The 72,089-nt window shown below is 35.0% G+C and overlaps 1 protein-coding gene across 1 annotated transcript; it reads left to right on the top strand.

Annotated features, from left to right (window-relative positions):
• The first annotated feature begins 39,115 nt into the window (after positions 1–39,115).
• Positions 39,116–42,947, top strand: LOC110657724 (splicing factor-like protein 1). The gene is made up of 2 exons (XM_021815061.2): positions 39,116–41,628; positions 42,594–42,947. The coding sequence occupies exon 1, from the start codon at positions 39,197–39,199 to the stop codon at positions 41,585–41,587; it is 2,391 nt and encodes a 796-aa protein (XP_021670753.2). The 5' UTR covers positions 39,116–39,196; the 3' UTR covers positions 41,588–41,628; positions 42,594–42,947.
• The last annotated feature ends 29,142 nt before the right edge of the window (positions 42,948–72,089 follow it).

Raw genomic sequence — 72,089 nt, 5'->3', positions numbered from 1 at the left:
GTAAGATGTAACATGCTCCCGTAGTATATCTAATATATTACCGTACTTCGCCTACCGGTAACCCATTAAATATACTACAAGGGATTTTGAAACAATTTTCGTTCATTTTTAAATTGGTGGGTAAAATTTTCTCAGATATTAAAAACCTTTATTTAAAGTCCAAACATAAATCAAATTTTTAGATATTTAAAATCTCTCGCAATTTTTACAAAAATTTCAGAAGATTGCCGTTTGTATTTTGAGAAAATGGTTCTTCAAAACCTGAAAATAAAGATACTCACAATATTTTCTCAATCACAACTCCATTATTCAATCTCATTTCACAAATCAACACAAGCAACTCAATACACAGTTTAAATTAAATAAAACGTTGAAACCTCTCATTAAGGTAACAAAATTAATATTTACATTCATGTGATCATAAAAAATTTAGTAGTGCAAAACTTTATAAATACATAAAATCTCAAGATAACCTTATAATAATTTGTATTTCATTACAATCCAAAAATATATTACAAAAGAGTTGGTACAACTGCTCAAAGTAAATTTCATACATACAATTACAGAATTACATCAAAATCTAAAGTACAAGGGTATACCTAAGATATACCTGAAGATAGTCTCACTATGCCTTTTAGTAATCTTGCTTAGCTGCTTTATATTTTCTTTCACCTGCGACAGTATACAAAGCTATCGCTGAGTGGTGAACTCAGTGGTGCACAAACTAATAATTTAAAACTTAATACAAGTTATGCTTGACAATTCATAACAAATAAAAATTTAAAATTTCTAAATTCTTCAAAATTCATAACATTCAGAAATCAATATTTTCATTCATACAAATTATTCATTTGAATAACATTTTGATTAAATAGTAACTATTTATCTACATTTCTATTAAATGCTGAAACAATACAAAAATATTTTGAATAACTGACAAATTATTTATTTCAACCACAATTTATCAAACTATGCATAATTTAAAGGGCATTGTCAAAAATTCACACAGTTGAACCCATTACCCAAAATTCAAATAGATGCTCTGTTGTACACCACGACATTTCACACTCTTCCAATAACCGAGGCTAAAAGGGAGGAACAAAGACTAGCTAGTATATATGAGTACTCATTCAAACTCTTCCCCAACTAGCAAGCCAGAGAGGAAGGAACTCGCCCCATCTAGTGGAGGAGATATCTCACTAGACAAGCTAATAAGAATTCACAATAATTTTTGTCATGTCAACTGTGGTTTCAAATCATATTCAAAATAATTTCTATTTACAAAGTATTTACAAATCATCAACATATTTAATCATCATAAATTCATGCTCAAGGTTGGCAACACATCAAACTTAAAATTTACGATTCTCAAAACAATGCAATAAATCCTTAAATGCATAAGAAAATTTACATTTAATTTATACAATTTCATTCAACAAATTAAAATCCTCAACACAACAAAATTATAAATCATAAAATAACTTGTTCAAATCAATTTAGAAGTCAAAAGTAACAAAATAGTTAGTTATGCACAAACCTTATACGAGTCACTTCTCGGCCTTGACTAAATGTCTTGGGTTCTTTCCCGGTATTCTTTTCCACTGAAACACACAGTTTCACAGTGTTTCAGTATCACCATTTACCATAACTCCAAAAATAAATTCAAATCTACTTATAATTAGCTTTAATATGCTAAACTTGACGTTCTTTAAAATTTGTATTTCGGGGTTACTATTCATGATACTATTCAAGTCAATTTGTTGACTTTCTAAGGCTTAATAGGTATGGGAATTCCAAATTCACCCACATACCACATTTTGGTTACTAAATTTGTTGGTTTTGGTTGTTTACTCAAAATCTAAGTCTTTTAGGCAAATTTGCAAATTTTCAGTTTTGGTGCCTTATGTTGCACTGTTCTATTTGTCATTTTTCTGTTAGAATTTGGCAAAACTTTCTTCATAGAAAATGTTCCCTATTGTCTTAACTTTATTCTTCTTTTTGAATCACTCAATTTGGAGTTTTCTAGCTCAAGTTATAGCCATTTGAATCATGGCTGCCGAATTAGACCTGCCTAGCCCAAGTTATGGCTAAATGAACAAACACTGTTCATTTGGTCATTTTTGTATCAGATTGCCTAATTCCGGGTTTGGCCAATTTGTTTACTATGCTATGGTCACTTTCTGGGCATGATTCCTAAATGAAAAATGTTCCATTTTGTGTCTATTTTCATTCTCAATTGGCCTTATACCAATTAGACTTGTAAATTTTTAGTTTTGGTCCCTAGAAGGGACCTTGGTCAGAAGAGACCTTGGTCATGCTGCCTGCAGAATGACCATATCCAATCCGAATTCAAACTCAATTCCAACACTTCCTACACACCACAATTGGTCATACATGACCATTCCTCAACTCAAATAAGGTCATTCACATCCATTGACCATTTTTTACAATTTTTCTCTCAAACCCTAAGTGCCAAGAATCCTAACTTACACAATTCATTCAATTAATGAATTTAAAGTACATAATCAACATCTATACACTTAATTCATATCAAATAATCATTCAAAACCATCAAACTCATTCATTTCAAACCCTAATCCTAGCTGGCTAAAATTTCTATTTGGTCCCCCATAATAGTTTTCTTTTGGATTCAAGTTAAAATCTAAGTTAAATTAACTCAAAACATATGTTTTAAACTAAAAATTTCAATTTAAATTCTTACCTCAACTTTGATGTTCAATCTTCAACTTTTCTCCTCTTTTCTTCTTTCTTTCTTGCTAGATCGCTTTCTCAAGTTGAACTAATAAATTTTTGTGGACTAATTTGGGGTCAAAGTAGGTTTTAGTGGTGGGAATCAAGCTTGGATTCAAGTTTCCATGGTTTTTCTTCAATGGTGATAAGAGAGAGAGGTGGGGCGGCAAAGAAGAAGATGAAGACTAAAATTAGTTTTTTTCTTTTCTTTTTTAGGTATTTTTAAGTCTTTTAGTCTTAGTTGACTTGGTCAATATTTGTAGGAAAATTAAAAATGGATTTTGACATCATGATGATGTCATCCAATGAGGTAAGCATGATGTAAATAAACTTTTCCCTTTTTTTTTTCTTTTGCATTTATTTTTCTTTAGTTCTTTAATTTAATTCTTGATCCCAAAATTTTCTTTTCTCCGATTTTATTTGATAGTTAGGTCAGGAGTCAGCTCTAGGGGTAAATTGACCAAATTGCCCCTCGCTGGTTCGATCCAGTTTGCAAATAATTCAATATTTCTTTCGGCTCCCTGACCTAATTATTTGACTGGCCTAACAATACTTTTTCGAGATTTTCTCATTTTCACTGTGTTCATAATAGTCCTAAGGACCGTGGCGTCACATTTCTGGTTCAAAATTTGAGTTACGATTGACCTTACAGTCATTTCCCGAGAAGGTCACCCATCGTTGTACTCTCGGCTCATTTAACCTTTTATGTTCTGTTTTTCTTATTTTTACTTTTCTATCTAGTAATCACTATTTATTTTCAATCAAGGCTTTTCTAGGTGTTGTAGCAAGGTGTTTTGCGGTTGCCTGGACGAACACTCACCAAAGTGGGAAAGAGTGAGGAGTTACCACTTTAATTTTGCGGGAAATTAAAGAAAACTATTTGTACAAAAAAAAGGGTAAATTAAAAGAAACCACTTCGAAATAGAGATTCTAAGTTTGGGGTCCATATATGGGTGGGGAAGGTGTTAGGCACCCCGCCTCGTCCCTCTATAAGGGCAAACAGATTTAACGTCCTGCTCTTTGCAAATTAAAATCGATAGTTATGGGGGTTGGGATGATGATGTTAATCCCTTAGATAAAAGGGAAAATTTGATTTTTCACTAGTTTGGGTTACCCAGATATATAAGTACATGAGACGACCCTTAGTGAGTTGATGTTGCATAGCGGTTTTAGTTTAGCGGATCACTTTGCATATTGTGTTATTTTAGTTTGAATTCGAGGGAACCTGGGTAAAAGCCTCTCCCGATCTCAAGGAATAATTTGCTTAAAGTTTGGGTGGGGAATCTCGGATAAGAACTCTCCTCCGATCTTCGCATACTTATTAAAATTTGATTTGAGAATCGGATAAGAACTCTCCTCCGATCTCTTTAAGCGTTTATTAAAATTTTGATTGAGAATCGGATAAGAACTCTCCTCCGATCTCTTAAATATTTATGAAAATTTTTGATTGAGAACCAGATAAGAACTCTCCTCCAATCTCTTTTAATATTTATGAAAATTTTGATTGAGAATCGGATAAGAACTCTCCTCCGATCTCTTTTAATATTTATGAAAAATTTTGATTGAGAACCGGATAAGAACTCTCCTCCGATCTCTTTTAATATTTATGAAAAATTTTGATTGAGAATCGGATAAGAACTCTCCTCCGATCTCTTTTAATATTTATGAAAAATTTTGATTGAGAATCGGATAAGAACTCTCCTCCGATCTCTTTTTCGTTTAAATGAGGATCGGGTAAGAACTCTCCCCCGACCTTTTGAGATTTAATTGCGATCGTATGCCATAAAGACCTTAGACTAAGGGTTCTAACATCCGAAGATGCTGAGAGCCCGAACAAGGCTTCTCTTAATCCGTTGGTACCTTATAACTAGGTAGGGGATACAGACTAAATTTGTTACCGATCTCCTATGTGATTGTCTTACCAATACCTTTTTGACAGGCAATTTCCGATCTCTTCCGCTTATTAGTCTGGGATCCGATCTTACCTCGATCCCCCACTATACCAAGTTATCTCCTGAGCTAGTCTAGTGGTTCGATTTCATAATTTTCTTCTGATTTATTATCCAAACTTTTATTAATTTGAAGAAACTCTTGTGTTAAGATACAGCTACCAACATTTTATCAAACTACCTATACGTTACTCGGGACTAGAACACCTACATTTGAAGGTGATAAAGGCTAAAAAATAAGTAAATAACATGAACTGATGAACAAAAGGTAAACTCAAGAGAATAACCACCTTTGTGGGGTCTTTAACATAACACAAACTTGACGAAAATTACGAGCATGAAAACAAAGAAAATAAATAAATAAATAAATAATGAGCATTTGGTAAAGCAATGGTCTAAACACTCACCTGTAGGGAGTTGAATCTATTGAACTAACTATGGAGTCACAAATACAGTAGAGCTGCATGCTAATAGTCTAGGGATTAATGCTTACCTTGAAACGAAGAGTACCAAGTTAAAATGCAGTCGAGCCGAAATGATAATAACCGGATTTGAATGTGATTGAGCTTGGAATATAAGAGTGGATATAAAGGTGATGAAAACAGAACTGAAACTAAGAGAGGGTATCGCGGAGTAATAAACAAACTGAAAATAAAGAGTTTCAGTGTTCAACACTCCTTCAAAGAAAATACTTTAGAAAACTAGTTTCTGAAGTTTTTTCTATTTTGAAAGATTAAAAATAGCAGAGTAGTAAAACTGAATCAATTTTTAGAGCCTTTCCACTATAATCACTACCCTTTTTTGTTCCTCTTCCAACAGTATTGTATGCAGGTATTTATAGGGAACGGGTGCTCCTAATGAAGGGTCAAGATTTCCTCTGAGGGAGATGGAAGGTTTAGATTTTAAAGGACATGATCTGATGCCTGAGAATTGAAGAGAATCAAAATGGACGGTCGAGATCTTATTCAGAATATTTGTCCTTTCTCTTTTCTAATCCAATGGTTCAAAATCTTCTTGTCAAGGGAGATCCGAGGGCTGGGAAAAAAAAACGCCGGTCTTGTCATCTTCTCTTTGATCCAAGGGCTCCGGACTTGTCCTTGCAAGTAAGATCAACGATGGAGATCGAGATGTACAAAACTGTCATGACACATTCTGGTAACCTGTCAGTAATGTGGGCGATTTTGTAAATGAGGCGTGCGGTGGAGATTTAATCTCGTCTGCAACGCTTTAACTACCTTGGCTCTGATTATGACAACAGTTATTGGAAGTTGTCTTATTCTCTATTTGCTTTCCTATCTCCCATCCCTTCCGATCTTCCTAATACGATTTTTTTCCAATCTCTCATGCCGGGCCCCTCTCCCGACCTCTCCCATTCCAGAATCTTCTCTTCTATCTGGACTGGTTCAGTTAAAGCATTTATTCCTTCGGTTACTGAGGCATCCACTTCATTTTCCGCTAGCAATAAATGCTCAGACCTTCTCTATATATATACCCTCAACGGGACATCCTTTTCGCATTTCATTTTCTCCTCTTTCCGCTTCTCACTTTTCCTATTCTAGACGCTCCGGCAATAATCTCGGCCATGGCAGCTGCTTTTGATCTTTTTCTGACTGTTCACTTTGTTTATCGACTAAAAATTTACGACCCCGGTGATCAGAAAATCACGATGGCTACCTCTGATGACAGTGAGAGAACCGAACTAATTTACCGATCTAGATCAAGAATATCGATTGTGTCCATCTCGAGTCAGTCGATCGATATAATAGGCGAACTGATTTTGGGCAAGAAGACTGCTAATTTCCATCTTATCATTGGTGACTGCCCTTTGAAGTTTACTTGGCTCCTCACCACATCGGGTGTCCCGACAGCGGCTCGGTTCCAAGCGATAACATTGACGATGACCTCTCCTATCCTCCTGAGAGTCATAGTCACCCCATCTGAGCTGTACATCTATCTGATGTCGATGGCTGGTTTCCTAATCAAACATATCTTTTGATTCAGCCACGAGACTAGGCTTTGACATAGGTCTTTACTAGGTAGGATGTACCGCCGATCTCTAGAGATCGCCCAAATGATGTAATCTGACCTTTAATGTAATATGATCTCTAGAGATCGCCCAAATGATATAATCTGACCTTTAATGTAATTAGATCTCTTGAAATCTCCCAAATGATGTAATCTGACCTTTTGGAAATGAAATTTTATTTTGATAATTATCATTTTACTATTATTGCGTTGGTTATTTTCCGATCTCTAATGTGTTTATCCTATCTGATTCCTGACTGAATAGCCCTTAGCCGATCTGTGATTCTAAACATCTACCTTAATCTGTTGATCTTTAACTAGCCGATCTCCCCTTATTTACTTATGGAGTTTCTGGAATATTCTTGCGACGTGTCAGGAAAACTGGCGAATCCCGCTAACCGATGCACCGCTTGGGATACTGTGAGCATTAAATGCTCAGACGGGTATAAATAGGGGATGGGTAAACCAGTTGCTCCCTTATGTCATTTTCAGCATCTCGCGAGCGATTCCAAAATTCTCTAGTTTTTTCAAGTTCTTCCGACACCGATCACACTCCGGTAAGGGTTTTGATCTTTCTTTTAGTTAAATTTTCTCTTTTCTTTGAAAATGAGTGGCGTCGAGGGTCAGAGAGCGACGAGCCCCCCTTCCATTCATGTCTCGTGGTCGTTAGATGAGGTTGAAGTGGTCGGACCAAATGGGCGATCTGAACCTCCTACGACCTCCGTTTCAGCCCGTGGTCAAGTGGCACCCTCAAGACGAACGCATTCCTCAGGGAGAGAGAGCCTTCCCGTGGATGAGCTACCGTCAATCCTTCAAGAAACCGATCTGCAGACGATTAGCCAAGAATACAACCTTCGGACCAACTCCTACGAGCTTATCAGATGCCATAGCGATCTCCGAGCCGATCATTTCTTCGAAGAAAATGACGTGCTTATGGTGTACGAAGAACAATTAAAAGCCGGGCTTCGGTTTCCCCTTCACGACTTCTTCAGAGACGTCTTAAAATTTCACCATGTCTCAGTGGCCCAAGTACATCCGAACTCATGGCGGATCCTAGTATCCTTCAGAGGCCTCTGCCGAGCTAAGGGACTTATCCCTACAGCGAAGGTGTTCGCTGAGCTACATAGGCTCAGTCGTCGAAAGGACGATGAGTACTAGTTCTTTCAGGCGAAATCGCACTATGGGCTCTTTACCGATCTGCCCTCCTCACTGAAGAACGGGAAAAATTGCTTCTTCATGTTAAGGAGCAAGATTCCAAATGGTTTCGAAGGTTTTCCTCGAAGCTGGCAATATCTGGTCCTTCCTCTTCCGAAGCACATCACTTTGAGTCGGGATGAGGGCGCCATGGTAATGGAGCTGAAGGATCAGGCGGCCACTCAAAAGTTCTCCTGCTTAAATGCGGTGATGGTCGAACTGCATCATTGGATGATGCAGCTGGTTACCGGCGAAGAGTGCAGGCTTCAGCTCTCTGACCTCGGCCCCGATATTTTCTACATCTCTGATCTCTAGGCCTTAGCGAACTCACTGATTTTTCTTTATGCAGGTATGGCGAGCGGCGAGGCTTCCAAAGAGAGCCGAAAGCAGAAAAGAGAGGTCTCTAGGAAAGTGCGGGAGATGAAGCGTGCTGAGGCCTCACAGACGCCAAGGCACGATCCAGGGGAGATGCAAGGAGGCTCGTCCCGACCCTCGGGACCGCCAATCCCTAAAATAGAAGTGGTTCGGTCTTCGCCTCGACAAGAAGAGCCACCACCTCCTCCACCGATTGCTTCGAGTGCGGAAAGGGGTCCTTCCCAACCTACTTCGTGTACCCTTTCCCGTGGCGCTCAAGTCCTGATTCCCTCCCTGGAGAAGAACCGATCTGTACGGGAGAATCCGGGTTTGGCAAAGGTTCTGGAAGCTTCCATCTACCTCCAGGAGGATCGGAACAGGCTGACCCAAGGCAACATCGACAATCTCCTGACCCAGACGATGAGCTTGAGTGTGGAGAGCTTAGTGAACCAGCATATTATCAAGGAAAAGGCTCATCATTTGAAGCAGGAGATCCAAAAGATGGGTCAGGAAGCGGCTTTAGCCCGAGCTCAACTTTCATCCGCCCGGGAATATATAGCTGAAATTGAGGGACGGATGAAATTCTATGAGGATAAATTGGTCGAGCAGGCTCATGCTCTTGAAGAAGCTCGGATGCTCCGAGCTGCTGATGTCGCTCGCCTCACTGAAGAACTTAGAGCGAAAGAAGAAGAGGCAGTGACGAGGGAGGCCGGTGCTTATGTGAACGCCCACGAGGACCTTTTGGCCGAGCTCAAGAAGCGTTATCCCGAGGAGGACTTTTCCTGGATGGCGGACCTAGCTCCCCAAGACGAAGAGGAGAGCGAGGAGGAAGCTGAGGGAGATAGAGAGGGTGAGCGAAATGTAGAACAAGCTGGGGGTGATCCTCCAGCCGAATGACTTGTATTTTATTTGAAATGAAATGAAATTCTCTCTTTTGTTCAATGACTGGATGTGATCGGAAAGTATCTAAATTGTACAAGCGCCTGACTGTCTGAACCAATTAGAACATCAAACTTAAAAGTGATTATTAATCTAAGTATAAGAGGTCAGAAAAACATTGTAAGCATGAGATCGGCTGAGAACAAACACTGAACGGGACTCAAGATTATTAAAATTGGAAACCTGATTTAAACACTTAAGATCGGAAGCAACTTTAAGCCGGATTAAAACCTTAATTTTATTAAACAATTATCCACAACGGAGATCGGATCAGATTGAAAACTTAACTTTATTTAACTATTATCCACCACATTTATAAAATGGAGGTCGGAAATAAGACTGGATAGCACGAAGACTTAATGTTGGTTGGATTTCGTTTTGATGGGAGATCGGAAATGTGATCGGCTGGCGAGATGACTCGATAATTGGTTTGAGAGATCAGTAATGAATTAAGTGACCTGGAGACTTGGTGTTGGTTTGGTCTCTTTGAAGAGAGATCGGTAATGAAGTGAGCGACCTGGAGACTTGGTGCTGGGGATCGATTTCAAAGTCTGTTGATTTCAGGGATCAGCCAAAATATGGTGTCGACAGGTGTCTTAAACACAGCTCTAATCCTCTTAATTGTCCGGAACGATACCGGTCACCGAAACAGTAACATATACCAGGCTATGCAAATAGGGGTGTTACAATTCTTCTCTCCTTAAAATAATTTCATCCTCGAAATTTTACCTGGTATCTGTCTCTAAATAGTTGTGGGTGCTGTCTCCTCATGTCCTATTCACGCTCCCAAGCAGCTTCCTGGCCTGAATGATGGTTCCTTAGTACTTTAACTGATACTATTTACTCATCGATTGCTCACCTCGTGTGCCAAGTTTCATATGAGCTTCTGTCATAAGTTAGATTCAAATTCATTTCAATTTTAGAGGTAAGCAAATCTGTGTGCTAGTGGATCCACTCTTTCTAGGACCTCGTATGATCCTATGGATGAGAACTAAATTTTACTCTTTTCTTATCAAATCTTTTGATCATTTGATGCAACTTTCAGTTTAGTTTAGAATATTTTAGTCTTTTCTTACTGTTGTTATAGCAATTATTTTCCTTTGTAGTCTTTTTTTTTTTTTAAATGACCTTGTTGGTCATATATGAACTGTTTATCTCTTTTTTGGCCATAGGTCCATAACCATTATCTTACCATCCCCATTTATGACCAAGGCCTATGTGCCATTTTGCACTATCTTGTTTGCTTTTGTTTAACTTATTTCCTTCTTGATAAAATAGTTCGGGATATCGTTACGCGTCTTAAGTAGGTTGTTTGCCCTGGTGGCAATTCCTTATCTAGTGTTTTTCTCATTTCTTACTGTTCTATTTGTTTTTTTTTTCCACAGTTTAACTTTAATTATTTTATTCATCAATCTTATCTTCTTCCTTAACTTGACTGTCGAGTCATGATTTAGCACCTCTTATCATCCCTAATAAATCCACTATACTTCAATATTACTTTGATTTGGTCCTCTGACCATTCTAGTCAACACTTTAACTAATATTCATAACGTTTCTTTATTACTTTTGCACCAACTATTCTAATTTTTACTTCCACAACTCTTTTATCTATTGATATTCTATAGCTTATTTTTCGCTGGTTTGCGATCACTACCCTCTTTTTTTTTTTGAACCATAAACAATTGGTTAACCTTAAGAAGGGAGTCTACCGGACTCTCCTTTTTCCCATGCTATTCAAAAGTTTCGTACTAATCATAATCTAATCCTTACGATCTGCACAATAAAATTTTGCTCTTCCTAAAAAATACCTGAGCAACTAGTTCCTATCGAATTACTGTTATCAGTAGAACATCATTTCTTAACTGTTTTATAAGTTATAATTGTCATCCATAGCATCCTGTCTCTTCCAGGGGAATAAAATCATATTTTATGTCTTACTGCTACACAAATAGAATACTGTTCCTTACTAAACTTTGAGCAAAAGATCCATTTCAAACCATAACAACTATAAACCCCATATTGGAGACTGGATGACTTAGCCCTATAAGTGTTATTTTTAAATTTTGACCATGCTAAAATCTCTAGTCCCATAACAATTCCTGATGTACTGTAATTCATGCTAGGGTAACGGAGTCATTAACTCTCACTACCTGGCACCATGATCTTTTAATATTCTAATTATAGAGTTTTAAATCCTGAATTAGGATTTTCAATCTCAGTTCTAGTAATAAAACTCTATTATGGTATATTTGTACCAGAGCGAAAGTCATTTATAACTATTCTTACCCTTATGTACTATTGGGTAGTACGTAACTCTACACAATAAATCTCAAGTCAGTACTGTAATCTGCAGCTTACAGCACAAACATCAAAAATATTGCATAGTTACTACGATACATCCCAATAGATCGAACTTCCCTATGTCTTATTTCTTTCAAATCCACTAATATCTTAAACTTATTTTGATTATGGTACTTACTGACATCTATCAATAGTAATACCTTTACTTTCATCTAGGGTAGATATATTGCTATAACTTACTTTTTGGTCCTCTTGCCTTACCTAATTAGGCTTACCAATTAACTTTATAATTTATCGTAGTCTAGGAGATGTCTCTCACTAGAAACTTTTCCAAAATTAATTCCAATCATGCTTATTATCACAATTCTTATCCTAAAAGACTAATTACTAACACATTAAAATTTATCTCCATGCAAGAGAATAGTAGTAGAACATATAATTTTACATTAGCATATAAATAAGTAGAGCCGGAATCAAATAGTACATAATTATTTCTTTCACAAGTTAAGAACATACCGAAAACTACATCTGAAGTCTCTGCTTCTTTCCCTTGATGCATGGCGTTCCCTCTTTCTAGTGTATTCCTCTGCTCGGGTTGGTCCATTGTGCGAGGATTACCTGAAGTGCTATCTCTACTTCTACTTCTGCCCCTACTAGCTATTAATGAGCCTCTAAAATTAGAATATTGAACTGATTCCTCTGGTGTAGTATGTGGCATAAATCAACATGCGCTAGTACAATCTCGGAAGAAATGTCCAATTCCACCATAATTGAAGCAGGCTCCAATGACCCTATGGCAAATACCCCCATGAAATTTTCTACAAACGTCACAGATACGGATAGGGTAGAAACTTCTGGTTCTTTAACGAATGGTTCTTGATTGCTTCCGCCCTAAAGATCTACCTCTGTCATACTTAGGAGCTCAGGGTCCCTCAAAATCTTTTCTCTTTCCCAAATTACTACCCTAACTTTGACCAATAAGTTTCCTACTTTTCTCTTTTTCATGCTGCTCTTGAAGGGGTTGGGTTTGTACTTGGGCCTGGGCTGACAGATTATTGACCATTTGCTGAAAGAACATAGCCATCTGCTGGGCAGTTTGTGCAGTAATTTGTATAGGAGGGACTGGTGCAGTTGGACCTCCAATGCTCTGCGAAACTGGGGCCTCTCCTTGTATGTTAGATGTATCAGACTGCTCTATTATTTTATCCCCCTTGTCCATATCTACTCACAGGATTTCTTTTTTCTATTTCTTGTATAACCAACACAAGGAGATTTCTCCCCGTTAGTTCATTTTTATGATGTAAATGTACTATATGTGTCAAACATTCGAGCAGTTGCATTTATCGAAAAATATTTCAAATTCATAGTTCAAAATTTACTTTAAAACCTTTGCTCTGATACCACTAAAACATGTCACACCCTACTCCTCGTAAGATGTAACATGCTCCTGTAGTACACCTAATGAATTACCGTACTTCGCGTACCGGTAACCCATTAAATATATTACAAGGGATTTTGAAACAATTTTCATTCATTTTTAAATTGGTGGGTAAAATTTTCTCAGATATTAAAAACCTTTATTTAAAGTCCAAACATAAATCAAATTTTTAGATATTTAAAATCTCCGTAATTTTTACAAAAATTTCAGCAGAGTGCCGTTTATATTTTGAGAAAATAGTTCTTCAAAACCTGAAAATAAAGATACTCCCAATATTTTCTCAATCACAACTCCATTATTCAATCTCATTTCACAAATCAACACAAGCAACTTAATACACAGTTTAAGTTAAATCAAACATTAAAACCTCTCATTAAGGTAACAAAATTAATATTTACATTCATGGGATCGTAAAAAATTTAGTAGTGCAAAACTTTATAAATACATAAAATCTCAAGATGACCTTATAATAATTTGTATTTCATTACAATCTAAAAATATATTGCAAAAGAGTTAGTACAACTGCTCAAAGTAAATTTTATACATACAATTACAGAATTACATCAAAATCTAAAGTACAAGGATATACCTATGATATACCCGAAGATAGTCTCACTATGCCTTTTAGTAATCTTGCTCAGCTGCTTTATATTTTCTTTCACCTGCAACAGCATACAAAGCTATCGCTGAGTGGTGAACTCAGTGGTGCACAAACTAATAATTTAAAACTTAATACAAGTTATGCTTGACAATTCATAACAAATAAAAATTTAAAATTTCTAAATTCTTCAAAATTCATAACATTCAGAAATCAATATTTTTATTCATACAAATTATTCATTTGAATAACATTTTGATCAATAGTAACTATTTATCTACATTTCTTTTAAATCCCAAAACAATACAAAAATATTTTGAATCACTGACAAATTATTTATTTCAACCACAATTTATCAAACTATGCATAATTTAAAGGGCATTGCCAATAATTCACACAGTTGAACCCATTACCCAAAATTCAAATAGATGCCGTGTTGTACACCACGACATTTCACACTCTCCCAATAACCGAGGCTAAAAGGGAGGAACAAAGACTAGCTAGTATATATGAGTACTCATTCAAACTCTTCCCCAACTGGCAAGCCAGAGAGGAAGGAACTTGCCCCATCTAGTGGAGGAGATATCTCACTAGATAAGCTAATGAGAATTCATAATAAATTTTGCCATGTCAACTATGGTTTCAAATCATATTCAAAACAATTTCTATTTACAAAGTATTTATAAATCATCAACATATTTAATCATCATAAATTCATGCTCAAGGTTGGCAACACATCAAACTTAAAATTTACGATTCTCAAAACCATGCAATAAATCCTTAAATGCATAAGAAAATTTATATTTAATTTATACAATTTCATTTAATAAATTAAAATCCTCAACACAACAAAATTATAAATCATAAAATAACTTGTTCAAATCAATTTAGAAGTGAAAAGTAACAAAATAGTTAGTTGTGCACAAACCTTATACGAGTTGCCTCTCAGCCTTGACTAAATGTCTTGGATTCTTTCCCGGGATTCTTTCCCGGTATTCTTTTCCACTGAAACACACAGTTTCACAGTTTTTCAGTATCACCATTTATCATAACTCCAAAAATAAATTCAAATCTACTTATACCTAGCTTTAATATGCTAAATTTAACGTTCTTTAAAATTTGTGTTTCAGGGTTACTATTCATGATACTATTCAAGTTAATTTGTTGACTTTCTAAGGCTTAATAGGTATGGAAATTCCAACTTCACCCACATACCACATTTTGGTTACTAAATTTATTAGTTTTGGTTGTTTACTCAAAATCTAAGTCTTTTAGGCAAATTTGCAAATTTTCAGTTTTGGTGCCTTATGTTGCACTGTTCCATTGGTCATTTTTCTGTTAGAATTTGGCAAAACTTTCTTCATAGAAAATGTTCCCTATTGTCTTAACTTTATTCTCATTTTTGAATCACTTCATTTGGAGTTTTCTAGCTCAAGTTATAGCCATTTGAATTATAGCTGCCGGATTAGACTTAACCCAGATTTCTGGGCACCAAACTGGTTCTGGCAGTTTTAAGTCACCAATTTTGGGTGGCCAAATGACTTGGTTAAGGGCATAATTTGGGTTTGTGTTCTTCATAAAAGTTTTAGGTCTATATCTCAGCTTTACACAAGTAAAATTTTAGGTCATTTAGACCTGCCTAACCCAAGTTATGGCCAAATGAACTGTTCATTTGGTCATTTTTGTACAAGTCAGATTGCCTAATTCCGGGTTTGGCCAATTTGTTTACTATGCTATGGTCACTTTCTGGGCATAATTTCTAAATGAAAAATGTTCCATTTTGTGTCTATTCATTCCCAATTGGCTTTATACCAATTGGACTTGTAAATTTTTAGTTTTGGTCCCTAGAAGGGACCTTGGTCATGCTGCCTGCAGAATGACCATATCCAATCCGAATTCAAACTCAATTCCAACACTTCCTACACACCACAATTGGTCATACATGACCATTCCTCAACTCAAATAAGGTTATTTACATCCATTGACCATTTTCTACAATTTTTCTCTCAAACCCTAAGTGCCAAGAACCCTAACTTACACAATTCATTCAATTAATGAATTTAAAGTACATAATCAACATCTATACACTTAATTCATCTCAAATAATCATTCAAAACTATCAAACTCATTCATTTCAAACCCTAATCCTAGTTGGCTGAAATTTCTATTTGGTCCCCCATAATAGTTTTCTTTTGGATTTAAGTTAAAATCTAAGTTAAATTAACTCAAAACATATGTTTTAAACTAAAAATTTTAATTTAAATTCTTACCTCAACTTTGATGTTCAATCTTCAAATTTTCTCCTCTTTTCTTCTTTCTTTCTTGCTAGATCGCTTTCTCAAGTTGAACTAACAAATTTTGGCGGACTAGTTTGGGGTTAAAGTAGGTTTTAGTGGTGGGAATCAAGCTTGGATTCAAGTTTCCATGGTTTTCTTCAATGGTGATAAGTGAGAGAGGTGGGGCGGTAAAGAAGAAGATGAAGACTAAAATTAGTTTTTTTCTTTTCTTTTTTAGGTATTTTTAAGTCTTTTAGTCTTAGTTGACTTGGTCAATATTTGTAGGAAAATTAAAAATGGATTTTGACATCATGATGATGCCATCCAATGAGGTAAGCATGATGTAAATAAACTTTTTCCTTTTTTTTTTCTTTTGCATTTATTTTTCTTTAGTTCTTTAATTTAATTCTTGATTCCAAAATTTTCTTTTCTTCGATTTTATTTGACAGTTAGGTCAGGAGTCAGCTCTAGGGGTAAATTGACCAAATTACCCCTCGCTGGTTCCATCCGGTTTGCAAATAATTTAATATTTCTTCCGGCTCTCTGACCTAATTATTTGACTGGTCTAACAATTCTTTTTCAAGATTTTCTCATTTTCACTGTGTTCGTAATAGTCCTAAGGACCGTGGCGTCACATTTTCTAGTTCGAAATTTGAGTTACGATTGACCTCGCAGTCATTTCCTAAGAAGGTCACCCATCGTTGTGACTCTCGGCTCATTTAACTTTTTATGTTCTATTTTTCTTATTTTTACTTTTCTATCTGGTAATCACTATTTATTTTCAATCAAGGCTTTTCTAGGTGTCTTAAACACAGTTCTAATTCTCTTAATTGTCCGAACCAATACCGGTCACCGGAACAGTAACATATACCAGGTTATGCAAATAGGGGTGTTACAATTCTCTCCCCCTTAAAATAATTCCGTCCTCGAAATTTTATCTAGTATCAGTCTCTGAACAATTGTGGGTGCTATCTCCTCATGTCCTATTCACGCTCCCAAGTAGTTTCCTGGCCTGAATGATAGTTCCTTAGCACTTTAACCAATGCTATTTACTCATCGATTGCTCACCTCGTGTGCCAAGTTTCTTATGAGCTTCTGTCATAAGTTAGATTTAAATTTATTTCAATTTTAAAGGTAAGCAAATCTGTATGCTAGTGGATCCACTCTTTCTAGGACCTCGTATGATCCTATGGGTGAGAACTAAATTTTACTCTTTTCTTATCAAATCTTTTGATCATTTGATGCAACCTTCAGTTTAGTTTAGAATATTTTAGTCTTTTCTTGCTGTTGTTTTAGCAATTATTTTCCTTTGTAGTCTTTTTTTTTTTAAATGACCTTGTTAGTCATATATGAACTGTTTATCTCTTTTTGGGCCATAGGTCCATAACCATTATCTTACCATCCCCATTTATGACCAAGGCCTATGTGCCATTTTGCACTATCTTGTTTGCTTTTGTTTAAATTATTTCCTTCTTGATAAAATAGTTCGGGATATCGTTACGCGTCTTAAGTAGGTTGTTTGCCTTGGTGGCAATTCCTTATCTAGTGTTTTTCTCATTTCTTACTGTTCTATTTGTTTTTTTTTTTTCCATAGCTTAACTTTAATTATTTTATTCATCAATCTTATCTTCTTCCTTAACTTGACTGTCGAGTCATGATTTAGCACCTCTTATCATCCCTAATAAATCCACTATACTTCAATATTACTTTGATTTAGTCCTCTGACTATTCTAGTCAACACTTTAACTAATATTCATAACGTTTCTTTATTACTTTTGCACCAACTATTCTAATTTTTACTTCCACAACTCTTTTATCTATCGATATTCTATAGCTTATTTTTCGCTGGTTTGCGATCACCACCCTCTTTTTTTTTTTTGAACCATAAACAATTGGTTAACCTTAAGAAGGGAGTCTACCGGACTCTCCTTTTTCCCATGCTATTCAAAAGTTTCATACTAATCATAATCTAATCCTTACGATCCGCACAATAAAATTGTGCTCTTCCTAAAGAATACCTGAGCAACTAGTTCCTATCGAATTACTGTTATCAGTAGAACATAATTTCTTAACTGTTTTATAAGTTATAATTATCATCCATAGCATCTCGTCTCTTCCAGGGGAATAAAATCATATTTTGTGTCTTACTGCTACACAAATAGAATATTGTTCCTTACTAAACTTTGAGCAAAAGATCCATTGCAATACCAGAACAACTATAAACCCCATATTGGAGACTGAATGACTTAGCCCTATAGGTATTATTTTTAAATTTTGACCATGCTAAAATCTCTAGTCCCATAACAATTCCTGATGTACTGTAATTCATGCTAGGGTAACGGAATCGTTAACTCTCACTACCTAGCACCATGATCTTTTAATATTCTAATTATAGAGTTTTAAATCCTGAATTAGGATTTTCAAACTCAGTTCTAGTAATAAAACTCTATTCTGGTATATTTGTACCAAAGCGAAAGTCATTTATAACTATTCTTATCCTTATATACTATTGGGTAGTATGTAACTCTACATAATAAATCTCAAGTCAAGATCAGAATCTGACTACAAAGACAAACATCAAGAATATTGCATAGTTACTACGATACATCCCAATAGATCAAACTTCCCTATGTCTTATTTCTTTCAAATCCAATAATATCTTAAACTTATTTTGATTATGGTTCTTACTGACATCTATCAACAGTAATACCTTTACTTCCATCTAGGGCAGTTATATTACTATAACTTACTTTTTGGTCCTCTTGCCTTACCTAATTAGGCTTACTAATTAACTTTATAATTTATTGTAGTCTAGGATATGTCTCTCACTAGAAACTTTTCCAAAACTAATTCCAATCACGCTTATTATCACAATTCTTATCCTAAAAAACTAATTACTAACACATTAAAATTTATCTCCATGCAAGAGAATAGCAGTAGAAGAGCTTATTTCAAAAACATGTCTCCCTTTTTTATCTTTCTTGGCTTCACCTTCTTGTTAAAGGCTCTAGCTATCTTCCTCCGATAAGCCTGCATATAATACAAGGCTCACATCCTCTTTTTATCAATCAAAGCTAGTTCTTCATATCTCTTTTGGGCCCACTCATTTTTTGGGGTCTTAGCTTCTAGCATCACTCTCAAGGATTTAACCTTTAGCTCAATGGGTAGCACTGTTTTAGTCCCATACACTAAAAAGAATGGGGTTGCCTCCATGGATATTCTTGTAGTAATGCGATAACCTTAAAGAATATAAGGGAGTTTTTTTTTTTTGCCAATCCTTATATGTTTCGAATATTTTTATCAAAACACCCACTCCTCTGAGGGATTCAGTCTCAACCCATTTAGTGAAGTAGTCTCCACCATTATAAATCTATGGCTATTAGAAGCTGTGGGAGAAATCTTCCAAATGATGTCTATGCCCTAAACCAAAAACAGCCACGGTAAGTCATACTGTAGAGCTCACTTAGTGGCAGATGATTCAAGTTTACATGGATATAACATTCATGGCATTTCTTAGCAAACTTGGCATAATCAGTCTCCATAGTAGACAAGCAATAATCCAATTTTAGAATTTTCCCAATTAGAACTTTCCATTCATATGGGGACCACACATTTTTACATGTACTTCTTTCATTATTTGCTCAGCCTATTTTTCTATCACACACAAGAGTTTATAGAGTTGTCCCCCAGCTAAAGTAAATTGAGTGGGCAATTTATGAATTATTGCTCTATCTCTTTTATTGGCTAATTGCAAGCATTCTCTCATTTCTAGATACCTCCTTATATCTACATGTCATTTTTCTTCACCCTCTAGGTCCACATGTGCTACTACTAATCCTTCATAGCATGAAATTTTATTTCTCATTAGGATAACTAACTAAGTCAACTTTTGATCACCCTTTTCTTATAGGGACACCAGTGTGGCTTGGGGATCGGCCATTTGATTCTAAGCTTGAGGCATGTGCTTCATGGTCACCTTATCAAAAATTAACTAATAGTTTCTTTATATATTTCAAGTATGGCCCCATTTTCCCTTCCTTCAATTCCCATTCAACTTTAATATAAGAGACTAGTAGCATCGAATCTACAATTATCTCTTCTTTCTTTGCTCTAATAACTATCAATGCTTTTAGGCCATAGATGCAGGCCTCATATTCAGATCTATAGGGATCCTGTATTGTGCTATGTCTTGGTCAACTCCCGATATATCTTTATAAGACTAGATAAATGCTTCTTGGTACTTTGTTAATAAGGCTATAAATTTATCTCTTTCTTCTTAGGTTAAATCTTTAGCTAACTTAATGTCTTTAGAATTATCTAGTGTACCCAAATTAATCGAGATCGATTTTGATGCATTAACAAAAATAAATTCTAAATGATTATGAATGCCATGCATATGCCCGTTAGAATAAACATTAAAAAAGTAAGTAAAAGGACTAGTTATATTATTAATTTTTTCCTTGAAATCTTTATTAAGTACATCAAAAATGAAAACATCAATATCACTACTGTGAGTATTACAAAAGACAGACTCAAACTTAAGGGTGTAGCTTTAGGTGTTTGGCTTTCCATGCAATCTTTAAATCAATGGTGCTGATTTTTTGCTCTAACTCTTTCACATGTAGTAACCCCTAATCATATGTCTAGGTAATTGCCCTTTCTTTCAAGAACTTAGGAGGCTTTAGCTCTTCTTCCTCTTCAGTTGGTTCATATCTCAAACCATAACTCTTGATTTACCCCTTCATCTCAAGAAAAGTCACTAGGCCATCTATACTTTCTCCTAGGCCTATGCTAAGAAAAAACTTTATCCCTTTCTTTATAGTAGCCACTTTTGGATCCATCTAGTTTTTATAGATCCCAACAACTTGAAAATCAGACACTAGTGGAACTGAACCATCTAGTTGCAATGCAACTACCTCCTCATCAGAATCGGTCCAAACATCCAAAGGACCCTCATCATAGCTAGAATTATTATAAATGTCAATAATCATTATAGACTGAGGTTCATTGGGCTTTTGGATGAATTGGATAAAGTCAATAATCTGTCAGGGTTATTTGGGGTGGTGGAGATCATGTAGAGACCTAGTAGAGGTGAAAAATTTTAATTAGGCACAGGGCTGGTGCTAGTGTTGGGTCGATTATCTTTTTGGCATCAATTAGGTGTTAGATATCATACTTAAGTTGAAAGCATCAGTCAGTGTCATGACCATGGGTTTGGTGGAACTGGCAATATTGGTCGATATCATAGCTAAGTGGGAGTGGATTTGGTGGTGATCTGGGTGTCAAGAGCTACAGGAGATTTTGAGCTTTAAGAAGCTAAAAAACTATAGATAAGGATTGGTTGAATTGGGAAAATCTCCTTAGAGTACAAGACACAATTTGAACCTCAATAGCTTTAATGCCACTTAATTGGCCTACCTCGGGTCTTCTTTCCAAAGTTAATTACAATTTTCTCTTTCAGCTCAAACATCTTGGCATTCAAGATTTCATCAAGCATGGCCATAGTTTCTTCCATCTTAAGTAGTGCAAGTGAAACCCTTACTAGTCTCTTCCCTTTCCTAACCCAAGTGACCTGATCGAAAGTCTCTTTGATGTGTTTCGAGGCTATGTTTGCTCAAAAAAATAGGATTTAGGGGTTAACCTAAACATACTATATACATGAATGCAATGTATGAATGGACCATTTTTTTTTTACCTTTAACTTTACAAAACCAAAATCGAATTATACCAATAGAACCAAAATAAAACCAAAACCAAACCATATAAATTGAACTAAAGTTAGACTAAAGATTGAATCAAAATAAAAAAAGAACATCTCTAGAACTGAATCTTTGCCCCCTTGTACCTCCAACTCTCATATGTAGGGTAGGAAAAAAAAAAAATTCTATCATAGGCTGAGGTACACTGGATCTAGGACAATCCTCCCCTCACAAACAAAGGATTTATATGCTTAAAGTTTAACTATAAGTAAGCATCCTCTTACTTAACATGGGTTTTGAAATGAACTTTGGCCCATACACACATCAGGTTTATGCATAGGCCTAGGTTTATCTCAACTACTACTAGAACTTATAGTTTGAATAGTAATGCTATAAATCTAGCACAACAAAAATCTACGAGGTACCTAGGGCTAAAATCTATAGCTCATGGGATTCATTAGGTCAGAAAAAGGTCATTCATACGAGAGCTTGTCCATTAAACACAACAGCCAGAGTTGTGGCTCTTTTATATACTTGAAGGTACGGGCATGGGGTGCTAGCATTCACCAATTCGTCATAGCTTAAGTAGAACTATGGTCTCCTTGGCTAGTACTAGCAGGGCTAAAAAGGGTAAGGGTTATCCGTGTGATAGTGTAGTGGAATGCAAAAAGTTTAACAAAGGAATAATATTAGATTAATAGAAACATGTTGGAGTAACTATTCAGTTAATCCCCAGTGGAGTCGCCACCCCGGTTGTCGTAAGGCGTGAGATAAAATATCATCCACTAGAATTATATAAAATGTACCAAGTAATGCCCAAGAAAGATGGTAGAGTCACAATAATCTCACTTAAGTACCACCTCTTTAGACAGTATTTCCTAAACATGCACTTTATGCAATCCTAATAGAATCAAACCATTGATAAGTATCATCTTCCCATAACACTACCATAATACTAAGGATTTATGCCATGAAGGCATAGATAGACATGAGTCACCACCCGGATAATAACTAGGACATATTTAGTATTTCTTTTGAGGGTCATGGATGGCAACTTACTCCTTGTAGAGTTTTCACAACCGTCATTACCATAGCCCAATGTCTAGGCTCGAGATAGTGGGTACGTAAGGAGAAGGAGTTAGGCACCTTTTACGCCTGGTCTAACCTCATTAATTCGAGTGTCAGTCCTCTACTAATGTTTTTAGAAGTCTTATTTATTATTCCTCAATTAAACTTTATTCTAAAAATACAATTCTAGTCCTGCACATACAAGTAATTCACAAAAGAGTTGTTGTTTAGAAACAATTTCATGCACAAGTAATTCCTATCTATGATATTGCTAATTATTTAAATGATATTTTTTGGATGACTAAACTTAATTTATTATTGAGAATTTAATTTATAAACAAATTCAATTTCAAATAACCCTAAGTTTCTATTTAACCTAATTAATTAATTTTTCACCAAGTTACCCTAAGGATAATTAAACTAAATTAATTATGTACATATGTAATTTATTTTAATATCACATAAGGCCCAAACAATCATAATCTAATAAAGATTTCTAACATGTAAATTTATTTTACAATTGTCAAGTATTAAATTAAATTTATTTTATATGCCAAGGTTAGTTTAATTTACAAACAATATTAATTTTAATTTACCAAACATTTATTTAAATTAATTACATACAAAAGTTAATTAAATTAAAAAATAAAGTTAATTTTAATTTACCAAATAAAAATCCTATTATTACTACATTTTCATGCCAACAATTATTTTAGAAATTTAGGGCTACTTACTTGTTGATGATTACAGTTGCCATTGGAGCAAGCTATCCTTAAAAAAGAGCATTCTCTTCTAGTATGGCAATGATATCCCTGGTTTACTGTCATTTAGCTTCACGTAAATGCCTTCTTTGGTATTTACCTTAGGGCTTCAAGAAATCTTGTAAGAAGATCTTCTTGAAGAAAATAAAAGAAATAAGAAAGAACTAAAAAAGTTTTTGAATATTTCTAAATTTTCTATAGCTCTAACATATCTCTAAATAGTTCTGAATATTTCTAAATCTTTCCTTTTTTTTCTTTCTTTTTTCTCTTCCCCTCCTTTTTCTTTTTGTTTTTCCTTTTTTTCTTCCTTTTTTGCTCTTTTCTTCTCCTTTCTTTTTGTTTTTCTTCCCCCCTAGTAGGGTATTTATAGGGTTTTGGGAGAGAGGTGGGATAGGTTTGGAGCCCTAGGGTGATAAGGTTTAGATAACTTAAACAACTAATATTACAAAATTCGGGTGAAACTGGAATATGAGTGAGGTGTTTCAACCAATAGGAAGAGAGGGAGAGAGGGCGGCACCAATAGGGAGTGAGGAAGAGAGTGGGGCCAAGTGAGAGAGAGAGTTTGTATGGGAGAGGGAGAGAGAAAAAGATATTTTTTTAATTTTAATTTTCAGAAAATAAATTAAATGGGTTCTATTTAAAATTCCTAACTAGGCTTTCTTAGGCTCATAGGGCTCAATTAAACTTAATTAGGTCTATTTAAAAACTACTCATATTAAATTTAAATAAAATAAAATTTTATTTAAATTTAATTAAATTAATTTTCTAATATATATATATATATATATATATATATATATATATATATATATATATATATATATATATATATATTCAAAATCATGCCACAGAATAAATAATTCAGCTCCATGTCCCTAATTACATCTTACAGTCATATAATTTTTCATCATCGGGTTCCCCATGGCCTCAATATACATACTCATAATGAATCACAAAATAAGGGTCTAAACTTTGTAATGACACCAATTTGAAATTTTTCCAACACCGAAAATTTGGTGGGTTCCATGAGCTTACCAGTGCTTTTTCGGGTGTTTAATGGGTCTTTTTAATTAAATAAAAATTACATTCTAACTCCAAGTGTCACATGAGCTTACCAGTGATTTTTTAGGTCTTTAATGGGTCTTTTTAATTAAATAAAAATTATCATGTAGGTATTTTCATTTCGAGGAAATTCTACTGGCGACTGGGACTGCATTTTTAGGCCAGACAGGCCAGCTATCAGACCTAATTTAGAAGTGAGTCAATATTACAATGCTTCCCACCATTTTCAGATGCCCCGGACGCGTTCCAGGTGTCAGAATTAGCGTAGGTAAACTTAAACTCCAATTTGCCCTTTTTGCCTAACGCTAGGTTTAGAATAAAATTCATAAAATATTCGTGGGTAGCTAGAAAATTATAATTCCTTTTGTAATAGTAAAATAGCATTGCTAAGGACTGCGGGGCATGATTACAGAATTTTTGAGGTTAGTTTAGATAGTTTTTACAAAATGTAAATTTTAAGCTTAATAACTGAATTGTATAGTTATATGAGTTTTGACTAGTTTGACAGATCCAGGTGGGGCAATATGTTATTGTTGTATTGTGGCCCTGAGGCTATTGATTAAGAAGTGTTGTTTAAGTTGCCTTATAAGTTGGATAGGTTATAGATACAGGAGAAACTCTGTCAGATTTTCAGTATAAATTTAGGATGTCTTTGATTCTTCAAATTTTTCTTTTGTTTTAATATTGATAAATTCATAAATATAATTGTTTAAGTGATCTGAGTCAACCCTCCTCCTCTTCTCAGTTGCCTCAATGATCTTCAGTTAATTTGTGAGTACATATTGATTTTATTCATATTTTCAATATTATTAAATTATATTTAAGGCATGCTCATGCCTACACACTCTCTCTACACACACACACACACACACACACACACATATATATATATATATAATGCTAGGCATGCTCTTTTATTGCATATTTTATTGATCTTGTTTGTGGATATCGCCTTAAGGTAATTTGGAGCTGTGTGCGTGTGTTGGCGTTAGTATGGTGTGGGTATAGATATGGTAGGATGGGTAGTCGCAGGTGGAGATTCACTCACTAGGACCCGATCCTTATATGTATGGATAAGTCGTAGTGAATACAGTTTTGAGTTGACCTCACTGACCTCCCACTTGGATTATTAAGAGAAAGTTTGGCTTGAGTTGATCTCACTGGCAGATATTAGAATTAAGAGAGCTATATAGGGCATTAGCTCCCATATATATATATATATATATATTAATGTGACACCCGGGTGTGTGAGTGCTCCAAATTATCTTTTATGCAAATATTGTTTGAATTATTTAAAACTATGTGAATATGTTATACTTCATACATAGGGATGCATTAGATTTAGTTAATTATAAAAATTATATTTAAAATCAGTATCTTACTCTATGAGTTGAATGCTCACCTTTGTTCAACTATTTTTCCTCAAGTGATAGGTGGACTTATTGAGAATAGCCTGCTTTCTTTTCTTGCAAGTTTAACCATAAAAGTTTAGTTGTGATTTTATTATCTTTGTTTTAATTCTAGACGTCCTCATGTATCAGTAGCGTATTATTTTTAATTGGGTTTGTAATAACTTAACTTTTTCGAGTTATAAACTTAATTATGGGAGATTTCTTAGATATATGTGATAATTATTTCTGTGGATGGAGGGACCTGAGCTCCCAATTGTTTATTTATCTATTTTGAGGATTGTGAGGGTGAGCTGAGCTCCCCATATTATTGTTTTATATGTTTACAGGTAGATCTTAGATTCATGGGAATTGTTGTCTTGGATTAGTCACATGCAGAGTATAGGATCCTATTTTGTCTTTTCTATAATTCCTTGCTTTTAGTTTCAACGTTTCCCCTCAGTAGCATTACTTGGTGTGTGTCCAATGTATCGATTCTTGTGGGAGTACAAGTGATATAATTTGAGTTAGCAAATGTACCGATATCAGCCATAATGATAAGTAACTCAAGAGATAATGTGATTAGTCAGTATAGGGCCAAGTGGCATGCCTAATTAGTGCAAGGCATGAGTCCATAAAAGGAGTCATGATAGTTTGGCTGCCCTAAGAGAGTGTGTGAGTACTACTGTGACTGCTGTTAGTGGGCTACCTGGTTAGGCAAGTTTATGGTATTAATTGAGTGTTCTATCATGATAGCTTTCCATATGTTTTTTTTTTTTTAGTTAACGTGCAAGGGGTTAGAGATGACAGTCTTTTGGGATGTCCCACAATAACATATGCAAAACTCTCGTTGTTTGTGCTATAAGCTGCAGATTACAGTACGAACATGAGATTATTATATATAGTAGTCTGCATCCCCATGGTGTTCCATAATGAGGTTTTGCAGACATCTTCTATTTTAGTATAGTTGTGCTATAACAGAATTATGTTCTTGCAGAATAGTTAGGAACTCCTAGTTATGGTTAAGAACCCTTGGGATGGAGTATCAAATGTTGCTTTTTAGCAAAAACTAGAATCTGTGATTCGGTTATCCTATCTTGAGCACAGAGTTATAGCATAAGTTGTAATGGGATTAGAGGTTTAGTATGGTTGCAGTGTAAGGATGGCACCTACGAAGTGAGATCATTTGGTTTTCAGTATGGGATTTTAGACAATTTTGGCATTACGATGAATGTTTTACCTAAAGTTTAGTAAGAATAGTATCTCTTTTGTGTGACAAAGAGGTACAGAGTACAACTTTGCTTCCTAAAGGAGATAAGAGGTTATGAATAATGTTTATAGCTTATGAAATGACGTTTAGGGAATGTTTATAATATGATAAGAGAGCAAATAGTCTTACCCAGTTGTGACAATGTGGTAGATGTAGTACCTCTCTTACAATTAGTTGTGCTACATAGTATGGTAATATCTTTTTAGGAGAGATAAAAAATTTACAAGATTGGATCATAATCTATCTGCTCCCTGTTCCTAAGTGAGGTGGGTAGCAATAGGACAAGATTCCTTTAACCTATTAACAGTACGAGAAGAGTTAGGCAAGGAATGCAACTTGAGCAAGTTACGACTAGATAGTGTACAATAGTATCCTGAACTGTCTTGTTAGGTTGAGAGACAAAGCTCGTAAACAGTAAGTTGATTAAGGTTAATGTAATGGATTATATAGGTATGATGAGAGAATAGAAAGGTAGGTAATGATACATAGGCTTCAGGTTAGACTATTAAGATAATGAGAAGGTAGTTAAAGGTTTGTTATGAATGTTAAGCTAATGTATTAAGTGTGATCAACAGAGTCATGTTGCAGTAAAGCAACAATGACAGAACAACAATAGGGGTAGAACGGGAAGCAAAAGGTATAGGTGTTTATAAGTCACTAGGAAGTTCAAGGATCAAAATAATGATTATAGGTAGGGGTGGAGTTAGTACTGGAACAATCTATTAGTGAGAGATATCTTTTAAAATACAACCAAAGTTAGAGGCACAATACGAATGATGATAGGTATGAAATATAGATCGAGTATAAGCAAAGTTAATAAATTATAAAATGTTATGTAAGATTGGACGGTGGTATAATAGAGGGCTGGTGCAGTTGATACCTTATAGGTGGAGCACAATTTTTGCAAAGAGATGATAAAATTTAAAGAAAAAGACCAAGATACATGGGTTAAACATTATTATACAGAATCGTATGTAGTTGACTATATGAGGATATTTCTCCTTCTCTTCAAGTTTAGCTCGTGCTTTTAGCTCTAGAGGGTTATGCAAGGAATGGAGACTAGTTCAATGTGGCCCAGTTATTTGAGAGTTTGATAGGCACCAGTTCATACACAATCTCTTGATATGAGAATGATAGTAAGTGTATACCTAATGTTAATGATGGATGGACGATTAGGGTAGTGACAAGAGTAAGATCAAGTTAGTTACTGGGGCTTGTAGCCCTTCTGAACTATAAGCTGGAGGGAGTGCTATCTGTGGATGAGATTTAATGATGAAACTTTTGCTGATGGGTAAATTTGAGGCTGAAGTTTGGAAAGCTGTGGGTAGTAGATGGGGCTATGTCAAGGAGAGTGAACACATGAAATATCTTATTTGGGATTGTAGTATAACGCATATTTCCCACTGCCATGTTAGTTCTGATGAAACTTACAGGTTAAGGAGCCCCTAACTAACAATGATAAGCAATTTCCTACAAAGAATAGCAGGGAATAATAATATTCTAATGGTTAAGTTGGGGAAGGAGGAACAACAGGAACCTTCCATGGTGAATTACATGTGTTGTAAAGCACAAATAGTAGGTTGACACTGCAGTATTATACAATATGAAGGATGTGTTAGTAGGAACAAATCGCAGCGTTAAAATTCTAGAGGTAGTAAAGTTAGCAATCATGTTAGACTAAGAAATAAATAATGGCTCAAATTTTATGATGGGATGGAAATCTTCAAAGGAAGAGGCACAAGGGTAAAAAAGGAAAACTTATGAAAAATGATAGGTTAAGAGAGTAGTGGAGCCTCGATCTAATACCAATGTATTGGAAAGTACATCAAATACTAAGAAAATTCCAGGTTGAAGTCAAACTGTAACACCCCTATATTCTAGAGCTGCTCTACTGCTCCAAAGGATCGTGTCCGTCTGCATACCTAGGATGCCTGGAATTATACTTAAATGTTAGTGAAGAGAAATAAGATAATGAAATACAATAGAGGAAAATACAAGAAAAACAAAGGAAAAATAGGAGCAATGAAATGTGATTAAGTTAAACGAGCTAAAAACCGTAGCGATGGGTGACCGCACCGGGAAGTTGCGGCGAGGAGGGTTGACTAGCCCTGGACCATGGGGAACCCTGAGAAATATTTTTGGAACCTAATTAAACATCTATTGAGGTATAAATGACATTAGAAATGTCAAAGAAAAATTAATAAATTAGTACAAAGAAAAATGAAAAATCAAAAAATCGATAAAAATCGGTGTTACCGAAAAATCGGGAATACAACCCGAGGAGGGGCATTTTGGTCAATTGACACCCTTAGTTGACTTTTGACCTAAATGTCCATAAAAAATTAGTAGTGTTAAATTTCAAAAATGCCATAAAAATTAGAAGTCAAATATATAGAAAAAATAAAAGGAATTAAGGGATAAAACTTAAGATAATTAAAGGTTAATTATATGGATATTTTAATGTTAATTAAAGGTTAGTGGGGCACTAATTAGCATTATATAAGCATGAGGACATCACTTCATTCATCATCTTTAACCTTGAATCACCACATTTGCCGAATTACATTTCTCTCTCAAAGGAAAACTCCATGGACGTCCCAACCAAGCTTTCTCTCTCCATGATCCAAGCTTCCATTTGTTAAAGTTCCTTCACTAAAGTTGTTCTACACAACTTTGGCAGCATATTGGGAGTAAAAAGGAAAGGATTTAAAGAAGATTTAACAAGCTTTAAAAATAGATAAGTGCTCGTTTTTCATTGTTGCTTCATTAAAGTTGTAGTAGAGGTTGTGGTGTGTTAGATTATGGAAGAAATTTTGAGGTTTGATGAGTTATTGGAGGGTACTATTTTTGGCAACCATGGAATCTCATGGTTAATGAATTATTCTTACATATATTTGTTGGGAATTCATGTTGATTAAGGTGATTTAATATCCTAGTAAATTATTTCCATGTGTATGTGGTGATTGTGCATTTGAAATTGGAGTGGAAGAAATTATGGAAGGCTTATACATTTAGGACAATTTGGCAGCCTTATGACTTGTAGAAAAATGCTTGAATTCATGAAGATTATTTGATGAAGTGTGGTAGTAAGGATTGATGAATATATATGTAATTTGGTGGTGGAAGTTATATGTAATATTTGGAAGTGTTTATGTGTATATATTGTTATAAATGGACTTTGTAATTTAGGATTATATTTGGTGTATTAAACGTCATTGTACTCTACCCAAATTGACTATAATGTGAAGTGATAAATGAATTTGGCATGGTACCAAATCAGAATTAGGTATGAGAAGTTTAAATTTAGCAAGTTGAATGTATATGTGATTGGTGTTTAAGGAAAGTATAAAGGGCAGTATGCACTTTAGCCTATAACTCTAAATGTGTGACCCTAATTGGTATGAGGCCAATTGAAGGTGAAATTAAGCACAAAATGTGCCAACTTTCATGTTGAAAGCCTACCAAAATTCTATCCGGAAAGTAACACTAAAACAGACCTAATCCAGAATTGGTAACTTGGCAAACCCAGAATTTGACCATATGAATAGTAATCAATCTTTTGGCCATAACTCACTCAAAACTGGTCCAAATGACCTGAAATTTATACCGTTGGAAAGCTTAGACATAGGGCTACAACTTTGGTGAAGACCACCAAGCCTAGAAATGCCAATTACCAAGTCAAAATAATCGCCAAATTTGGGTTATAAAAACTAGCCGTATTGACTTTGACCTAAAAATGACCTAAACTTTGCAATATAAGTGCAACTTGACCAGCAATAGTAAAATGACCATAACTTGGTCCATAGAACTCCAAATGACATGAAATCAGTCCCAAAATTTCAATAAGACATAGATCTACAATATTGGTAATTTGACCAAAATCCAAAAATCAAGGAAACTAGGTCAATTAACTTGATTAATTTGGTATACTAAATCTAGAATTAGCACATTTGACCATAAAATCCAGAAAATTTAAATAAGCATATCTCCCACCAGAAGTGTCCAATTTAAATGTGCCACACTAATCTGGAAAGCTAAGAAAGAGACCTAAAACATTATTTTAGATAACTTTCTCAAATTATAAATATATAAGGTCAGAATTTAAGGTCAAAGCCATTGACCTAATTGAGGACCATGCCAATATAGGACCTTTGAGTCCAAGTTAACAATTTATCTATAAAGAATTCTATAAGACTTGAAAAATGGTAAGCAAAATTTTTGGTTGTCCCTAAGACATAGGGCAACAATACTTATGACGAATGCTAGACCTCAATATGATTACAAACAGTCCAAATAAATTAGTAAAATCAGAACTGAAAATGCCTAAAAAGAAAACTAAAATTTGGCACAAGGACAGGTAGGAGTTGGCACAAGGATCTCATGGCAAAAAGTAAACTAGAAGCTCATAATATCATGGAATTAAGAAGTACAGGTGCTTTAAGTACGGAGAAAGATTTGTTAAAGCGTTAATGACCAATATGATTAGCAGTGATCTCGGATAAGATGGGTGTAAAAGTAGTTAATTCAGAAGGACACTTTATAAGACTTTGTAAACCAGGTTGTATGAGTCAAACCTTTGCGCCGCAGAAATTGGTAATAAAAGGAAACAAAGACTAGAATTGCAAGATACCACACATTAGGGTGTAGTGGAGGCATCATGGGTACTAGAGATGATATAAAAAGAATTAATGAGTAGTTAGATGTGTTAACTCATTTCAGATGAATGAAAATAGCTGAAATGTTATTGTAGAGGCAAGTAGTAGTAAAATACTTTCAATCATCTATGCAGATCTTGAGTAACAAGTGCTCGCACTTGTTCCAATCATTTTCTTTTCTTTATCCCTGGTTTGTTTAAAATTCAAGGACGAATTTTCTTAAGGAGAGAAGATTGTAATAACCTGAAAATTTTTTAAAAATAGATAATTTATAAATTAGACTATTATAATATTATTTTATTAAATAAATATATTTCATGAGATTATTTTTTTAAGTTTTAAAATTTAATTTTTGAACTTTTAATCAAAATTTCTATGATTGTGAAATTCTGTAATTTTATGTTTTGGATATTTCAAGTTAAAGTTATTATTATTATTATTATTATTATTATTATTATTATTATTATTATTATTATTTAATTTTAAATGCATTAAAATAGAATTGGACTTAGTTGAAAAGAGTTTTTGGACTTATTTGAAAAGATCTAAAAAGTTTATGAATCAATTTATAGTTTTACTTTTAAATGTAAAAAAAAAAAAACAAAAGTTAAAATCGTCATGACCCATCCCTCCCCAACTTTCTCTTCTCTCTCTCTCTCTCTCTTTCTTTTTTACTTTCTTTCTTTTTCTTTTCTAGCCATAAATTTCTTCTCCAATTACCTTTTTTAATTTTCTTAGTATCAAAATGCTCCTCTCTTCATGAGCATCGTGTAGACACCAAATTTGTGTGGTATCATTTCCTGGTTTATGAGAATCAAGTTTCAGAAGTTTTAACCCATTTTAACTTCTGGGTTAGATCTCTCTCAAACCGTAAATTCTACTAAAAATCCGAGACTACCAACACGTCGTACATGTTGAGAGCTTTGCAACAATATTAATTTAGAATTTTTCTGATACAAAAAATTTGGTGAGTCCCACGAGCTTACCAATTATTTTTTTGGTCTTTAATGAGTCTTTTTAATTAAATAAAAATTATATTCTAACTCCTGTGTGTGTGAGCTTCACATAGGTGTTTTCGTTTCGAGAAAATTCTACTGGCGATCGGGACTGCATTTTTGAGCCAGACAAGTGGGTTGTCGGATTCACTTCGAAAGTGGATAAATATTATAGTGTCTTCCACTATTTTCAAATGACCCGAACGCTTTCCAGGTATCAAATTTGGCATAGGTAAACACGAACTCTAATTTACCCTTTTTACCTAATGCTAGATTTAGAATAAAGTTTATAAAATATTCTTGGGTAGCCAGAAAATTATAATTCCTTTTGCAATAGTAAAATAGCATTGCTAAGGACTGCGGGGCATGATTACAAAATCTTTGGAGTTAGTTTGGATAGTTTTTGCAAAATGTAAAATTTAAGCTTAATAACTGAATTGTGTAGTTATATGAGTTTTGACTGGTTTGGCAGGCCCAGGCGAGATAGTATGTTGTTGTGTTATGGGCCTGAGCCCATTGGATTAAAAAGTGTTGTTTGAGTTGCCTTGTAGATTAGGTAGGTCTTAGGTACATGGGAAACTCTACTGAATTTCTGACGTAAATTTAGGATGTCTTTGACTCCTTAAATTCTTATTTTATTTTAATATTGATAAATTCATATATATAATTATTTAGGTGAATCGAGTCAACCCTCCTCCTCTTCTCAGCTGCCTCAGTGATCTTCGATTTATTTGTGAGTAGATATTGATTTTATTCATATTTTCAATATTATTAAATTATATTTAAGGCATACTCATGCACTCACTCATATATATATATAATTAATTAAATGCTAGGCATGCTCTTTTATTGCATATTTTATTGATCTTATTTGTGGATGTCGCTTTAAGGTAATTTAGAACTGTGTGCGTGTGTTGGCGTGAGTACGGTGTGGGTATGGATATGGTAGGACGGGTAGTCGCGGTTGGAGCTTGACTTGTTGGGATCCGATTCTTATATGTATGGATAAGTTGGGGTGAGTACGGCTTTAAGTTGATATCGCTGACTCCCAAACTTAGATTATTAAGAAAAAGTCCAGATTGAGTTAACCTCACTGTCAGGTATTAGAATTAAGAGAGCTATATAGAAGATCAGCTCTCATATATATATATATATATATATATATATATATATATATATATATATATATATATATATATATATATATACATATATATTGATGTGACACACAGGTGTGTAAGTGCTCCAAATTATCTTTTGTACGAATATTGTTTGAAACTATGTGAATATATTGCACTTCACACATAGGGATGTATTAGGTTTAGTTAGTTATAGAAATTATATTTAAAATCAATATCTTACTCTATGGGTCGAACGCTCACTCCTGTTTAACTATTTTTCCTCAGATGATAAGTGGACTTATTGAGAATAACCTGTTTTCTTTTCTCATAAGTTTAATCATAAAAGTTTAGTTGTGATTTTTTTTTTTTATCTTTGTTTCAATTCTAAAACTCCGCATGTACCAGTAGCATATTATTTTTAATTGGGTTTGCAATAACTTAACTTTTTGGAGTTGTAAACTTAATTATGGGATATTTCTTGGATGTATGTGATAATTATTTCTATGGATGGAGGGAGCTGAGCTCCCAATTGTTTATTTATCTATTTTGAGGATCATGAGGCTGAGTTGAGCTCATAATATTATTGTTTTATATATTTAGAGGTCGAGTGAGCTAAAACTCCCTGTTAGATAGTCTAATTTATGGTTGAACTATGTCCGTTTGTTTTCTTGAATTTGGACTATACTTATGGACTTTATGATTCGGCTAAAAATAGTTAGCTTATCACAAGTTTCGGGGGCCTTATGCTGACCAAAGTCCTAGTACTGGTCCAGCCCAGAAATTAGGTCGTGACAATGAGATTATTCTTTGATAATATTATTTGAGTTATCACAGTTTTATGGTTGATTTATTTTTATAATCATAAAGTACCACCGCTTTACTTATAAAATTAAGAGTTATGAATTTTGATTACAAAGAGGCCACCTTTCATTTATGAAATTAATTGCCTTGCTTTAGCTAATATTTACGAAATTATCATTTACTTATGTGGCTTGCAAATTTTGTACCTGCCATTGTCCATGTGGCTGCCATGAGTTTTACTTTTATTTGCATAGCTTGCGACCGGATAAATAGTTGTTACAAGTGGCATGATTACGCAATTATTGCCCATTTTGTGCTACATAAGATTTAGAATTATATTACACATTTGCCATTATCATGTGCTGCACAAATTTCATTGAAGCAAAAGAACAATCCATCTCTTGCTAATATATTACCTTAGGTCTTGGTGATTATTATAATCATGCCTATCCTTTTTAATGAAAAGGAGAATAGATTTGTCATTGTGATAACAACAAATGCCACCATTTTTTTTAACTCAATTAGTTACCAAGAGTTTGTTGAAAATTACAAGAATTGCCAATAATTAATTGTTTGAAATGAGCCCTTCTTTTTGGCTACAAGTTGTAAGAAGATCACTAACCATATAGAAATTTGGCATGAGTTACTTATTTGCCTATTAAATTTTTTATAATTCTTTGCCATTAATAACAAAACAACCAACAATTATTCACTTCATGTTTTTCCATGAGATTTAATGATAATTACAAAAATTATCATCATTATTTTATTGTTAAAATTAGCTCTTTTGGTGAATGTTAAAATTGTTTTGTTCAAAAATTAATTTTTATAATTAATTGAGGACATTATACAAGTTCAATTGGATTAAATTTTGATATTATTATTTTTTTTTATAAAATATAGCAAAATATGGGAGCATTTAAATTATAATGCTCAAATATCACCTTTGAGCTTGCATTGGCTTTTTCTAATATTACAAGTTTTAGCCTTTAAATTAAGTTTATTCTACATATATGCATATCTATGCATAAATATTTTACTTCAAAGTCTTCCTTAACCATGAAGATACTTATTTTCAGTTAAAATCAATAATGATACTGACTCATGAAATATACACTTTATTTATTACATTATTTATTATTCGCAATAATATTTGCACAAGCATTATTTTTTAGAAAATCTCTAAGGGCCATAATGGGCACCAAAGAGCCAATAGCAACAAAGAATCAAGGCGTCTATCCGCTTGCAATGCAAAGAGCTTAAAGACATTTATCCGCTTGTAAAGAGACTAAGATGCAAATTCACTCAAAGAGGCATCGACAAGCCACCTAAGGCATAAGTCAGCCTAAAGAGGCATCGATAAGCTATTTGAGGCACAAATTTACTTATAGAGGCATCAACAAGCCATCCGAAACATAAGTTTGACTAAAGAGGCGTTGATAAGCCATCTAAGGCATAAGTCCGCTCAAGTGGCATCGACAAGCCACCTAAGACATAAGTTTGCCCAAAGAGGTGTTGACAAACCATCTAAAGTACAAGTCCACCCAAAGAAGCATTGATAAGCCATCCAAGGCATAATTCTGCCAAATGGTATTGACAAGCCACCCGAGACACAAGTTTGCTTAAAGAGGCATCGATAAGCCATCCAAGGCATAAGTCTGCCCAAAGAGGCGTCGACAAGCCACCCAAGGAATAAGTCCATCCAAAAAGGGGTCAATAAACTATCCAAGGTACAAGTTCGCCAAAAGGGTATTGATAAGCTATCTAAGACACAAACTCGCCACACCAAGGCGTTAGACTAGCTAACTATAAAGGTGGAAATCCACCATTTAAAGATTATTAAGGAGATAGTTCACCACTTAAATATTTTTTAAGGCGATAATCTGCCACGCTTTAAAATGATAGTATGCCAACTAAAATTTTTAAAGCAATGGCTTGCCTAAAATCAAAAGGCTTTGTCCTATGGTCAGAGCTCTACCATCAAATATACCATTTGATATTGAACCTAAAGATTCGAACTCAAGGGGAGGCTAATGATACAATACCACCCCAAAATGCCTCAATGTATAGAATTCAATCTAACATAAACATTATCCATTGAGAATAAGCATCCTTATTTATCTGGATTTCGAATCCCACTCTTATTGGACTTCCTCAAAATAGGAATCTTCTTTGATCACACTCCTTATTCAAATAGGAGTATACCCGATGCATATATAAGGGGCTTAAGCCTCTATGATCAGGCACAATGTTCTCTCTAGTTAATTATTCTCAATCTTAATTCTAATTACTGACTCAAGCATCAGAGGGGTTATCCAAGGCAACTCACCTGGTGTTTTCTCTCTTATCTTGCGGGTTCATACTTACAAGATAAATCCAAAAACAGTATTAGTGGCGTCGTCTTTGGGAAATCAATATAAAAAAATTATGTATCTTTCCTTTCATCTTTTAAGATCAAGGCCAAACAAAAGTGGATGATTTATGGTTTGCAATAACCTAGCTAGAAAAACTCAAAGATTTTTGGAAAGTATTTTGAGATTTATCAATTATATTTCTTTTTTTTTTCCCATTATATTTGTAATACTATAAATAATGAATGGCATTTTGGGAAAAAGCTAATGTCCCCCTCCCCTTCATAAATTTATATATCTTATAGATAATCATTCTAATTAAAAATAATAATATATTAATGTTGGTGTTTTTTATTTTATTATCATAGATTTTTTATTTTTATATAAGAAGAAAATTTTAGTTATTAATTTATTATTTATAAATAATTTATTAGTGTTAATATATTTGTTAATCTTATTTTTAAAATTTTTCTCCATATCATAAGAAAATATGAAATTATGTAAAATATTATATATCAAATAAAAATTAATAATATTGATGCTTATTGATATGAGTGTGCATAGTTAATTTTATCAAATAAAATTAAAAAATTGAATGAAAATAATTAAAAATAAAAAATAAATGTTATACGAAACTATATGAAATTAAATTTATTATTTTTATTATATATATAAACTCTTAAATAGTATTAAAAAAATTTAAAATTTTCAACTAATTAGATATGTTTTATAAAAATTATAAATTATTAAAAGCTAATTAGTGTTGATAAATTACATTTCATTATTGAAAAAATTTAACACGAAAATATATGAAGTAATAAAATAATAAATAATTAAATTTATATATTTATAAAATACTTACAATTTTAAAATTATATTGTAATAATAAATTTTTTTATAATAAAATTTACATCTATAATTTTATTTTCTTATATCTATTAATATACTACAATATACATGTCACTTAAAAACAAAAAAAAATATTAATATTATCATAATAATAATTAATATATTATAATAATATTATATCATTTAAAGAAGCAAATAAATATTGAATATATAAGGAGTAGAGTTTCTTTAAAAAAAATAAAAGAGTAAAAGTTTACTTAGTAATGTGAAAATAAAAAAAAAGCTGGATAATCATTTTTAATTTTTTTTGAATGGTTAATATTTTTGTTGATTTGATTTATTGATGACATAATATTTGTAGTAATAAGTTAAATCTAATTTTATTCATTTTAAACTTAAATTAAATTTAATTTTAATCATTTTAAACTTAAATCCCGTTCATAAAATCTTTATAATGATCATTTTGTAATTAAAAGTATTATTTAATAATTATTCACATTTTATAAATAAATATGGATATATATACTTTTACTCATTGTTTGAATCTTTATTTGTAAAGGGAAATAGAGAGAAATTAAGCAAAAAAAAAAAAGAAATTTAATTCCCTTTATAATATTTAGATAGATTATTAGAATGAGAGAGAAATCACCCTTAAATAAAAAGATAAAAAATATCTTTTATATTTTATTTATTTTTTTTATTATAAAAAAAATGACAGCTCATATGTATATCGATAATATTTATTTATACTTAAATTACATGTGAAATATTGATTATATTTTAAATTTATTTAATTTTAGTGTTAAAACTCTGATATAGAAAAATCTATTATTGAATTATATTATAAAATTTTTTTGAAAACATCATTAAAAATATAATAAAGAAAATATTATCATATAACTTTCTCCTGTAAAAAGGGAAGTAAAAATAATAGAAGATGAGAGATACTTTATACAGCAAAAACAAGTAAAGATGACACAAAAAAAATATTTTTTTATTAAAGTAATTAAAGAGTTTTGAATTACTTTTCACATAAACAATAATAATTCTTTTCATTCCCTCTCAATTTGTGAAAATTTTTTTTTGGGACAAATATAATGAAAATGGTAAATATATTTTCTTTTCCTTTACCTTTGTTTCTCCGCATTTGCCTTCCAATTATTGTCCAAACAAGAGAATTAATGAAAACTTTTTTTTTCTCTAATTTTATAAAAATAAATTACAGAAAGAATTGTGATTGAAAAATAAAAAGATATATATTTTTTAAGAATAAACCCAAAGCCAAATGGTATTTTCTGTCTCTCTCTCCCTGTGAAACCCTACCTTTCTCTCTCTCAATTTCTATCATTCAATGGATTCTCTCCACTCAACCCAATTCCAAACTCTAGATTCTTCTCACCCTCAGCTAGAAAGCCAAGATTTTCGCTACGAAAATCCTCCATGTCCGCCACAAGAACCTCAATTCCCCGATCCCCAGAACCCAGAAAAAACACTCAGTCAAAATCCACAAAATTTCACCGGCAACGGCCATCACCCTCAGATCGCCTCGGAGACCACTCCGAGGCTCGAAATCTCTAGATCCCTGCTTTCAGAAAATGGCCTCACCAACACCAATAGCGGCGACAGGGACTTCTCTGGAGGCGAAGAGGAAACAACCAGCCGTCGACTTCGACGCAGCCGATGGGATCCACCAGCTGATTCCACCACCAACAATCAGTCCACCGAGACTAGTAACAATGATTCCGGTGGCGGTACTCGCAAGCGAAAATCTCGATGGGCCGATGATGAGCCGAAGCCCGTAATTCAACTTCCTGATTTTATGAAAGATTTCACTGGAGGTATTGAGTTTGACCCAGAAATTCAGGCGTTGAATGCTAGGCTTCTAGAGATCAGTCGAATGTTGCAATCTGGTTTGCCTCTTGATGATAGACCTGAGGGAGCCAGGTCTCCTTCTCCAGAACCAATTTATGATAATATGGGAATTAGAATTAATACTAGAGAATATAGGGCAAGAGAGAGACTGAACAAAGAGAGGCAAGAAATTATTTCTCAGATTATCAAGAGAAATCCTGCCTTTAAGCCTCCTGCGGATTACCGGCCTCCAAAGCTTCAGAAGAAGCTTTACATACCCATGAAGGAATACCCGGGTTATAATTTTATTGGATTGATCATTGGTCCAAGAGGGAATACACAGAAGAGAATGGAGAGGGAAACAGGGGCCAAAATTGTGATTCGAGGTAAAGGATCTGTAAAGGAGGGGAGGTTGCAGCAAAAAAGGGATTTGAAGCCAGACCCATCTGAGAATGAGGATTTGCATGTTTTAGTCGAGGCAGAAACACAGGAGGCGTTGGATTCTGCTGCAGGGATGGTTGAGAAGTTGTTGCAGCCTGTGGATGAGGTCTTGAATGAGCATAAGAGGCAGCAGCTTAGGGAACTTGCCGCTTTGAATGGGACAATTAGGGATGAGGAGTATTGTAGGTTGTGTGGTGAGCCAGGCCATAGGCAGTATGCATGTCCTTCGCGTACTACTACATTTAAAAGTGATGTGCTCTGTAAGATTTGTGGCGATGGTGGACATCCAACTATAGATTGTCCTGTGAAGGGAACAGCAGGGAAGAAAATGGATGATGAATATCAGAATTTTTTGGCTGAGTTAGGAGGAACTATGCCAGAATCCTCAACTAAGCAAACCTCTACATTGGCTTTGGGTTCAGGTGGTTCTGGAAGCAATCCTCCTTGGGCTAGTAATGCTGGGGGTCTTGGCAGTGCAAACCAACCGGGACTAGGAGCAAATGTAGTCAAGCCTATCAAAGAGTTTGATGATACCAATTTGTATATTGGGTACTTGCCACCTAATCTTGATGATGACGGTTTGATTGGATTATTTTCACCTTTTGGTGATATTGTCATGGCTAAGGTCATTAAAGATCGCGTTACTGGAGTGAGCAAAGGTTATGGTTTTGTGAAGTATCAGGATGTCCAAATGGCTAACAATGCAATTGCAAGTATGAATGGTTATCGTATAGATGGACGAACCATTGCTGTGAGAGTTGCTGGGAAGCCACCCCAGCCTACTGTTCCTCCAGGCCCTCCTGCATCAACTATGCCCTCATACCCAGTTTCATCTCAGCCAGTTGGTGCCTATCCATCACAGCAGTTTACACCAGGTGGTCCTCTTCCAAATGCACCACCTGCAGGCTTTGCAGCCACTCCTACAAGCTATACTGGAGCTCCAGTTCCATGGGCACCGCCAGTACCACCTCCTTATGCTCCTTATGCTCCTCCCCCTCCTGGGTCCACGATGTATCCTCCTGTCCCAGGACAGCCTATGCCCCCATATGGTGTACAATATCCTCCACCAGTACAGCCTGTTCCCTCTGGTGCACAAACTCAAACAGTGGCTTCTAGTGAAGCTCAGCAAATCTACCCACCAGGAGTGCAGTCTGAAAAAAGCGCTTCTGCTCCACCACCATCATCAAATATCTATGGGAACTCTGGACCAGCAATGCCTTCTGGAGCTCAACCTGCATATGCTACAGCTTCATTAGGTTATTCATCTTATTACAATGCAGTTCCTCCTCCACCTCCTGCACCTGTCCCTATAGTTGATCATTCACAGGGCATCAGTAATGTGCCCTGGGCCCCAAATCCACCGGCGCCTCTGCCAGTTCCCTTTGCTTCAGAAAAGGCAACGTATGGTGCCGATGCAGAGTATGAGAAGTTCATGGCAGATATGAAATGATGTGACCTTTCTGGTATTAGTTCCTCGTTCAGACTTCAGAGGTATATGCATATCTATTCATATCTTATTATTAAACACCCACACACATACACAACTACAAACACATAGAATTCTCTCTAGACCTGTAAAGTGGCTGGAAATATCAATTGTTCATGTTATGTATCCATAATGCAGAGATAGGCTTTAGACTACCGGTCTTTTTTGTAGGACTGGAAAACAGGCAGGTTATTCCAACTTGTATGTATTCAACTGATTTTTGCTCTGTTAGTCGGTCCTGAGAATACAAAATAAGCTACATAGCATTTGCATATTCCCTTATGGTATTATGTGTCGCTCTTACAGATATGCATGGGAGAATTTTGTACCCAGCATTAGTTATAAGCTCTTTTTAGTGATTATGTGCAAATATGCTGTAAAACCAGTTTGCTATTTGTGTGTCAGAACATCTTTTCTAACACAAAATATTCATGTTTGGTCCATTTCTATTTGTTAATGTAGTTGTTATTAGAAAAAGAAATGCAAGGACCAATAAGCTTTTGCTTTTACATCTTGCCAATCTTATTTGGAATTCTCCCTTGGCTTTTTTGTTCATATGCAAAGCTTTTTTTTTTTTTAAAGGAAAAGAAGGTACTAATTTGCAAGTATGCGATTCTACCCTCTCTAAATGTAGTCCAGACTGCAAATACCAGATATAACAATCTATGATCCTGAACTACCATTTAATGTTCTGTTTGGTTTCAACATAAGACTAACTTTTTCATCCTACTTGGAATTATTCAGCAAGCCTTGCCATGCAGCAATGGTGGATGATGATATGATGCATGCTTACACCTTTTTCTACAGTTTCTGTATTTGTCTGCAATATTCTTCCCCCATTGTAATAATGAATTTATTTTCTCATTTCTAACATGTTAGCAGTATCCACCTTGTCACAACATTATCTATTAATATATCATGTTCACATTTCTTAACCCTTTCCTTTGCCATTATTGAATAATTTTTACAGGCCTGATGTTTCTTGGAGCAACCTGATTTCTTACCTCTTGCCATGACTTTGTTGGAAGTTTGGGACTCACATCTTTAACCTTGCTGTACTGTTATGATATTTGCAGAGATTTGGGCAGATGACCATTGCATTTTGGAGAAGCCGCTCAAAATTCATTGATATTAATATTTCTTGTTTTGTAGGACATAAATTGGTTTCTTACAATGCTTTTTGGCCCTTTATAATGTCTGGTTGCTAATATTTGCTTTATTTTTTCTTTACCTCGTATAGACTTTCTGGAAGCTGCGACTGACATCTATGTTGTTATATTTTATTTCTTTTGGAATGTTTAACCATCTGGCCTATTTGCGTGTTCTTGTTTTCTATAATTAATACATTGTTTGTTGTGAGGATAATTGTGTTATCGTAATTGCCATGCCCTGAAGCTTCCATGGCTTGGTTTTCTCATCCCATTGTTCAAGAAGGTGAGCAATTATACCCTTCTCCCTCTCTTCATGATTCCTATATCTTTCTTCCTTGAGTTTATAGTATTATTCTGACGTCTCTTCATAGCTTTAATTTGGCAGGTGACAGAATACAAAACACATATTGGGTTTTGGGAGGGCTGGTTTTGTCTCATAAATTGTCAATAGTTGCTTTGTCTTTTAGATATGTATTTTTGAAATTAAGCATACAGAGTTTGCTCTGAAACATGCATTTGAAGTAGTCAATTTAATACATTTAAGATCAGAAATTGATCCAACAGAGATACGGAGTCACATAGTTGAGGTTGATAGCTTTAGGACAATACTTACACGTGGCAAAAAAAATTTCTTCTAGCCTGTGAGAGAAAGTAATAGCTTGTGAGCTGATTTGGCTGTTCTTAAGGTTAGGGATAGTGTCATCGTGGAAGCATCTATTTAAAGAGAGTTACTGATATTTGGTTGGGCTGTGTTTATGAAATGTAAAATAGAGCGTAGGATAGAGAGGCGTGATGATCTGGAAGTAACATGTAAAGTCATAATGCATAGTCCCCCCTTTTCACCGGGTGTTTGTGGAAGCTGGCTTAGCCTTAGCCCTATATCATTAATTTTCCCTATCATTTTCTCTATGCTGATTGGCCCATTCACATCCTTCCTCATGCGAATATGTGGATTTCTGTTATTACTGGTTGACTTTAAATGTTGTTTCGTCAATCTTTTCTCTACGTCTCTTAATGGTTAATGGTTACTGCTCTTGCATTTCTCACTTGATAATCTGTCTCTAACTTGCTATTTCTAGTTACCTTGCACTTTGAGTCAGATTATTCAAATCTATGTTTTCTTTGTGTGGGAATGGATAGGATTGCTTGCAATTTGGGATCATTGTGTACTTGGTTTTTAGAGTTGCACAAGGGGTACCCCAACTTCATATGTGTAGATGTAATTGCATTTCGCATTGGTTTGGCATAGTTAAATTTCATCAGTATATGATACTTCCCAGAATTTTTTATGGATGTCTGCACAATGTGGGTGTGGTGGCTAACAATGACCGGCAGTTTTATGGGTTTTTGTTATATATTCTCATCCATCTGCTAACCTCATTATGTGTAAGTTGATCAGGATTTAGTTGTTTGAGATGAAAAGAAGTTTTCTGAAGGTATTTGTTTCTGTCAAAAGCTTGGTGAGCCCTGCCAAAGAAGATATTTGGTGGTCAGCTATTAATAGTGCACCGTTAGAGGAGCTGTTATAAGTGGGTGGGGTATTGTGAAAATTCTGATATAGGTGGATTTCTTAGCTGGTCAATTGTTTGGCTTGCTGTAAACGGTTGCTTCTATTATAGAATTGGATTACTGTAGGTGGTTTCTGTTAATGTTTGTTTGTCCTTGGGGCTGATGCACGCTTCAAGTTCAATTTGCACTGCGTTTACTCTCCGATGATTTTGATTAGTGGCTAATGCTTCCGTGGTCTCTTCTACTTCAGATGATTGTTTTCCAGCGGCAGTGTCCTCAAGACCGACCTGCATTTTGTGGTGCTTCTGTTTAATCATTAGGCTTCTGATCATCAATTAAACTAGTTTCAGCTTTCAGGTGCTTCAATTCATTATGAAGATCAATGCAATATTATTCAAGCAGAAAAAAAAATAGAAAATATTTTTTAAATTTAAAATTGTTATTTTAATTTTATAGGTTTCTAATTCTTCATAAATATAAATTGATATTTTTTTATTTATTTGAATTTAATAACTATCTTTATTAAAATTTGATATTTACTTCTTTAAAAAATATTTATAAGAAATTTATTTTAAAAAAATGTAGGAAAAATTGTAAAAATTAATTTTTCAGAATTAAAAAAACAATAATATCCTCCAATTATATATGTATATAGTAGGTGATAATTCTCCTTTCCATTCTTTGACTCAAAGTTTGGTAGAAGATTTAGTATAGTTGAGGTGCGTGACATAGTTTTAAATAATATTTAAAATGCAAAGAGTTCAATTCTATGCTTGATAGATAAATTTTTTTTTGAATAATTGGTAAATTTCATGTTGTATCATTATTTATGGTTATTTTTTAGCTTGAAAATAAATACTATATTGAAATTGAATGCTTTAATCTAATTATTATTTGAATATGCCAAAAATCTTATAATTGTACAGGTTCAGACTTGCAGATCAATTGTAACTGAAAAATAGCCACATGCTGTGATATTACATGATACTGCCCGCTCAAAAATCCAAGTCCAATAATCAGACTTGTCCAGAATGGCAGTCAAAAAGTTGAATAATGTCTAGATGGTCAAAATGTCAAATGAGCCGAAAAAAAGGTGAATTGAGCAATACTTTTGTTTGCCCAAACTAAGCGGCAACCATACCAAAAATCAAGCAGAAGCTTAGATCTTACAGCCCGAGCAATAATTATGCCAGCAATCAAGCAAAAAGCGAATTCACGAAGGCAATCCTGAAGATTTAGCCAATATCAAACCCACAAACAAAGCAATGACTATTTTCCTAAAAAACCTATAAATATCAATCAAGTAACCATAAACAGATACGCATACTTACTTTGCAATTCTTTTTAACTAAATGCTTTCTGAATACTCTCTAAAATCAATGTCTCTGACTTGAGCGTTAGAGTGGCTTGCCAATAGGCCATCCACCTCATTTTTTTCTATTTATTGCATGACTATGTGGCACCAGGACCAAGACCAAAATCCCTCCGGTAGCATCAATGGCACTGTCTGTGGGAAATCCCATAATACTGGCTGAAAATTCATCTGAGATTCTTCTTTCCCCTCTAAAACATCTTTTCTTGCTACCAACTAGTTTTGATCTTGCCCTAATTATTTTCTCAATTGTATTCTTTCTTAATGGCTGCAGATCTGAGGACCCCAAATAAAGGCATGATATCCATTACCCCTACACTGGGAGGAGACCCGCCTGCAGCATCCATGATCCCAAACGTGGCCACATCCACAAACCCATCAGAGACACAAATCCCCATAACATCACCATCCCAGGTCAACAAAACCCATTCCAAGGAATGGCACCAAATTAATTATACCTACGCATCCAGGAGATGGAGGCCCAAATCGCTTTTCTCAAAGGGTTGATCCCAAGAACTAGTGCCCCACTAGGGACATCTATCCTAGAAGTAGAAAAGGTCGTAGAAGTAGATCCGACCAAAGCTAAGAAAACTAGACAGGAAATTGAACGATAAAAAAATAATTACTCGGGAAGACAAAATGAACGAGTCATGGCAAGCGAATAAGAGGAATAGTTCGATGAGTTGCCGCGAATGCAAATACATTGGGGTGTGGTGAAAGTAGTGTAGAAATACAAAAAACAGGCTAAGGAAGAGAACTTTGGCATGGGAGATGAATCTCCACTGTCCGAGCCAATCCTAGCCAAGCAATTCCTAGCCAAATTTAAATTGCCTGTGTTGAATAAGTATGAAGGGACAACAGACCCGAGGAGTCACATGGTGAACTTTCGAACAACAATAATGCTCCAAAACGTGAATAACTACCACATGTGCCAAGCATTCCCAACAACACTGATAGAACTAGCACAAAAATGATACCAACGCCTCAAACCCGGAACGATCTAGAACTTCCACCAGCTTGCCACTAAATTTAAGAATAAGTTTATTTCTTCCATCCCTCTTATAAAATTGTCCTTAAATCTTCAAAAAATTAAACAATATGATGGTGAGTCTGTCAGAGATTATATCGCTCGTTTCAACATTGAACCAATATAACTAGAGAACTTAAACCATGAAACTGGTTGTGAAGCTTTAAAAAAAGGGACACGGAATATTAAATTTTCAAATTCACTCGTAAAAAATTCTTGCAGTAGGTTATTAACAGCTAATGTAGAGGGCTTAGAAGTACATCAGGTTGGATGACGAACGATAAGCTTTTAGGGAAGAAAGGAAGTTCAGATGGAACAGTGAGAAGAAATAGAACAAAAAAACTATAGCTCAGATTTGATTTACCGTTCAGACAAAAATAAAGAATGAAATATGTTTGCTAGTTTTTCACCCCTACAAGTGCACGGATCGCTAACAAGTAATAAAGTAGTGAGTAGAGTATCGTCTCACGAGAAATTTAATTAGCAAGTACCAAACTACACAATAATTTTGATTGTCTAGGCTACCGAATAAAATGAGAAATTGAAAATGATCTATTTTGAATGCTAAAGACTAGAAGGATAATGAATTTAAAATGAGATCATCTATTAAAATAATTTCAAAATTAAGATTTCACACTTTAACCTTATTATGGATTTAATCTTGTTCATTCATTGAATTGAGGATCGTTGCTCTGATGGAAATTAATCCTAAGATATAGGTCTTTTCTCAAGGCACCTAAGGTGTGTTTTGATTAGAGCTAAACCCTACTTTTGTTGGTGATTAGTCCTAATAAAAACCTTTTAAGATCTATGATTAATTATGGAACTCCACAAAGGTCATCAGCCTATCTCTAGGTCAGATTTCTTAGGCTCAAAATCCTGATTTTCTAATACCAATATTCACCTTTTAGTTCTTCAATTAGTATCTTAGATCATAGCTAGGTGGGTACTAACACATAGCATGCATTAGGAACACAAGAAATTGAATCAAAGAACAAAACTTAAATCCAATAAATAAGACTCAATATTTGTCCATAATAATGATTACAAGTGTTACTCTCCTAATTCCAGAATAAAGAAACTACTCACTCATGGTGAATTTAGCAAACATAATAAAAATGAAATAAAAGAACATTAAAGCAGCCTAAAGAAATAGAACAAAAGAACAGAAGAGAATCTGCAGCTTTGAACTTGTAAAACTTCGGCTGGGGACTCCTCCTTGATGCTAATGCACTATTCTTCAAGATGGCATGGAGAGAATGATGATGTATGAAGATGTGTATGTGAAGATGTGTATGTCCAGATTCTCCTCTATGTTTTCTACTACCTCTATTTATATTCAATGTCTAGGGTTAGGTTTTTAGAGTCCTAAAAGCATTAGAAGTATTTTCTCTCTGTAAAAATTGGAGCTAGAACTAAATCAGAAAACTGGCTGTCGGTTGATACACAGCCCGTGTGTCACTACACGGCCCAGGGCTATGTAACTTACTTAAGCTAGAAGGTTGCACCTTGTGTCGGAGCAGAAGGTTACACGAGCATCGGCTAGTTACACGGGTCCAATTACACGGCTCGTGTTCTGTTATTCTTTTGGGAACTCTTCGAGCTTTGCTAGGCAGAATCTTACACGAGTCTCCGTAGATTACACGGGTTGTGTTACACGGTTCGTGTACTGTGTTTCTTCTTTGACTTCTTTGGTTTTCTCCTGGCAACAAGTTACACGGGTCTGTGGTATGTTTACATGAACCGTGTGTAGACCCTTATTTTGTGATGAGTATGTGCATTGAGGCCGTGGAAAACCCGATGATGAAAAAATATATGACTGTAAGATGTAATTGGAGGCATGGAGCTAAATTATTAATTCCGTGGCATGATCTTAAAAAAATAAAAAAAAATAATAAAGTTTTTGGAAAATTAATTTAATTAAATTTAAATAAAATTTTATTTTGTTTAAATTTAATATGGGTAGTTCTTAAATGGATCTAATTAGGTTTAATTAGGCTCTATGGGCCTAAGAAAGCCTAGTTATGGATTTTAAATGGGACCCATTTAATTATTTTCTAAAAATTAAAATATAAAATATCTCTCTCCTCCTTGGCCCCACACCTCTTCCTTATTCCCTATTGGTGCCTTCCATTTTTTCCTGTCTTCCTATTGGTTGAAACACTTCACCCATATCCCAGTCTTATTCGAATTCTGCAATCGTAGTTGTTTAAGTCATCTAAACTTTATCAACCTAAGACTCCAAATCCTACCACACCTCTTCCTCATTCCCTATTTGTGCATTCTATTTTTTTTCTGTCTTCCTATTGGTTGAAACACCTCACCCATATCCCAGTCTTATTCGAATTCTGCAATCGTAGTTGTTTAAGTCATCTAAACTTTATCACCCTAAGACTCCAAATCCTACCACACCTCTTCCTCATTCCCTATTGGTGCCTTCCATTTTTTCCTGTCTTCCTATTGGTTGAAACACCTCACCCATATCCCAGTCTTATTCGAATTCTGCAATTGTAGTTGTTTAAGTCATCTAAACTTTATCATCCTAAGACTCCAAACCCTATCACACCTCTTTCCCAAAACCCTATAAATACCCTACTAGAGAAGAGAAGAAGGGGATGATGGGGAGTAAAGAGGAAGAGAAAATTCAGAGCTATAAGAAATTTAGAGATATTTAAGATTCTTTGAGTTCTTCCTTATTTTTTTTCTTTTCTTCAAGAAGATTTCCATACAAGATTTCTGGAAGGTCAGTTTTTATTGTTTTCTTTTCAAGATCTATGCCACACAATTTTTTAATTTTATGCTCTTTGTCTTCAATTTATTTTATATGTTCATATAGATCATGTAATCATGTTTAATTTGAGGGGATACACAACTCTGCACATGTTTAGTTTCTATCTCTTGTACTTTTATTATTTTCTTTAGTTTCTTTATTTTTTTTTTATTACAAACAAAATTGGTAAGTAGCCCTAAGATAAGTACCAAAGAGGGCATTTGCGTGGAGCTTATATGGAGCTAAATGGGAGTAAGCCAGGGATATCATTACCATACTAGAAGAAAAGACCCTTTTTTAAGGGTAGCTTGCCCCAATGGCAACTGCATTTACCAACAAGTAAGTAGCTCTAAACTTCTCGAATAACCATTGGCATGAAATTGTAGTAATAATAGAACTCTTATTTGGTAAATTAAAATTAACCTTGTTTTTAACTTAACTGACTTTTGCATGTAATTAATTTAAATAAATACTTTGTAAATTAAAATTAATCCTATTTGTAAATTAAACTGACATTTGCATGTAAATAAATTTAATTTAATATTTGGTAATTGTAAAATAAATTTGCACGTTAGAAATCTTTATTAGGTTGTGATTGTTTGGGCCTTATGTGATATTAGAATAAATTACACATGTACATAATTAACTTAGTTCAATTATCCTTAGGGTAACTTGGTGAAAATTAATTAATTAGATTAAATAGAAACATATGGTTATTTGAAATTGAATTTGTTTGTAAATTAAATTCTCAATAATAAATTAATTTTAGTCATCTGGTAAATATCATTTAAATAATTAGCAACCCCATAGATAGGAATTATTTGTGCATGAAAATTGTGTGTAAACAACAATCCTTTTGTGAATTACTTGCGTGTGTAGGATTAGAATTGCATTTTTAGGATAAAGTTTAATAAAGGAATAATAAACAAGACTTCTAGAAACATTAGTAGAGGACTGGCACTCGAATTAACGAGGTTAGACCAGGCGTAAGGGGTGCCTAATACCTTCCCCTTACGTACCCACTATCCCGAACCTAGACATTGGGCTATGGTAATGACGGTTGTGGAAACTCTGCAAGGAGTAAGTTGCCATCCATGACCCTCGGAAGAAACACTGAATATGTCCCGGTTATTACCCGGGTGGCGACTCTGTCTATCTATGCCTTAGTGTCATAAATTCTTAGTACAGTGGTAGTGTTATGGGAAGACGGTACTTACCAGTGGTTTGATTCTATTAGGATTGTATGAAGTGCATGTCTAGGAAATGCTGTCTAAGGAGGTGGTACTTAAGTGAGACCATTGTGACTCCACCATCTTTCCTAGGCATTACCTGGTGCATTTTATATAATTTTAATGGATGATATTTCGCCTCACGCCCCACCCCTACAGTTTGGCGACTCCACTGGGGACTAAATGGATAGTTACTCCAACATGTTTCTATTAGTCTAATATTATTCCTTTGTTAAACTTTTTGCATTGCACTACACTATCACACGGATCACCCTTACCCTTTTAGCCTCGTTAGTACTAGCCAAGGAGACCATGGTTCTACTCGAGCTATGACGAATTGGTGAATGCTAGCACCCCATGACCGTACATTCGAGTATATAAAAGAGCCACTCCCACGTTGTGCTTAATGGACAAGCTCTCGCATGGGTGACCCTTTTCCTACCCAATAAAGCCCATGAGCCATAGATTTCAACCCTAGGTACCCCGTAGATTTTTGTTGTGCTGGATTCGTATCCTTACTGTTCAAACTATAAGTTTTAGTGGTAGTTGAGATGAACCTGGGCCTATGCATAAACCCAATGTATGTATAGGCCCAAGTCCATTTTAAAACCCATGTTAAGCAAGAGGATGCTTACTTATGGTTAAACTTTAAGGATACAAATCATTTGTTTATAGAGGAAAGGTCGTCCTGGACCACCTCCTGTTGGTGCGTCTAGTGTACCGTAGCCTAGGATAGAATTTTTTTCCTTACCCTACACGTGAGAGTTGAAGGTATAAGGGGGCGAAGATTCAGTTCTGGAGACATTCTTTTCGGTTTATCATTTAGTGTTTGGTCCGATTTTGAGTTTGGTTTATCTGATTCGGTTTGATTCAGTTTTGATCGTATTAGTACGGTTCGGTTTTGGTTTTGTAAAGGCAAAGGTAAAAATGAAAGTGCATATTCATGCATTTATGCATTGCATTTGTACATAGCATAAGATGTTAAAACCTTGTAATTTTTTTTTCTCTTGTAGTAAACATAGCTTTAGAACACATCAGGAAGACTTCTAATCAGGTCACTTGGGTTAGGGAGGGAAAGAGATTAGTAAGAGTTACACCTGCGCAAGCTAAAATGGAAGACACTAAGGTCATGTTTAGACAGATGCTTGAAGAAGCTTTGAATGCCAAGATGGCTGAGCTTGAAGGAAAAATCATGGCCAACTTTGAGAAGAAGTTAGAGATGGGTGGGCCTAGTGATGTTCAGGTGAAAAGGCCTGAAGAAGAGACTAGTAAAAAGAAGGCCTTTGATGACGTTTGGGATGAAGAAGATTATCTCCAAGATAAGGCCAAAAAGAAAGAAAAGGGGACAAGTGAGGAGATTAGAGTTATTCTTGAGATGATGGAAAAACTTGAGCCAGTGTGAAAAAGCAAGTGAATTTACGGAATGGGGTCATTAGATGCAGATGACTTTGACATCTAGTTGGATGGAAATCTACAGAAAAATTCAAGATGCTGATTTGGCTAAATTCGATGGTACTTGGTGACCCAAAACCCACCTCAGTCTTATCTTATAGTCATGAAAACAATGGTTTGACTAAGAACCAAGTCACTCAGTTCTTTTTATGTCACTAGAAGGGGTTGCATCTTCATGGTATCATGGGCTAGAAGCCACCTTTGTGAGAAAAGATTGGGAGGAGCTAGTTAGGAGATTTGTGCAATAATACTCCTATAATACAACTTTAGATGTTACCCTGAGAGACTTAGAGACCACTAGGCAAAAACCAAATGAAACCTTTTCAGAGTATCTATTGAGATGGAGGAAAAAGGCCATGAAGATGACCAATAGGCCTGCTGAAAAGGATCAAGTGCGATTGGTAGTGAAAAGTCTGCAACCTAGTTATTATGAGAAACTTTGTTATTATCCCTTGGCTACCTTTGAACAGCTATATGATGCTGGGGTATTAGTGGAGGATGTATTGAACAATGAAAAGAAGAGTTATCAGCCTAAGAGGGGCGGATACGGTCGGTGGCAACATTCTGGGAAAACAAAGTCATTGAGGTTCAAACCGTGTCCCGCACCCCTAGAAAGTTCTCTCAATTCAACCAACCTCTATCTAAAGTCTTCGAGCGACTCAAAGCTCGGGGTCTCCTCCAACCCTTGGCACCTAGACCACCACTAAACCCACTGCCACCCAATTACAATGCTAACCTATATTGCCAATTCCATCAAACTCATGGCCATGACACTGATAGATGTTTTCGGCTAAAACACGAAGTTCAGGACCTGATCGATGCTAAGAAAATAGCTGACCCAGAAAATCGACCCAACACACGCACCAACCCAATGCCCAACCATAATGTTCTACCTCCACCAGGACTTTACATGATTTCCACCACCTCAATTGATCCTAACCAAATTCTCAACCTTATCCAACCTATCCAAAAGCTTGATGAACCTCAATCTGTAATGGCAATTGATATTTGGGATAGTTCCAGTGATGAGGAAGGTTTGCTAGATGTTTGGGTTGATTCTGACGGAGAGGAAAAGAGTAGGGTGAGCCACATGACCAAGAGTGATAGATATTATCCTAATCCACCCATGGAGAAGGACAACGTGAGAGGGAAAACCAAGGTGTTGGCTGAAGAGGACACAGATGAAGAGGATGATAAGTTCCTTAGGCAATTGAAAAGGACTCAGGCTAGCGTAACGGTCTGGGAATTGCTATTGGCATCAGAAAAACACAGAACTGCACTGACCAAGGCCCTGAGTGTACTCAAGGTCTCCACGGAGATAACTCCAGAAGAGATTGCCAAAGTTGTGCTTATAGAAGATGGGGGTCATATTACTTTCTCTGATCATGATCTCCCAGCTGAGGGGAGAAACCATAGCAGGGCTCTGTTTGTGACCGCTGAGGTTGGAGGGTGGAAAGTGCCTTGTGTGATGATAGATGATGGGTCAGCCATCAACGTATGCCCTCTGAAGATTTTGCCAAAATTAGGAATTTCTATGTCTGAACTAACTGGTTATGATCTGGTTATCCGGGCGTATGATGATTCAAAGAGAAACGTGATAGGGGTATTCAAGACTATGGTTAAGGTGGGGCCTATAGAGATTGAAGTTGAGTTCACTGTGCTAGACATCCCCATGACATTCTCCTTACTGTTGGGTAGAATCTGGTTCCATCCCTTAGGTGGAGTCCCCTCGACACTCCACCAAAAGATCAAGATCCCGCACCAAGATGGTGTAATCACCGTCAATGCTGAAAGAGATGGGGAAGTAGCTATGCTGCAAGTGGATGGTTCGGTACCACTATTGTCTGGTTTCCAAGTTGCTGGGATCTATGGAGACTGGATGGACCTTAGGGTGGCCACTATGATGAAAGAGATGAAGTTTTTTCTTAGCATAGACCTAGGAGGAAGTATAGATGGTCTGGTGACTTTTCTTGACATGAAGGGGCAGATCACAAGTCATGGCTTGGGCTATGAGCCAACAGAAGAGGAAAAAGAGCCAAAGCCTTTTAAGTTCTTGAAAGAGGGGGCAATTACCTTGACATATGATTAGGGGTTACAACATGTGAAAGAATTAGAGCAGAAAATCATCACTATTGATCTAAAGAGTACATGAAAGCCAAGCACCTAAAGCTATACCCCTAAGGAGTTTGTCTTTTGTAATGCTCACAGTTTCTAATATACTTGATGTTGATTTTAAGGTGAAGATCAATAATATGACCAGTCCTTCTGCTTACTTGTTTGATGTTTATTCTAATGGGCATATGCATGGCATTCATGATTATTTAGAATCAATTTCTATTAATGCATCAAAATCGATATTTATTAATTTCGGTACACCAAATAGTCCTAAAGACATTAAGTTAGCTGAAGATTTAACCCAAGAAGAAAGAGATAAATTTATAGCCTTGTTAACAAAGTACCATGAAGCACATGCCTAGAGCTAAGAACCAGATGGCTGATGCTCTAGCCACGCTGGCATCCTTATGGGAGAAGGGTGATCAGAAGTTGACCCAGCCAGTTATCCTGATGAGGAGTAGAATCCCATGCTATGAAGGGTTAATAATAGCACATTTAGATCTAGAAGATGAGATGAAATGGTATGAGGACATAAGAAGATATTTAGAGGTAAGAGAATACCCACAGTCATCCAATAGTAGGGATAGAGCTACAATTCGTAGATTAGCCACTCAGTTCACTTTGGTTGGGGGGCAACTCTACAAAAGGTTCTTCGAAGGACTATTGCTCTTGTGTGTGACAAAAAAGCAGTCTGAGCAGATAATGGAGGAAGTACATGCAGGAGTGTGTGGTCCTCACATGAACGGAAGGGTATTAGCGGGCAAAATTTTAAGATTGGGCTATTACTGGTCTACCATGGATACTGACTGCGCTAAATTTGTGAAAAGATGCCATGAGTGCCAAATCCATGGGAATTTGAATCACCTACCGTCCAGTGAACTCTACAGTATGACTTCACCATGGCCATTTTCAATATGGGGCATAGACATTATTGGAAAGATTTCTCCCACGGCTTCTAATGGCCATAGATTTATCATTGTGGCAATTGACTATTTCACCAAGTGGGTTGAAGCTGAATCTTATAAAGTAGTAGGGGCCAAGCAGATAAGTAAGTTTGTGCGAAAGAACTTGATTTGCAGGTTTGGGGTACCCCATGAGATAGTATCAGATAACGGCAGCCAGTTCAAAGGTGATTTCTTAGAATTAATTACCGAATTCAAGATTAAGCATCACAAGTCTTCACCGTACAGGCCACAGACTAATGGAGCAGTAGAAGCAGCAAATAAGAATGTGAAAACCATTTTGAGAAAAATGGTTGAAACCTATAAGGATTGGCCTGAGAAGCTCCCTTATGCTCTTTGGGGTTATCGCACTACTACAAGAACATCCACAGGGGCAACTCCATTCTCTTTAGTGTATGGGACTGAAGCAGTGCTACCCATTGAGTTAGAGGTCAAATCCTTGAGAGTGATACTAGAAGCTAAGATTCCGGAAAATGAGTGGGCCCAGAAAAGATATGAAGAACTAGCTTTGATTGATGAGAAGAGGATGCGAGCCTTGTATCATATGCAGGCTTATCAAAGAAAGATAGCAAGGGCCTTTAATAAGAAGGTAAAGCCAAGAAAGATCAAAGAGGGAGACATGGTTTTGAAACAAGCTCGACCCATCCCTTTTGATCCAAGAGGAAAGTTCAAGCCAAATTGGGATGGTCCATACATAGTCAAAAAGATCTTGTCAGGAGGTGCTGTAAGAATATCAGACCTGGATGGGAATGAATTTCAAGAACCAGTCAACTTAGACAAGCTCAAACGGTACTTTGTGTGAGATAGGCCCGCTAGGCTGTAAACTTACAAAAGACGGTCTAGGCAAAAGTAAGGGTAAAAAAAAAAATGCTAGATTGAAAACTTGCGAAAGGCGGTCTAGGCAAAAGGAGAGATGAGAGAAGATCTGGATGGAAAACCTGAAAAGGTCATTCAGCAGGTTATAAAGCTTATTTCTAACTTTGGAAGGTTAGAAATTTGGCAAAACCTAATGTAAGAGGGAGTAATGGTGTACCTGAATAAATAAAGAATTTTTTTTATTGCATTAACTAGGAATGGATTTTATTTAATTATGATCGCGAATGTTTGTGCCTTGAGGGATACATCAAATGATTAAGTAATTGAACTGCATTGTTTTGATTTAATCTATGCCTTCTAAAAAAAAAAAAAGGAGCTTGCTAGGTGGAAAACCCGAAAGGGCCGCTTAGGCAAAAGTTAGAGCAGGCCCGCTGAGATGAAAATCCAAAAGGACATTTCAGGCAAAAGTTAGGGCACAGAGAATGGAGTTCATGAAAGAGAAATGAGTCAAGATAGAAACCATGGGGGGAGAGAAGAAAAAAGATAAATCAGAGAGAAATTGTATTGTGACCTTAAGGAAGTCTTTTTTTGGTGAACAATTCTTTTAAAAAACTTTGAGGCTATAAGAAAGTTTTTGCAAAAAGAGATCCCCCAGAGGACTAAGTTTTTTTTAAGAATCTTTAGTAAAATCATCATACCCATGATAGGAAGTAGCATACAGGAAACATAAAAATCAGAGAGAATTTTGAGACCCAATCATTCTAAATTTTTTAAATCATGACAGATATTTTTTGGTAAGTCCTTAGACGTTGTTTAGGGCGCATGACATAGTTGTGTAAGGCATAGAAGAACATCCATCAACATGTCACCTGTGGGTGTGTAAGGCGTAGAATAACATGCATCACCACAGTTTCAATTGTTGAACTACGAGGGGGTCTGATTCTTCCTCAGGATAGCGAGGGGGATACGTAGGTACTTTAGGACCGCTGTCCTAAATACGAACCCACAACATTTCATGACAGATATTTTTTTTGTAAGTCCTTAGACGTTGTTTAGGGCATATGGCATAGTTGTGTAAGGCGTAGAAGAACATGCATTAAAATGTCACCTGTAGGTGTGTAAGGCATAGAAGAACATGCATCACCACAGTTTCAAGTGTCGAACTACGAGTGGGTCTGATTCTTCCTCAGGACAACGAGGGGGATACGTAGGTAGTTTAGGACTGTGGTCCTAAATACGAATCCACAACATTTCAAATCACAGTTGCCAGTATCATGAGACCGTAGCTAGTCTCATGACACAGAGTGTATTGACAGAGCAAGATGCACTCAATTTTCACATGACACAGTTATAATTGTTATGAGACTGTAGCTAGTCTCATGACGCAGAGTGTATCGACAGAGCAAAATACATTCATTTTTCACATGACACAGTTATTACCGTTATGAGACCGTAGCTAGTCTCATAACATAGAGTATGTCGACCGAGCAAGATATACTTGATCTCCATAGCCAATATTTCATAGTTATTAGAAATTTGAGTTTCACTTTGACGAAACTTGAGCAATGCTTTCGCATTGATTTCAACTTTCGCCAAAGTGGGGGGCAAACTGTAGAACCTTATTTTGTGATGAGTATGTGCATTGAGGCCGTGGAAAACCCGATGATGAAAAAATATATGACTGTATGATGTAATTGGAGGCATGGAGCTGAATTATTAATTCCGTGGCATGATCTTGAAAAAATAAATAATAATAATAAAGTTTTTGGGAAATTAATTTAATTAAATTTAAATAAAATTTTATTTTGTTTAAATTTAATATGGGTAGTTCTTAAATGGATTTAATTAGGTTTAATTAGGCTCTATGGGCCTAAGAAAGCCTAGTTATGGATTTTAAATGGGACCTATTTAATTATTTTCTAAAAATTAAAATACAAAATATCTCTCTCCTCCTTGGCCCCACACCTCTTCCTCATTCCCTATTGGTGCCTTCCATTTTTTCCTGTCTTCTTATTGGTTGAAACACCTCACCCATATCCCAGTCTTATTCGAATTCTGCAATCGTAGTTGTTTAAGTCATCTAAACTTTATCAACCTAAGACTCCAAATCCTACCACACATCTTCCTCATTCCCTATTGGTGCCTTCTATTTTTTTCTGTCTTCCTATTGGTTGAAACACCTCACCCATATCCCAGTCTTATTCGAATTCTGCAATCGTAGTTGTTTAAGTCATCTAAACTTTATCACCCTAAGACTCCAAATCCTACCACACCTCTTCCTCATTCCCTATTGGTGCCTTCCATTTTTTCCTGTCTTCCTATTGGTTGAAACACCTCACCCATATCCCAGTCTTATTCGAATTCTGCAATTGTAGTTGTTTAAGTCATCTAAACTTTATCATCCTAAGACTCCAAACCCTATCACACCTCTTTCCCAAAACCCTATAAATACCCTACTAGAGAAGAGAAGAAGGGGATGATGGGGAGTAAAGAGGAAGAGAAAATTCAGAGTTATAAGAAATTTAGAGATATTTAAGATTCTTTGAGTTCTTCCTTATTTTTTTTCTTTTCTTCAAGAAGATTTCCATACAAGATTTCTGGAAGGTCAGTTTTTATTGTTTTCTTTTCAAGATCTATGCCACACAATTTTTTAATTTTATGCTCTTTGTCTTCAATTTATTTTATATGTTCATATAGATCATGTAATCATGTTTAATTTGAGGGGATACACAACTCTGCATATGTTTAGTTTCTGTCTCTTGTACTTTTATTATTTTCTTTAGTTTCTTTATTTTTTTTTATTACAAACAAAATTGGTAAGTAGCCCTAAGGTAAGTACCAAAGAGGGCATTTACGTGGAGCTTATATGGAGCTAAATGGGAGTAAGCCAGGGATATCATTACCATACTAGAAGAGAAGACCCTTTTTTAAGGGTAGCTTGCACCAATGGCAACTGCATTTACCAACAAGTAAGTAGCTCTAAACTTCTCGAATAACCATTGGCATGAAATTGTAGTAATAATAAAACTCTTATTTGGTAAATTAAAATTAACATTGTTTTTAACTTAACTGACTTTTGCATGTAATTAATTTAAATAAATACTTTATAAATTAAAATTAATCTTATTTGTAAATTAAACTGACATTTGCATGTAAATAAATTTAATTTAATATTTGATAATTATAAAATAAATTTGCATGTTAGAAATCTTTATTAGGTTGTGATTGTTTGGGCCTTATGTGATATTAGAATAAATTACACATGTACATAATTAACTTAGTTCAATTATCCTTAGGGTAACTTGGTGAAAATTAATTAATTAGATTAAATAGAAACATAGGGTTATTTGAAATTGAATTTGTTTGTAAATTAAATTCTCAATAATAAATTAATTTTAGTCATCTGGTAAATATCATTTAAATAATTAGTAACCCCATAGATAGGAATTATTTGTGCATGAAAATTGTGTGTAAACAACAACCCTTTTGTGAATTACTTGCGTGTGTAGGATTAGAATTGCATTTTTAGGATAAAGTTTAATAAAGGAATAATAAACAAGACTTCTAGAAACATTAGTAGAGGCGGCACTCGAATTAACGAGGTTAGACCAGGCGTAAGGGGTGCCTAACACCTTCCCCTTACGTACCCACTATCCCGAACCTAGACATTGGGCTATGGTAATGACGGTTGTGGAAACTCTGCAAGGAGTAAGTTGCCATCCATGACCCTCGGAAGAAACACTGAATATGTCCCGGTTATTACCCGGGTGGCGACTCCTGTCTATCTATGCCTTCGTGGCATAAATCCTTAGTACCGTGGTAGTGTTATGGGAAGACGGTACTTACCAGTGGTTTGATTCTATTAGGATTGTATGAAGTGCATGTCTAGGAAATTCTGTCTAAGGAGGTGGTACTTAAGTGAGACCATTGTGACTCCACCATCTTTCCTGGGCATTACCTGGTGCATTTTATATAATTTTAATGGATGATATTTCGCCTCACGCCCCACCCCTACACCGTGTACTATGTATCAGCAACAATCTTCTCTTCTTGAGATTTTCTAAGCTTCCTTCTTTACTCCTATGCTTTGGAACTTCCTTTAAACATTTGAAAATATGCAGCACAACATAGAATTTAGTGCAGAGTGATGAAATCTACAAAAGTTAATGAATTTGGTGATTATGCATGAAATTACTTGTCTAAATGCTATGAAATGGTGTACAAATGTGCTTAAAAACATTTATATAATATAAGTGTATCAAAATAGAACAAGATTCCCTAATTATACACCTTTTAATGAGCCCAAATCTCGAATGAATAGGTCAAATGGCCAAAGAAGTTTAACCTTGATACTACAGGTAAGAGAGATAAGGGAAAATTTTGCAGGTTTCATGAAGATTATGGCCACACAATTGATGAATGTAGACAGCTCAAAGACGAAATAGAACGGCTAATTAGAAATGATCAACTCAAGAAATTTACTAGAACTGGTCAGGATGAGAGAAGAACAACCACTCCCAGAAGTAAGGAAACCATACCCAAAAAATACAAAAGTTTGATCGGAGTGATCAATGTGATCGCTGGTGGACCAAACACAGGCAAAACGGGCAACAAAAGACAAGTTGAACCGAGCAGTTCTAAAGGCCGAGCAATTCTCTTCGTCTACAGAAATGAATTAAGCAAAGAAGCAATCACCACAGGCCCGAGGGATAATGAGGTAAGCCAACCACATACTAAGCCATTAGTTGCTTCTGTGCAGAAAAATATATATACGGTCCGACGAGTGCTAATCGACACATGTAGCTCGATAAATCTCCTGATGAGAGAAGACATGGAGAAACTCGGACGCAGAGCAGAAAAACTAACCAAAGTCTTGTACCCCTTAGTAGGCCTGGGTGACAAAACCATCATAATACTCGAAACTATAATTCTAGTTGTGGTTCTGGGTGATGAAGGTTACAAGAGGGAAATTTACACAAAGTTTGTAGTGATTGACATTCCTTTGTCGTATAAAGTCATCCTCAACTAATTGATCTTGAATGACAATGACATAGTAATCAGCATGCAATGGCTATGTATGAAGCTACCAGCTCCTAGAGGAATAGCCATAGCTTGAGGAAGCCAAAAATCGACATGGGAATGCTACAAAAAATCAACAAAGGTAGTTACAGAAGTGACTTTGCCACTTGAGTTACTCAAAAAGCCAAAAAGTCAAATCTCACTCGAACCAGTTAATTGAATAATAGAAGAAGAACTAGAAGAAGGTAAGAAAATACGCCTTGAGACAGCACTTAGTGGAGCAAGCAGAGAAGAGCAACATTCGCTTAGAAAATGGGGGACATTAAAGGAGTAGATCCCACAATAATAACACAAAGGCTAAATGTTGATCCAGAAGCCAAACTGATCCAATAAAAAAAAGAAGAGCTTCACACCAGAACATTAGCAGGTAATTGAAACAGAAGTTAAAAAATTGTTAGATACAGGTTTAATTAGAGAGGTTAAGTACCCAACCTGGATAGCCAACGTTGTCTTGGGGTAAAAGGTGAATGGAAAATAGCAAATGTGCATCCACTACATAGACCTCAACAAAGCATGTCCAAAAGATCATTACCCACTATCGAGCATTGACAAATGAGTGGACACAATAGCAGAGCATGCGGTAGTATCACTAGTCAACATAATATCAATATACCACCAAATAAGGATGGATCCAAAAGATGAGGAGAAAATGACTTTCTTGATGGATTTAGGAGTTTATTGCTACAAAGTAATGCCATTTGGATTGAAGAATGCTGGAGTAACATACCAAAGACTCGTGGACCGGATGTTCAAAGAATAGAAAGGAAGAACAATGGAGGTATACATCGATGACATGATTAAAAAATCTTAAAGATTGGAAGATCATGCCAAAGATATAACTGAAGCATTTGATGTGCTGGACAAAGTAGGAATGAAGCTAAATTTGAAGAAGTGCACTTTAAGCAGGGAAGTTCCTTAGCTTCATGATTTTTGAATGAGGGAAATCCAAAAAAAAATTTAAGCAATCCTCGGCATGCAACATCCAAGCAATATTAAGGAGGTACAATGATTAAATAGACGAATCACAGCACTCAAAAGATTCATAAGCTACTAGGCTAAGAAATATCTGTCATTTTTTTTAGCCTTGAAAATAAGAAAGAACTTCAAATTTTAATGAATGCCATGTAGCTTTCCAACAAATTAAATAGTTTCTATCTTCACCTCCATTACTTGATTTGCTAAAACTAGATGAGGTTCTTTATCTTTATTTTGCAGTTACTAAAACGACCAACAGTTTGGTCCTCATAAGAGAAGAGAAAGGCAGAGACTAATATACTATACCAGCCATGCTCATGGCCCTCCAAATCATCAAAAAGGTAAAAGCCTAAAAGATTAATCTTTATTGTGACTCACAACTTATCGTTAATCAACTACAGAGAAACTTCCAAGTATGAGACCAAAACTTGGTAAAATATGAATTATGTATCTAAAAAATGCTAGCACAAATCCAAACAGAAGGAGGAGAAGTAAATATCCTCCAAATGTCGAGGAAGGAAAATCAAGAAGATGATGGTCTAGCTAAAGTAGTGATAGCAGGCTAGCAACACTTCTCACAACCGATCCCCTTAGAAGAAATTACAATGCCAACAGTGGACAGCGAGGAATAAGCTTTTCCAATTGAAGTAGAAGAAAAGTGGATGACACCAATCTTCTGCTTCCTCGACTAAGGCACACTTCCAGAAGATCAACTTAAAGCCAAAAAGATAGTACAAAGATCAGTAAGAAACAACATATTCGACGGATGGCCGTACAGATGGTCTTATCTCCAACTATGGCTAAAATGCGTCAGCAGAGAAAATAGTTTATTTATTCTGCATGAGATCGATGAAGGATTATGCGATGCCCATGAAGGAGCAAGAATGATCACCAAGAAAGCATTCAGGCAAGGATTCTTCTAGCCCATTGTAGTTCAGGATGCCAAGGAGTTGGTTTAAAAATGCCAAAAGTGATAAACACACAGTAATATATGATGTTAGGCTTGTTAGCTAATGGCCAATTAAGCTTGCTAGCAATTGAGAACCATATTTTATAACAAAAACTAAGTATTTTACAATAATATAAAGTGTTTATATGTTGTATGAAACTTAGGGTTGTAAAATTTGAAAATTGCTATCTTCGCACCCTAAGGTTTGTTAAGGTGCATTTTTCCTTGAATTGATATCAGAGCCATAATAATTTGCCATTAGGAATATTGAATTATGTTATATGATGTTTGGGACATTGGTATGTTGCATGAGATGCAATTGAGAACAAGAAAAATTCAAAGGGAAATTGTGAAAAATGGTTTGGCCATGGTGAGAAACCATTCAGCCACGGTATGACCATGACCAAACAATTTTGCTTTTGTGTGTTTTCTTATTTTTATGGTGTTTAACATGTATGAGATGCAGTTTGGAACCATTAAAAACCAAGAAAAATCATGAATTTTGAGCGAAGCACCATTTGGCCAAGTTGGTGTGACCATTCGGCCTATATGTGATATTGGAGTTTGATCAAGTTTTATGGCTTTTTTTGGTGATTAAAATGTTTAATCTAAGTCTCAACATGAGTATAACATGTATATGAATGAGATTCAAAAGTGGTTGATTTAATTTTGAATATTAGATATTTGGAATTAAATGGCATGTTCAAGTGTTGAATGTGTGGATTGGCATGAAGGATGATTATGGACTTTAGGAGATCAATGTGATTGATTTCTTATTTATTTCTATGGGACTGTAATAATTATTTTAATTTTATAAAGGGTTGTATCATAAAGTTGTTGTAATTGTCTTATGTTATAATTTATTTATTTGAGCTTGCATGCTCAATTCTTTTGTAATTTTCACCTTGGTATGCCAAGGATATATGATATAATTGGCTTTGTGGATTTTACAAAAAGAAATGGAGTTCACTTCATTGATGTAGATCAGTGGGAGCACAAATATTCAAGAGTTGAAGATTTATGATCAAGCTTTAAATAGATGAATGTTAACCTAGGATGCCCTTGAATCTAATCCTTATGGTTAGGATTGGATTCCCATAGAATAGTCCATGATCATGCCTTTTACATTACCACTGATGAATTTATATATGTGATATGTATATTCATTATGTATATGAGATATGCATGAAAATGGTTAATGTGCAAAGTAAGACCGAATAGTAATTAGGTCAGCCAAGAAAATCTTTTAACCAAATGATTAAGTTGGTAATGGTATAATTTTGAAAATTAGATCATGGCCCTCCACTAAGGCAATTATTTAAGAAGTTTTAAACACTTACATTGTTGGCTATGGCTACATAGGAATGATGTATTTGGTTTAAGAGATCTTCTTAAAATAATTGTTAAGCGTGAGATGTTGTGAGTATGTAAATACTTTGGTGGCCAAGAAAGGATGTACCTGAGGTCATTAAGGTTCAAATTTGCATGCTTGTTGACTTAGTGGACTCAACTTAACTAATGCAAGATAAACCAAGAATGAAATTACCTGAAGTTTTGAGCATTAGGGGCCAAATAATTGATTAAACCTCACATGAGATGTGATGAGTAAAGAGTTACTCATTTATGAATTGTTACGATTCTAAGAATAGATGTACTTGAGGATGATTAACAGTTTATAAGAAATCAATAATCCACTAGAAATCCAACCCAGCTGTAATTTCTATTTCCTACTTTGAAAGTATAGGATTTGCTAAATTAGTGGGAGGACCAATTTGATTAAAAGACCATAGTCATTTTGATAATATACTTGATACAATATACTAATTGGAATCTTATTATTTTCTACTGTATAATATGATAAAATGACCACATAACCACAACCATCCAATGTAGTAGCTAGCATTCTCGATCATAACAGGCTAACTGGTCCAAACTTCTCAGATTGGTTAAGAAATTTAAAAATGGTCCTAAATTTGGAGTGTATAGGATACGTTTTAGATTCAAAGGTTCCTGGTTCTTTGCCAGAAAGGGCCTCACAGGAGGAACATGTCACCTTGGATAGATGGAAAGAACATGATATGTGGGCTAGGTGCTATATGTTGGCTTCTATGACCAATGAGTTATAAAAGCAACATGAAAAGATGCATTCTGCATTAGAGATCCTCAATCATGTATAAGAGTTTTATGGTGAATACAATAGAAATGCTAGAGGTGAGATATCTAAGCAACTATTTATAATGAGAATGACAGAGGGAATGAAAGTATAACACCCCTTACCCGTCTACAGTGTAGCCGAGCAAGTTATGCCACTCAATGTGCCGGAGCACCAATTTATTATTCTAATTACAATTTATCCCTTTTAATTCATTTATTTTCAAATTTTGATATATCTGAATTTTTCCGTAAATATTATAAAAAATCTGGCAGAGTGCCGGCTATAAATTGAAAAAACAGTTCTTCTGAACCTGTTTAGAAACACTTCGAAAATAATTTCCAAATCCAAACTCCATTATACACATTCAAGTCAATCTATAAAATCTCAATCTCAAATCACAACACTATTTTCAGAACTTTTTCTTTTCACTTCATTGCTGGAAGCACATTCATAAATATTTCTCAACATTTCATTTATCAAACATACATTATGCAAAAAATTTTAATAATATGAAATTTCATATATTTACATCATTACATAATTATAAGAGTTTATAGTTACAACCCAAAGCTAATACAAAATGCAAAATATAAAATGCTACCCAAAATCCTAATGTCCTACCATATGCAGTGCAGATGTGAGGTGACTCTGGACTCCGGATGCATCTTTGAAGGCTCACCCTGTATGGTGTCTGCTGGGCTCCCCAGCTAGGTCTCCAGTACCTGCGCGTGGCAAAAGCGACGCGCTAAGCAATTCTGCTTAGTGGTGACAATATAAAATAAAATAAAGTAAAATATAATATTAACTTCTTCATGCATTTTATTAATTGTTTCCTTGATGATTTTGAGCTTCTTTGTATTTTATTGTAATCATTCTTGATATTTAATTTTCGTATTTTCCTTAATAATCGGTTCAATTATAGTTATACTTTTCCATGCCCAAGTAACCTATACAAGTTGACCGGACTAGATAAATGGGTAAACTAGCACTGGGTACCAGATACCTCCGGCCGTCACACCATCAGTCACAATGTGTCTCCTGGTGTGCAAACAGAATGGCTAATAAGCCATAAATGCAATAAGGCATAAAGCCAAGTAAAATATCATAATCAGTATAACCATAGGCTATCACATCATATAATGGCAATGAAGCCATACATCATACGCAGTACTGCTATCAAAACCCTATTGGCATGCTAACCTATCCAAACCAATCACACTAGGCCTACTAGGGCATTTTACAAAGTCATTTTCTTGAATATTTGTACTTTATGTGTAAAGTTACTATTCATTTCATTAGTCAACTAAAATGTTGACTTTTGCATAGACAATAGGTACATTGGTTTTAATACTCCCAATATACCACATTTTGCATTCAAAATTTGTTGGTATTGGTTGCTAATACCATTTCTAAGCTTAATGCTAATTGAGCAAAATTTTCAGTTTTCATGCTTCATTTTTACTATTCCATTTGTCATTTTTGCAGTGAGAATTTGGCAAAATAATCAACACGAAAGTTGTTCCTTATTTTGTCTAGTTGAATTTCCTTTTTCTATTCACTCCATTTGGAGTTTTGTAGCTCAAGTTATGGTCCAAAAACCACAATTCGCCGGATTGAAATTTTTCTGGACTGACCATATCTACAGTGTAGTGAATAGTGATTTCAACTCCCTTGTTGGATAGGTTCTGGTCATAATTTGAGTTAGGTTTCTTCATGAAAGTTTTTGGTCTATATCTAAGCTTGTTTCTGGTAAAATTTCAGGTCAATTGGACCATTATACACTGAGTTATGGCTAAATGACCAAACACTATTTATTTGGTCATTTTGCAGAAATAGACTATAGGTCACCCGGATTAAGGCAAGCTTTTGGTCCACTTGGTTTGGTTTTATGGGCATGGTTTCTTCACCAAAGTTGTGACATTATGTGTCTAGTTTCATGTCCAATTGGCCTTGAACCAATTGAACCTCTACAATTCAAGTTATGGCTGCCCAAACCTGCTGGACTCATGTCCAATTCTGTAGGTCACCATGGGTAGCCACACTAATCTCAATTCCTACTACACAAACCCCTTCATTTATTGTTTACACATATCCAAAATGGTCACTAATTGACCATTAAAACTCTCTTTAACCATTACATGATCAAAGTCTCCATTTTATACCCAAACCCTAACCCTAACATCTCAAATCATGCATTTAACTTGCATTTCATCAATCCACTTAGTGGGTACATATTGTGGGCTGCCATGATGGTCTTTTAACTTCATTAAACTCACCACATACAAACCCTAACCATGGCTGCCAAAAATCTATGGTTTCCATCCAAATAGTATTCAACAATTTTTCTTTGCAATTTACACATATTCAAAGTTCTTAACATGAATTTAAAGAAAAATTCATGGTTAGGTCACTAACCTCAAAGGAGTGAGATTTTTCCCACTTGCTAAAGCTCTTGTTTTCCTCTTCTTTTTGCTCCCAAAAGAATCACCAAGGTGTAAGAGCAAGTTTTTGTGTTGCTAGGTTAGGTTTTAGTTGGGTAAAAGTGGGGGAAAATCAAGCTTTGGAAGCTTGTTCATGGTGGCCATGGTGGGAGTGTTTTATGTCAAGGAGAAGAAGAGAAGAAGATGTTCTGATTTCTTTTTGTTTTCCAGCCCATTTGACCTCTTTTATATATGTTTATGCCATGTGTCAATATTGGGCTGGTTGGGAGAGTTTTTAATGACATCATGATGATGTCATAAATCCATTTTCTTTCATTTTTCCATCCTTTTCTTGTCCAATTAATTTCAATTAAAATTTTAACAACATTTAATCATATTTTATGTTACATAAATTATTTATTTAACTGGACAAGTTGGCCAAAAATCATCTCTGAAGACGAAATGACTAAAATGCCCTCCGTTTGGCTTAACGGGCCAAAATTGTCTGTACTGATTGAAAAATTTTTCTAAGTATTTTCTTGGCATTCTAATGCCACAAGAACCTCAATGACCCTTCTCTGGAGTCCCAAAAATTATTTTATAATTTTTTTCCCCCGGGTCTAGGGCTCTTAATTGCGAGAACCGCAACTTCTCACTAGGTTACCCATCGCTAAGGCACTGGCTCATTTAACGTGGTTGTATTTTATTTTTAAATTTTTTTTTCCTAAATTTTTCTTATTAATATTTGAGTTAATTTTGGTTCCTCACTTTAATTTAAATATCGATTTTTTTTTTTCCGGGCGTTCTAGCTATCTGGACCTACACTGGTCATCGGAATAGTAGATTTATGGACTAGCTAAAGTGAGGATGTTACAGAAAGTGGGAGCCCATGTTCAAAAGATGATTAGATTGATAGAGTAGTTGGAAGCTCTTGATTTCACTATGGACTTCCAGTTACAAACGAATTTGATCCTCTAATCCCTACCTGAGTCATTTGGATATTTCATTATAAACTTCCATATGAGTAAATAGAAGTGCACCTTAGCTAGCTCGTTAAACTTTCTGGTCATTATCCAAAAGAATATGCCCGACAACAAAGGAAAGGAGGTTGATTTGGTTACTTCTTCTTTGTAACACCCCTATATGCATAGCCTGATATATTTCGCTATTCCAGTGACCGGTGTCGGTCCGGATAATTAAGGAGATTAGAATCACATCTAAGACACCTAAATAAGCCTTGAATACAAATAATTAGTAATTTCCAGATAGTTAAGTATAAATAAGAAAAACAGAACACAAAAAGTTAAATGAGCCGGGAGTCACAATGATTGGTGACCTTCCCGGGAAATGACTGTGAGATTAGTCTTAACTCAAATTTTGAACCGGAAAATGTGATGCCGTGGTCCTTTAGACTATTGCGAACATCGTGAAAAAGAGAAAATCACAGAAAAGAATTATTAAGCAGGTCAAATAATTAGGTCAGAGATTCGGAAGAAATATTGAATAACTAACAAACCGGATAAAACCGGCGAGGGGCAATTTGGTCAATTTACCCTTAGAGCTAACTCCTGACCTAATTGTCCAATAAAATCGGAGAAACAAAAATTTCGGAGCCGAGAATTAAATTAAAGAAATAAGGAAAAATAAATGAAAAAAAAGAAAAAAAAGAAAAGAAAAGAAAAGAAAAGCTTTTATTACATCACTTTACCTCATATATATGACCTCATGATTCAAATTTAAATTTCCTACAATTTTTTACTAAGTCAAATTGACTTAATAAATACAAAATACATAAAAATTAAGACAAAAATTCACTCTCTTCTCTCCCTACAAGTTTTGGCAGCCCCTCACTCTCTCTCTCACCTCCATTGTTAACCCACCATGAAAGCTTGATTCAAGCTTGAAATCCCTCACTAAACCCTAATTTCCCCCATAATTAGTACACAAAACCTTCTTATCTTCCCTTGAGGAAGAGATTTAGCAAGAAAGAAAGAAGAAAAGAGGAGAAAATTTGAAGATTGAACATCAAAGTTGAGGTAAGAATTTAAATTTTTAGTTTAGAACATATGTTTTGAGTTAATTTAACTTAGATTTAACTTAAATTCAACCAAAAACAATCATTGGGGGACTAGGCATGAATTTGATTAAATTTAAGGATTAATTGAGGTGAATTAAGAGTGGAAATGTTGATTACACACTTTAATTTCATTGATTGAGTGAATTGTGTAATTAGGGTTTTTAACCCTCTTGAAAATTTGGGAAAAATTGAGAAAATGGTCAAATGATGCAAATGACCTTAATAAAGGTTGAAAATGGTCAATTGGGACCATTTTTGGTATGTTTGAATTGGTAGAAACCAAGTGCAATTCGGATTGGTTAGGGTCACTGCTCTGGTAGCTTGACCTAGGTCTCTTTCAGGGACTAAAACTGAATATTTACCAACCCAATTGGTATGAGGCCAATTGGGAATGAAAATAGACACATAATGACACATTTTTTATTTAGGAACTATTCCCAGAAAATGACATTAGGATAGTGAACAATTAGGTCAAACTCGGGTGTAGTGCACTGCCACTGTACCAAAATGACCAAATAAACAGTGTTTGTTCATTTGGCCATAACTTGGGCTATACAGGTCCAAATGACTTGATATTTGTGGCATTAGAAAGGTATGACATAGTACTACAACTTTCATGAGGGACACCAACCCAAAGTCTACCCATAACTAAGTCATTTTTCCACCCAAAATTAGAGATCCAAAACTGCTAGAACCAAATTAGGTGCCCAGAAATTTGGGTTAAACCAATCCGGCCATCCATGTTCAAATAGCCATATCTTGGGCTACAAAATTCCGAATGGAGTGATTAAAAAATGGGATTAAATCTAAGATAATAAGGAACAACTTCTATGAAGAACACTTAGCTAAATTCCACAGTAACATGACTAATGGAGCAGTACAAAATAGGACACCAAATCTAAAAAATTGAAATTGTACTTAGGAGACCTGAAAATTGAAGGGGCAACTAAAACCAATAAATTTGATAACCAAAATGTGGTATGTAGGTGTAATTGAAATTTTCATACCTATTAAGCATAAGAAAGTCAACGTTTTGACTTGAATAGTATCGTGAATAGTAACCCCAAAATGCAAATTTTAAAGAATGTTAATTTATGCTTATTAGAGCTAGAAATAAATAGATATGAATTTGTTATTGGATTTATTATAAGTTGTGATACTGAAACACTATGAAATTTTGTGTTTCAGTTGAAAAGAATATCGGGAAAGAACCCGAGACATCGAGTCAAGGCCTAGAGGGGACTCGCACAAGGTTTATATACAACATAAAATTTTTCTATAAATTCTCTTGACAATTTGTTTTGATGAACAAATTGTGATTTATTTTTATTGCAAATTTGTGAATGAAATGAATATTATGCTTTTGACTTAAATTATTGGAAATTTAATTATGTGTGTTTGAATTGTCAATAGATGTTTAGTAAAATGTTAAGATAGTTTTGAAACCACAGTGTCATGACCATATATCTGAATGCCTCACTAGCATGCCTAGTGGGAGGAATTAGTTTTGAATTTTGAATTCCCTCTCTCGCTGAAATGTTGAGGTGTGTACCGGTAGAGGAAGAAATTGAATGGGTACTCATAGTTTGAGCTAGCTAGCATTGAGATTCCTCATAAGCCTTTGGCTATTGAGATGAATATCGTACTGATGGCATGATATAACTGTGTGTTTTTATAAAATCTGTTTTGGGACTTCCGAAATGTGACTGTTTTGACTAAAATTATAAATTGTGTTTTGTATTTGTTTTCATTTTCAGTACCTTATTGGAATAAACGTAATTTGATTTATGCATAATATTTTATTTTAGTATGTTGTGCACCACTGAGTCATAGTACTCAGTGATGGTTGTTCATTACTGTTGCAGATAGAGAGACTAGTAGAGCAGCGGAGTGAGCTGCTGAGGATTTCAGAGCTACTTTTGGACCTTTTGTCAGGTATAATTTTATACCCTGATTGTACATGTTTATTTTGATGTAATTGACTATATGTACATTTGTAAAGTGGTCATGAGCAGTTGTACAGATTTTGTAATAATATTATTTTGGATTTTCTGATGTAAATTTTGGACTAATAAATGTAAATTAATTTTTCTTTAATGCAATGTGTATGAAATTAATTATTACTATTTTTGGAAATAATTGAATTGAAATTTTGAGTTGTGAAATATTGATTGAATTACGGAGTTTGGAAGAAATTGGGCTGATTTGAGTTATAATGGTGGTTGTGAATTGATAAAGTGTTATATTGGAAGTGTTTTCTACAGGTAAAATTTTCGATTTTCTCAAATACAGCCGGCACTCTGCCGAAATTTTTTCAAAATTTGCGGAAAAATAAAAATGGACAAAAATTTTATCAAATCTTTAAACTTCAAGTAAATGTTTCTAATACTAGCTAGAAAAGCTTACTA

The sequence above is a fragment of the Hevea brasiliensis genome, chromosome 17 (assembly GCF_030052815.1).
Source record: "Hevea brasiliensis isolate MT/VB/25A 57/8 chromosome 17, ASM3005281v1, whole genome shotgun sequence".
Lineage (NCBI taxonomy): Eukaryota > Viridiplantae > Streptophyta > Magnoliopsida > Malpighiales > Euphorbiaceae > Hevea > Hevea brasiliensis.
Note: the sequence above shows the minus strand (reverse complement) of the source record. Positions and strands in the feature narration are given on the sequence as shown.

What these genes read in the sequence shown, in the direction of transcription:
- LOC110657724 (XM_021815061.2), top strand. Translation starts at nt 39,197, where the DNA reads ATGGATTCTCTCCACTCAACCCAATTCCAAACTCTAGATTCTTCTCAC.